General features: G+C 44.8%; 1 pseudogene and 1 gene segment (V, D, J or C); both read right to left on the minus strand.

Annotated features, from left to right (window-relative positions):
- Positions 1–1,726: 1,726 nt before the first annotated feature.
- LOC149748636 (metabotropic glycine receptor pseudogene) lies at positions 1,727–9,408 on the minus strand (annotated as a pseudogene).
- A 20,180-nt stretch (positions 9,409–29,588) lies between these two features.
- Positions 29,589–30,134, minus strand: LOC149748637 (immunoglobulin heavy variable 3-23-like). The segment is given in 2 exon segments: positions 29,589–29,927; positions 30,032–30,134. Coding segments are annotated over 2 exon segments (363 nt in total).
- Positions 30,135–72,089: the final 41,955 nt, after the last annotated feature.

The raw sequence follows: 72,089 nt of genomic DNA on the forward strand, positions 1-72,089 counted from the left end.
TCCCTAATTTACTAGCTGTGTTGCCCTGGGCAAGTTGCTCAACTTTCCTGAAGTTGTAACTACCTGAGAATACTAAGAACTACATGCAGTGGGATATTTATAAAACATCTGACACATAGTAGATGCTCAATATATATTGGTTCCCATTAATTCTAACCCACCACAAAAGAGCTGTGCCACTCTTAGCAAATTCCTTTAGCCCTCTGGGTCTTACTTTCCTCCACTGTACAATGAGAAGAGGAAAGAAACCAAATGAATTCCAAAATCCCTTACGGCTCATCAAGTAAGAATTCCCAAAGGTTCCTTTACCTTAATTTAAATTCAACAAACACTTAGGTACCTTATATTCATCCTAGGCACTAAACAGTTCCAACCACCACCAGGAATATGTCTATGAGTTCATTAGAATGGGCTCAAACTCCATAGTACTTTAAGTTCCACACAGAAAAATTAGTATACAAAAGCAAAGGACTTAACTTTGAAGAAAACTCTGCAAGGACATCACAAACCTAAGATGATAAATAAAAATAATTTAGAGTATACCTTAAATTGTTAGTCTCTCTTTTTTTTTTTGCTGGGATAGAAGATGAGAACTTAAGTGTTTATACTATAGGTCTATAACAAGACTCAGGAGCCATTTAGGTAAAACACTAATGCCATTTTGGGGGGGAAAAAAAAGAGCAATAAACTTCTCTTCACATGTGAGTCTTACACTAGGCCTTAAAATGTAAGAAACCTGTGTCATTCTGAAGCAGAGGGGAATAAAATTTATTCTGAGAGGTGTTTTACAGTGATAAGCATTAATATAAGAAGGTAGTTGACCATGTTTTCCACATTACTTTTGAATTTCATATTTCAGATTTGAATTCTCTAAAAATAAAATATAATTTAAATCTTGAACCTTGTAAGTAAGACCTGGCGAAATATTAGCTGAAATAGTAACTGAAGTTAAATGAAAGTCTTAACTACAAAGTTTATCCTCCTCTTCTCTTCCATGAGGAAATCATTAGCAAATTTTTTTTATTACAGATAAGGCTTTTTGCAAATAACACTCTATAGATTCAAAATAGATTTAAAATCATGATTAGAGCCTAGTCATGGTTTCTCAGAAATTCATTTGAGGTTTACCTGTTACCATACCTGTACAATATTATTCACTTACGTTATAAAAGTTTAGAATACACATCTTAGGTGATAAAACATCAACAACATCAAAAACATTTGCCTTTTATGAGTATGAAGAGACAGAAAAGGCCCGTTGAAATTTATATATATATATGGCATAGTGTGAACCAGAGGCAGAAGGCCTGGATCCTATTTCTGCTGTTGTTAAAAGCTCGATATGTGATTCTTGGACAAGTCACTTCACCTTTCTTATCTGTTTCTTTATGAAACAGGAAGAACCATCTGATCTAAGATTTCTTCCAGTTCCTATAATTAACATCTGTGCGAATCCTCAATACAGTACTTGAGGAGCATGGGACATGGGGCAAAAGTACTCACAGGAGAGCACTTATTCTGCTCTTCATGCGTGCTGCTAGGAGGAGCCAGATTCTGTAGAGAGCCACACACTAAATGGCCTGGCTTCGTGCCTTGGCTAAAGAACACCATCGATGACTAGGAAGGCACTTAAAGAGACTCAGCCAGAGGAAACAATCTATTTTCTGAACATAGTCCAGAAATTAGATAGGGTCGTGTGAGCCTACACAACATGACCCCTGGTGTCTCAGCCTTTTATCTTGGCCTGCGGAAGGCCTGAGTTCATGTAGGTGACCTGTGGTTTCTGAGCCTTATGAGAAATACTTCTGAAAATGAATGGTTCTCATCCCCAGTCTCACATCTGACCCTTGAAAATACATATATTTTTATGCAGCAGCTGCAATACATGCAGCACTCATAGGACACCTTCATGAGACAGAGTTTAGCATAGTGGTTAAAAGTGTGAGTCGAGCTCAAATCCCGACTCTGCTGCTTAACTGCTGCGTGATCTTAGGAAAGAAGCTTAATCTCTCTGTGCTTCAGGTTCCTTTTCTGTAAAACGGGGAAACTAATAAAACCTAACTCAGGTTTGTCGTGAGGCTTAATCAAGATAATACATGCAAAGCAGTTAGCACAGAGCCTAACATAAAGTATCAATACACGTTAGTAAGCTGGATGAATGGATAGATCAATCGATCGATTGATCAACTGATCTTTCAGTCCTGGGCCCTGGGACTCCCTGAAAAGGCTTATGCGAAGGCCAAAAGCAATTTTCTAGCAGTGAATGGCATCTGCAGATCTTTTCTGAGCAAATAATATAGCAAAGACTCAAAGCTGGGCTCAGCTTTTACTAATAGGATCCTACAGAAGTCAGGAGGAAGTAAGATTATCCTTAAAGTAGGAAAGAGTTACGCTGGTTTAAGACAAGATCCTTTAAAGAGATAGACACACACAAAAAACATTTAATATGGTCATACAGAATTAGAGAAAGGAGGTTACTTTTCATTTATACCTTCTCAAGTGTTGCCAGCATTAAAAGCCACAGAGTTTTATAACTGGATGGCTCCCTAGAGACCATCTAGTTCAACTCCCTTACTTGATAGGTAAGTTGTTGAGGCCCAGAGAGATTAAGCAACTTTCTCGAGGTCATTCAGCAGTAAATAACAGTGCCAAGACAAATAAGCTTTCTGACTCCTCCCATTTGCCCACCCAGTACTCCCCCTGGTAACTTTCACCAGGTCATCATCCTGTCCTTGTTGTACCAAAAGGGCATTAAAACACACACAGGTTTCTCACTTTTGCCCAGTTTCCCAAAAAGTACAGAAGCAACCTCAACCCCCAAGACCTTCTTCCCATTGGGAATTGGGGAGGATACCAGTCAATCTGTGGCCTTCTCCCAGGCCTTCTTTGGAGTTTCCACTCTTTCCTTTCTGTTCCTCATGTTCACTCAACAGGGCTACTTCTAAAAGTCCCTCACCTCAAAAATCAGGCACGTCCCAGGGCACAAGTTACCACCTGCTAATCTGCAAATTCTCATCTTCCCACAAATGCTACACCTTGAGGCAGGAAATACAGAACTATTACTAAATTTTCTCTGAGCTCCCTGAGTGCATTCAGTGAGAACTGATCCCTCCCTCCCTAGGATAACTCAACCAGGTTCATTTATAAAGTGTGTGTATGTGAAGGGCCAGAGAACCCTTAGGTGTGCCTAACACAGAAAACAGGAGAAAGAGGGGACCAAGGAATGGGAGATGGGTTGAGGGAAGGAGGGAGACAAGTAGAAGGAGCGCACCTGTCAAACTGCAAAGTATGGATCCTAGAGACAGCTGTGCTGCTGGGACTGACTCACTGCTGAAGGGACAGAACTGCCCAGGGGATTGCAGCGTTTTCATTAGGCGCTCTGGTAACTGACTAACAACAGACTGGCGCCTCAAACTACACACGTAGGAGGAAGTAGGTAGAGGCTATCCCGAAGTAGCGGGAATAACGAACTCTTTTCTTCCCACTCCCTTTCCTACTCTTGTGAGTTGGCACGCCACTCTGTGCCTGGCTGGCATGCCCTGAGCTTGCCAGGGTGCAGTGCATCACCCCTGACCGGGAACTCCCCTCCCTGCTCTCCCGAGGGCTAGAGAGAAACATAGGGCATCTCTCAGCTCTACCAAGAGCTCCCGTCCCTTGCCCCTTGCAGGGGAACTGATTTGAGAGAAGAGCTTTTGCTGAGTGTCTGAAGCTGACAAATGCGGGGCACTTCTTGTCCCTAAGCACTTGCGCCTGCGTGGGGTGTCCCTCAGCCTGGGTCTCTGCTTTGAAGGTGGGAGGCCTAAATGTCACAGCCACAGTGTTCCTTCCCCACACGCGCACCTACCCATGAACCCGGAAGGAAGGCTTTGCTTTGATCTTTTTTCCCTCCCTACCTGAATTCCGGGACCAGGTTAGGCTGCAACCCGTAGAAAGCAGCGGAGAGAGTGACCAACCACCCGGGCTTGTAACTGCCGTTCTCGCACTCCAGATAAGGCGGAGACCACTTGACGTGGCTCTTGTCCCCGCTAAGACCGTCCCTGCGCCGCCAGCTGTGGCCCAGGCCCCGGGGCCCCTGATTGGAGCCGCGGCGGTGCAAGTGAGTCCTCCACTTGCGCCGGAGGCCGCGGAACCACTCGGTCTCCAGCGTGGCGTTGGCCAGGTGGTGTGCTGAGGAGGACAGGTCCTGGAGCAGGATGCGACTCTCCTCGCGCGTGGCCTGGAGGAAGACCTGCGGGGCTGGGGCGGACAGCGACTCGGTGCTGAAGGTGATGGCCGCCCGGGAGATGCTGGGCTCACCCTCCAGGAGGCTCCGCACCAGTGCCCGGTACCACTCCAGGTCGTCCTGCGAGTTCTGCTCCCGCGACTTATTGCTCTGCAGCATCATGTTGAGGAAGTTGGTGGCGTGTGTCAGCGTGTCCAGCGCCCCGTGCAAGGAGGAATGGGAGCTGGCTAGGGCAGGCGACTTCCCCGGCAGGCCCGCCAACTCGTAGCGGCTGGAGCAGTTGGCTCGCTTCAGCTGGTGGGAGTCCCCGGTGTAGAGGTAAGAGGCCACGTCCATGGGCACCTCCTCGGCGATTTTCTGCGCCAAGATGGTGCCGTCGGTGGAGCGGCTCCAGGGAGCCGAGGGGTCCGAGGCAGAGGCTCGAGCCGGCTGCTGGGCGTGCTGCTTCGCCCTCAGGGCCTTCTCTGGAGAGGAATCCGTCCGACTTGGAGGGTCGCGGCTGGCGCCGGCAGCTCCCAATCCCAGGTGAACGAGCAGGAGGCAGCAGAGTAAGGGGTTAGCCATGGCTCCCATCTGCCTCGCAGCAAGGAGAGGAGGTAACGGAGGGAGTCACTTTTTAAATTTTGGTCGTCAATCTATCAGCACTAAGACTTTTTCTAGGAGTCTTCCCCCTTTTCAGCTGGCACCCAGTCCAAAAGGACTTTAAAGTAGGGATGTTCTGAAATACGCGCGGCTGACTGAGCTACCGTCGCAGGAGATCAGATCACCTGTGGCAACGCCGGCTGCTCCTGCTCCACCATGGGTCTGCTCGGGATTGCGCACCTCGCAGCCTGGAGCCCGGCACCTTACATCCCCTCTCGCCGCCGGCAGCTATAGTTGGCCTGCTTACGTCTTTCTGCTTAGCAGCTTCCACCGCCGCTCTCATTGAGGTGTGTTCAGGAGCTGCTGCTGCTGCTGCTGCTGCTGCTGCTGCCGCCGCCGCGGCCGCCAAGGACACTGCTCCATCGTCTCGCCCGTGGCAGGTCGTTCCCGCCTCCCGGCTCAGGCTCCTCCTCGTCCGCTTCGCCCCGAGGCGCGGAGCGCGCGCGCCCAGACCCGCACCGCGAGCGTAGCAGCTAGGGTTTCTTTTAAGGCGTTTGTCTTTCCGGAACCACGAGGGCTAGGCAGCTGGTTAATTGGAGTCTTTAAGTTTGGCCACAAACCACACTCCTGCCTCTCCCTGCTCTCGGGAGGAAAGCCGGTTTAAAGAGGCGGCTTGGCCGCAACCAAACCCTGGTAGGGCGGCTTCAAGTCGTCTTGTGCCCTGTTTGGCCGGCTCCTCTGTCAATCAGCCGACTGCCGTTTGTTGGGCTGGTGCGGGAGCTGTCCAGTGCTGAACCCGAGGCGCAGGAGGAGGCGGTGGCGCGGAATGCAGCTTCGCTGAGTCCTTTCACCCGCTCGCGTTCCCTGATGACTCGGGAACCTGAGGGGGTGAGAGGTGGGGTGGGCGGAGTGAAGGGAGAAGCAGACTTGTGGTGGCTCAGAGCGAAGGAAACTTGGATGTACCGAGGAGGAGGGTGTTGGCATCTTGCATGCTTAGTTAAATCAGCCTTTCCTTTTGCCTGGTAAAGAGGGAGAAAGTAGTTTTCATTTGTGGCTTAAATCGGAGGGAAGGGACGTAGGATGGAGACGTGTCCTCCCGAGCATCTGCTCATTTTGGGCAAATTATCAAATCTTCTTCCTTGTTGTCGGTTAAAGAAATGATTAAACCCTACTTGCCGAGGTCTTCGCTATAAGGGAGTAATGGAGACATCTACCGGCTGAACTTTAAGGGGAAAATGCCATATTAAAGGAGCCTCTCTGCTTGAAAGGGATGAAGGGGAACCTGTGGAAGTGTAAGCAAGTGAATATGTGGAAGGGAGAGAATATGTGCCGGGGCAGGACTCGGACTGTGAGAGAATGAGAATGAGTCTGTTGGGCGGGAAGGGAAGCCATTCTGACTGGGAGTTCCTAGAATTAATGGATGTAAGAACTAAGACATCTGGTTAACTATAGGTTGGGATGTCCCAGCAGAAGAAAGAAGACCTGAATAAGTATGCCAAGACCCCCCAGAATGATTGGAAAATCCCCTAACACAGTCTAATGGTTTTATTTGAAGCTTTAATAGGGTCTTCTGACATTTTCATTCTGAAAATACTAATTAGTACTTTGGATAGGTATGGTTTTATGCACCTCCACCTTCCATATGCACCTCCACTTTCAAATTCCCCAAGAAAGACACAGGATAGAAAGTCTCAAATTCACTTCGATTCCCAACTTAAAAAAAAAAAAAAGTTACCTGTGGCATTCTAAGGTAGCACTGCTTAGATTTGCTTTATCCTTTCATTTTATTCTTCCTGTTGAGAAAATACCTAAGCACAAAAATTTAAGCTCCAAAGAGCAAAAGTTTGTCTGCATTGGTCACTGTAGCATCTTGAGCACCTAGAACACACAGATGCCTGGCACATAGTTGGTTCCCACTAAATATTTGCTAAACTAATGAATGAACCAGAAGATAATGATGATGAAGCTAATTATTTAGGAATCCATCTCCTTACCTAAGAAGAGAAGTCTGCCTGATGTGTCAGTGGTGAGGGCTTTTGGAATAAGACATAGCAACCAGTTTTCCAAACTGCAGTGTATGGTCTCCAAGGGAGTTTTTATAGCTTTGCAAAGAATGGTTATTAGATTTGTGTTTATTTACAAGTAGAGTTCATGTTCATATCTGACTTGTTTAAATTTTGCTTTGCAGTGTATACGCTTTTGCCAAATAAAGGTCATCCCAGTTTAATCCTCTACTATAGCACACGTGGCAATAATAGGAGTTTCTGTTTGTTTAATTTATCAGAGTATACAATATGATTTTCTATTTAGTTGTCTAAAGACTGGTGTAATTTCATCATTAATTGATTTTTTTAAAGAAAACCTGTATAACTAATTAACAATCCTTTAAAATTTTCTAGTATTGCATTTTAAAAGGAAGATATAATTTTATTAGTCAGTCCTTCTATAAGTAATTCAATGACTTAGCATAATTGAAAGATCTGGGTTCTGGTCCTATCATTATTTTAAGCAAGATATATGGACACTAACAATATATTTGAAGTTTCTGTGTCTCGGGATGCAAACTGTATGTGGGCCTCGTGATTTGACACTGAGGGAGTACTGAAATGACACCTGAGCCACTCTCCTGGAGTGCCAGTTCTTCCCCTAGTGCACAGCTAACAAGAATGGAGCAGGCTATGAGAGGCTCTTGCAATTTGGGCATTCCCTTCAGGGGATCACCTTCAGTCCACACTGCCAAACAACAGAGGTGAACTAGTTAGGTCTAGAACAACACTGCCCAATAGAAATATAATGTGAGTCACAAATGTGATCCACATATATAATCTCAAATGTTCCAGTAGCACTTTTTAAGAGTAAAAAGAAAAAAAGTGAAATTAAATGTAATAATATATTTTATTTAGCCCAATAGACCCAAAATGTTATTCAATAAGTAAACAGTATGACAGGTATTACTGAGATATTCTACATTTTTATACTAAATCCTCAGAATCCAATGTGTATTTTACACTCACAGCATATGGAACTTCATACTAGCTACATTTCAAGTGCTCAATAACCCCCTGTGACCAGAGGCTACCATAGAATACAAGCTCTGGAAGATAGTACATCGTGGTCTAGAATGATCTAGAAAACCTAGGTTTACTCACGATAAGGTACCATGGTCCAAATGGTCTAGGAGGCCTGTCCATTTAATAGATCTGGAGTCAAGGAAACTAACTGAGTAGATAGACAACCCTACGTCTATGTCAGTGTCTGTCACTGAAGGAGATCATCCAAAAGAAGTTATCATAGGGGACCAAGATATAACACATACTCATACCCCTCTAAGCAGACTACAAAATTCCACAGCAACTCACAGACATATTCATTCAACAAATGTTGGCTTAGCCTCTGCTGTGTATCAGGCATCATGCTTAGTACTCGGGCAGACACCTGCATGATGGACACATGGACCTCACAGTCAAGTGTATAGAGAGAGAAACAATAAAAAAGCAAACAAATAAATTTTAAAATTACATATTGTGATCAGTGCCATGAAGAAATAAACGCTGTAAAGTTACAAAGAGTGCATGGTATGGGGGCAGGGAGATTCTTATAGAGAGAGAGAAAGAAAAGGAAGACTTCTATGAGGAGGTAACAGTTGAGCTAAGATGTAAAAATGAGGAGTAGTTAACTAGGTAGTAAGTAGTAGTGAACTAGCTAAGGGTAAGATGAAAAGAAACTTAGCAGGAAAGAGAAATGGGAAAAGATGACTGCATTAAGATGAAGTTCATATATAATATAAAAAATACAAACAATTGAGACAAAAAGAAAATCATTTTATAGGATAATCAAGTGATCCTGGCATGAATAGCACCTCTGTCCCACCAATTACACGAGCGTGATTTGTAGAGGAGATAAATATCCCTGTGTAGCCTCAAGTTAAGAGCTAAGTTATCTAAATGCATATTAATACTGTGTGGGAGCTTGACTGTAATAGGTCAGTGTATACAAGACCTGTAGGCCCTGTGTGACAAGGCCCAAAGCGTTTTCATCACAGCCTGAAAAGTCAATCTAACTGCTTTAGAACAGTCAAATTTGCACTGATGAAAAAGCATTATGCAGTGGAGCTTTGAGTTATTAGTTGTCAGTATATTATTGATTTATCATTACTGTAAAAAGGAAGATGTGATATTAGCATATCTTTAAGTAAAAGGAATTAAAGGAGGTTAAAAAAAACTGCTGAGACCAGATTTTATGTGAGCAGTATAGGTAAAGTTGTTTCTAAAATTTAAGTGCTCCTTTAAATCATTTAAATCAGCAAGGATTAGGACAGTGGGATATGGCGAAAGGACACTGGATTGGCAGTTGGGAGACCAAGCTCTGATTTCCACACTGCTGATGTCTAGTCATGTGACTTTTGACAGTTTCCTCAACCTCTCTGAGCCCTTTTAGTTCATCTTTAACATAAGAGTGATGTATTAGGGACTTCCCTGGTGGTGCAGTGGTTAAGAATCCACCTGCCAGGGCTTCCCTGGTGGCACAGTGGTTGAGAGTCCACCTGCCGATGCAGGGGACACAGGTTCGTGCCCCGGTCTGGGAAGATCCCACATGCTGCCGAGCAGCTAGGCCCGTGAGCCATGGCCACTGAGCCTGCGCGTCCGGAGCCTGTGCTCCGCAACGGAAGAGGCCACAACAGTGAGAGGCCCGCATACCGCAAAAAAAAAAAAAGAATCCACCTGCCAGCGTAGGGCCCATGGGTTCGAGCCCTGGTCCAGGAAGATCCCACCTGCTGCGGAGCAACTAAGCCCGTGCGCTACAACTACTGAGCCTGCGCTCTAGAGCCCACGAGGCACAACTACTGAAGCCTGTGCGCCTACAGCCCATGCTCCGCAACAAGAGAAGCCACCGCAAGGAGAAGCCCACACACCGCAACGAAGAGTAGCCCCCACTGTCCGCAACTAGAGAAAGCCCAGGCACAGCAACGAAGACCCAGCGCAGCCAAAAAAATTTAATTAATTTTTAAGAATACTTAACTTAAAAAAAAAAATAGTGATGTATTAGATACAGCCACAACTGAAACAGTTTTAGCTGAGTGATGGATAATGGTCCAGGTATATTTTTCGGAACTCATCATTTTTGATAGTTCTAGATTTATAATGTAAATGTTATTTTTAGGTTAAATAATGCTAGGTCTCAGTAAACAAAGTGGCACAACCCGAATCAAATTCTTGATAAAGCAAATAAAGCCACAAAGAAGCAGCATAATCTGTCAATATAACACAAATTCAGAAATCCAGTTCTTATTCGTGGTCTTACTGAGATTCTGGATTTCCCTGAGCTTATGCTACCCCCTGTGCCTCACGTTCCCATTTGCAAAATGAAGATCATAGTCTTTGTTATCCAAGGGTGGTGGTTTTGAAATTTCTGGGTGAAGAAGAGTCACTAGAGAATTCTGATCACTGCTGTAGGTCTGGGGGGAAGTTAAGAATCTGCATTTTAATAAGCACCACAGGTGGTTTTGATGCAAATAAGCCATGGAACACATGCTGAGAAATGCTGCTTTGAGCCATGGAAAATAACTCTAAGATAATAGGGGAGAAGCTCTCCTGGTAAACAAAAAGCTGTGCTGTAAATTGTGAAATGTACCCTGTGGGGGGAAAAAATGAAAATAACACCTATAAAGAGATTATCATCATCACCTAATCATTTATATAGCACTTACAGTGGCCAGGCATTGCTCTAAGGATTTTACACACTTTAGCTCATTTAGTCTCCATTACCACACTGTGAGTTTGGTACAGCTACCATTTTACAGATGGGAAACAAACAAACAAATGAATTGCCCTAAGTACTACAGCTATCTGGCTCCAGATGTCATACCCTTAATCACTACACCAGTGGTTCTCAAATGTTGATACACACTAGATATACCTGGAGAACTTTTGTCAAAGCACAAATTAGTGGCCTTAGCCCCAAAACTGCTGACTTGGTAGGTCTAGAATAAGGCCTGAGAATTTGCATTCCTAACAAATTCCCCTGTGATGTTAAAACTGCTGGTCCAGGGAACACACTTTGAGAACCACTGCTCTGAGATGTGCTTTTCATCATTATAACCCCTGACTTTTTGGTAACACTTTTCCATCCATTTAATGTGGAAAGAGGAGAAAGTCAAATTAAGGGATGAAAATATGCCTGAAATCTAGCAAGAAAAAAAAACTATTTCTAACTGAGAAAGCTTACTCAAGATGTTTATGTTTTTTACTTAGCAGTTTATTCTCATCTGCCTCCAGTTTACCCTTAAAACTCTTACTCCCTGTCAGCATCGCTTCTAACAACACTCCTGCTCTTTCCAGAGTCGTCTCCTCTGTTTTTCACTGTGAAGTCATGACTTGGGCTGTTCTTGCATTCCCAGTGAAGTGCAAACGCAGTATCATCTATAGAGTCACTAGGGCTTTGACCCAAATTGCTAGTTTCCCTAATCCCCTTACCCCCATGCACACAAAATGGTTCTGTAAACTAAAGACACTTGAAGAACTTCCTGATCACAAGGGAAGAAAACGCCAGGAAATGGCACTTATGTTAGGAGAATCCTGAATGTGCTGAGGCGAAGTATGTCTCCAGACAACGTCCCATGACACTGACCTGACATTCAGCAGTGCAGGAAAGGACCAATACGACCTTCACAAAAAAATTACACCAAATTAATTATTCAAAGCTCAACTCCATTCAATGCAAGGATCGTCTCTTTTTCTTATTAAGAAATAAGAACAACCAAAAAATTTGAAACAAAGTTTACCGAAATATGGACTTTGTGGATAGCAAAAGATGGGAAATGGATTATTTTGTCTCTGCTCGATTTTGCCTGCTTCCCTTGCTGGAGGGAAGCCCCTCACACCATGTGTACCCATATGTTGTTATAATTCATGATATAGCTTTCATCAGCATAGTACCTTGGGCATAATGGGGGTTTACTTCATGATCAGTTTAGGACTCGTCTCTCCATCCGAACACAGGAGCTTCTGCAAGTTGAGATCTTCAAGTGCCCAGGATCATGCACACATAGGATACACTAACTAATGACAGTTCCTCATTGATGAAGAGCAGAAACTTGTAAATCCAAACAAACTTATAAAGAACAAGTTTAGAGTAGTAAGCTGCTTATAAACTTTTTGCTGTTATTTTAAAAAGCTTGAAGGAAATTAATCCAGTAACGTTGATATTGTTGAAATTGCAGACATCATCTTAACATCAGGATTGTATGGAAAAGGAAAACAAAGAAACATAACATGGAAATATATGCCAACAAAATGTGAAAGAAGACAATCACTGCACATGTTTCAGGAATAGCCGCAGGCTAAGAAAATGACAAACCTAAATATGAATCCAGGTACAAAACAGTTCTGCAAATCTATCGTTTTATTTTAACAGTAATATTATGTATGCCTACTTAAAAAAAAAAAAAAGTTTCCTCCAGACCTCTGCTGCTATCCCTAAAGAAAAAAAAAAAAAAGGAGGCAAAGAAATTTACTTTAAGATTTCCTATCTAATCTGTGGTCAGTTGGTCTCTCCTCCTCTTCCTCCTCTTTCTCCTCCTCTTACAGACAGTAAGTGCTCAATGACAGATTAGCTGTAAGTCTGGGTTGTCCCCAGGGAAAGGGAAGAGAGAACGTCCATACCTGTGAGACAGTTATTGACGTTTACTTAGAAGTGTCTTCTTTTGATTGCTTTCGGTACTAGCATTTAAGTAGGTCTGAGGCAGAAGCCTGAGTCCTGTGGCATATATAAATCATTTCCACTTGTCCTTTTGATTTACCCTTGGGAATCAATAGTTTCAGGGAAAATTTTGCCTGGTCTTTACCAACAACTCCCTATTCAAACACAGGAGAATTTTAGAGAAGTTTTGGCACAGGAAGCTTTCAGTTCCTTTTGTTCACTGTGTCAGTGAATGTTCTTGGGTGATGGGGCTGGCTTCCAGTCTATATGGCCATCACTTATCACAGTGTGTGCGGAGGGATGGGTTCTTCATGAGCATAGAAAAAGCAGACTAGGGAACAAAGGCTAAAAAGAGAAACAGTTTTCAAGAATCTGCAGTATCATGAAGACCGAATGTGACGAAAAGTAGCTATCTCAATTGTTCGTTTTTATATCCCAAATCAGATATTTTAGAGTAAAAAATTAAAATGTAACTAAAAGTGAAGAAAGAAGTAAGAGGGACTTCCCTGGTGGCACCACGGTTAAGAATCCACCTGCCAATGCAGGGGACACAGGTTTGACCCCTGGTCCGGGAAGATCCCACATGCCGCAGAGCAACTAAGCCCGTGCGCCACAACTACTGAGCCTGCACTCTAGAGCCTGTGAGCCACAACTACTGAGCCCACGAGCCATAACTACCGAAGCTCGCGCACCTAGAGCCCATGCTCCGCAACAAGAGAAGCCACCACAATGAGAAGCCTGCACACCGCAACAAAGAGTAGCCCCCGCTCACCGCAACTAGAGAAAGCCTGCGTGCAGCAACGAAGACCCAACACAGCCAAATAAATAAATAAATTTATAAAGAAAAGTAAAAGAAAGAAAGAAGAAAGCAATAAGAAGGCTTTTCTGAATGTCAGGGTTGTTTTTAATTGAAATGGATTAGCCAAGAGCAGAAGAGAATATCTTTCCTTGAAGAATAATTTGTGATCTCCAGTAGAAACTATATCCATGTATCAGAAATGAGCTATATTTAATTCTGCCTGGATAGACAAATGAACCAAATGGTCATTGGAATCTATTCTTCTCCTACAGTCCTATAATAGACTGAGGAATATATCCTGTTATGTCCCTACAAACAAGAAAACTAGTGCAGGCATATTTAACCCAAGTACTTCTTTTAGGCATCAAAATCCAATCTCTTTGTGCTACCACTCCTCTCACACTGCATTACTCAACCTGGCATTCAAGGCCATTTACTAACTTTTTTTGCCCATCCCACTAGTCCTCCACTACATTTTGGAGATACTCCATTCTAACAAAGCTATGCTGTTTACACTCTTCCTTTATAAGTAATTTGCACACTCCCATCCTATGTCTGCCTTTGTAGAAGTTAATTCTGTGTATTGAGAAAACTTCCACAAATACGCTTCCTCTCCTTTAAGACCTTTAAGAACTGCCAACACTTTGAATAGACATTTCTCCAAAGAAGATATACGATTGGCTAATAAGCGCATGAAAAGATACTCAACATCATTAGCCTTTAGGGAAATGAAAATCAAAACCACAAGATACCATTACGTACCCACTAGAAGGGCTATAATAAACAAGACAGATGATAACAAATGCTGGTGAGGATGTGGAAAAACAGGAGCCTTCATATACTTCTGGTGGGAGTGTAAAGTGGCACAGTCACTTTGGAAAACAGATTAGCAGTTTCTCAAAAGAGCTGAACATAAACTATCGTGTGACCCAACGACTCTACTCCTGGGCATTTGCCCAAGAGAAATGAAAGCAGTATGTCCACACAAAGACACACACATGAATGTTCACGGCAGCTTTACTCACAGTAGCCGGAGTCCAGAAACCACGGACAAGGCCCATCAACTGGGGAATGGATAGACACAGTGTGGTACAGCCGTATGGCAGAATCCTAGTCAGCCATAGCAATGAACAAATTGCCCGCACATGCCGTGTCACGGATAAAGCTCAGAAACGTTATGCTAAGTGAGAGAAGCCGGACCCAGAGACCACACGTTGTATTGAGATGCGATGTCCAGAAAAGGTAAATGTATGGAGACAACAGGTGGACTAGTGGTTGCTTGGGGCTGGAAATGGGAATGAGAATCAACTGTAGGAAAAAAAAAAAAAAAGAATCACCTATAAATGGGCACAAGGGAATCTTACTGAGGGGGATGAAAATGTTCTAAAACTGATGATGGTAGCTGTACCACTCAGTAAAGTTATTTCCAGTAAAGTTATTTAAAATCATTTGAGTTTTACACTAGAAACTGGTGATATGTAAAATGTACCTAATAAAGTTTGTTAAAAAAAAAAAAAAAAGAACTACCAACTCTAGGTATTCTCCAAGATTGACTTGATTTTCTAGAATCAGCCTGATTCTAGCTAGAATCATCTTAGTTCTTAGAACCGATTCTGTATGATAATGGTTTACCTATGCTGATTTAATGCTATCTGTGAACATCTAGGTGAACAACCGAAGAAGTTTTGGGTAGCATTCTCATCTACATTATTTATTATTTTATTTTATTTAACAAATACCTATTGGGGGGTCCACTATGTGCCAGACACCATTCTATATAAAAGTGATGCTGCAGGAAACAAGTCAAGTTTCTGCCATTGTGGCACTTACATTCAGATGTAATATGTCCTGTGAGGAAAAATAAAGTGGGATAAGAAGATATATCAAGATTGGAGGTCAGGGAAAGCACCTCTGGTTAAGTGGCATTGAGTAGGAGAGTGAACGGTGTGAAAGACCGATACATGGGAAGACTCAGGAGAACAACTTTCCCAGCAGAAGATAATGATCATAAAACCCCTGAGAGAGTATCAAGCCTGGTCTGTCCCAGGAACAGCAAAAATTTCTGTGTGGATAGAGGTCAAGGAAAGGTGGATGGAGAGAGAAGGCAACAATCAAATCACATAGAGCTTTTTGCACTGGGGCAGTGAGTTTTGGTTTTATTACAAGGGCAATTGAAAGTCATGGGAGGGTTTTGACAGGAGTAACAAAATCATGGGGGCTGCTATAGAGACTGACTGAGGAGGGCAAGAATAGAAGCAGAGAGACCAGTTAGGAAGCTGTTGCATTAGTCAAAGTGAGAGACAAGGGTGGTTTAGACTAGAAGTGGATGGGGAAAGCAGGATGATAATGGTTGAGATGGTTGAAAATTGTTGAATTCAGGATTGTAATATTCCAAAGGTCGTGAATGTGGCTGCCCATTCATACCCTCTGAATTTCAGATGCAATTAAGGTTTTCCTAGAGTAAGAATAATATTAATATATAAAATAATGTGTGCCAACTTCATTTGGGAGTAGAATCCTAATTTTAGAATAAAACTTAATTCTATTCCTTAGAAAAATCACTGTTCCTATGTATCAGTTTAAAGTACTTATATCCCAACTGAAAAATGAGCACAAGACATGAACAGAAATTTCAAAACAGAAGAAACACATATGGCCAGTAAACACATAAAGCAAATGTTCAACCTCATTAGTGAGCGTGGAAATGCAAATCAAAACACGAGACATATGAGTTGTATCTATATGATTGGCAAAAATTAAAAAGTCCAATAATGCCAAGTTGTTGGCACTGGTTGTGGGAAGGATGGAGGAGATGTGGATTCACAAAATCTCTTATGCCCTGCTGGTAGAAATGTAAATTAGTATGATCGTTTTAGAAAATAATTTTGGATTATCTAGTAATGCCAAACATTCACCTACTCTATGGTCTAGCACTTTCACTCTTGATATATACACATAAGAAACTCTGTCCCATGTATACCCTATAATATATACAAGAATGTTAATAACATCACTGTTTAAACAGCACAAACCTGGAAATCCTGAATGCCTGTCCACAGGAGAACAGATGAATGAACTGTGTTATCCTCACACAGATGAAAATAAAAACAAGGAAATTATGAACACAGGATTCAGGGAGATGGCTGACCTCCTTGGGTTGGGGGGAGGTATGAGCATGGGATAGGGTACCCCTCACCCTTTACAATTCATTGGACTGACAAGTCTGGCAAAGAAATGGTGTAACTGTTCCAGTAGGTGCCAAGATATTACTCCTCCTCGGTAACACAGTCAGCTTTTCTGACTGACTTAGCCCAATGGCCAACAGTCTACTTGTGGCCAGTTTCGGTGCTCAGACAGGGCTCTGAGGGAGGTATCTGAGATCAGAAAGGGTTTTTAATGCCTGCCTTCAACTGTGCTGAGCCTCTGTCTTTGACGAAGTCCACTCTAGGAGAAATCTGATTTCACTTCCGGAGAGTCCAGCCCTTTCTTCTCTTCCATATCAGTCTCTCTACTTATGGAGTCTGTATCCAGAGCACTATTTCAAGACCTCCAATGTGTCTCCTCAAAGACTGCCTGACCCACCTTCCAGATGGAGCCAACATCATCCTCCATCTGATCCATAAATCATGAACAGAAGGCTGAGGAAATGAGAAGCTGCGCTCCCACTGGGAGGGGAGTGAAGCTTCCAGCATGGGGTGCACAGCATGATCACGGAGGCACAACACAGTTCTCCAGAAAGCCAGTTCTGATGAATGACAGAACAGCCGGTTCCAGATGAAACTATCCTGGATTTTCAAATACGAACAGTAACATTGAAATGAGATAAGACTTACCACCAACTTAGTTGGACATATTTAATTATATGTATTATGATTATTATGGCACCTGAAGACCAGATATAAATAGTAAGCCGTTCACATATTTTACCATCATAGCTATTTCTGGGATTCCCTCAGACAAAAGATGGGAGAGAGAAACGATAAAGTGTATGAGCTTCTCTCCTGCCGGAAGGGCACAGGGCACTGCTCCAGTCCTCCTTCTCTAAAAAGGATTGAAGGTGTCCCATAGCACCTGAAAGAAGAAAATAGCGAGATACCCCAGAGAGGCTGATTTCAGTGTTCATTTAAAAGTCAAAGGTAGGGCTTCCCTGGTGGCGCAGTGGTTGAGAGTCCGCCTGCCGATGCAGGGGACGCGGGTTCGTGCCCCAGTCCGGGAAGATCCCACATGCCGCGGAGCGGCTGGGCCCGTAAGCCATGGCCGCTGAGCCTGCGCGTCTGGAGCCTGTGCTCCGCAGCGGGAGAGGCCACAGCAGTGAGAGGCCCGCGTACCAAAAAAAAAAAAAACACCAGGACAGAGCTTCCTGCAAATTATGATGAAGTGGTTTTTGCCTGCAATTCACTGGCTTTGTGTTACAGTACCTATCGAAGAAGCTGGGTTTTCCCACCCTCGCACCCACTCCCTCCTAAGATGGGGGCAGGTTTGGGACAAGGAGCAGGAGAACACGGAGCCAAAGTGCTAATGGGTCGACTTCTGAAGCATGAAGAGTGAAGAGGATATAAAAATAATCTTGTCTCTGTATAATGTACCCACCTGAATTCCTCTTTTGGATTCTTTATCCTTATTTAAACCTGTCATTTGAGCAGCTGAAGTGAAAATATGGGCCCAGGATCTCCTTCTGAGTGAGAGAAGCATCTCTTCTCCAGCATCCTCACCATAAGAAATCAATGAAAACAGCCTCCAATCAAAGGTCAAGAGGTAATCAGAAGGCGGGGGGGGGGGGGGCGGGGAGGGGGTAGTGGTGAGTAGCAATGAGTAGCAGGTTGGCCTGGCTACACTGGATCTTTCTGAGATCTCAAGGTTATCTCTCTCATAAGCTATCTTTTCCTGGTTGGATTTGACTTTTGTGTTTTGTTTTCATTTTCGTTTTGTTTTCTTACCATAAGAGTGGTAAGGCATTAAAGGTTAGGCAGTGAGCCAGGAGAAAAACGGCCAAGAAAACAGCCTGGCTGCCTTCAGGCTAGGCTTCTAAGTCACAGAGAACAAAAGGGAGTCCACCCAACAGCTCGGGTCCAGCTGAACTCACCAGGATCAGAAGAACAGCATGCAAATTGGAGTCAAAGTTCTGTAGTCATAAACAATACATACGACTTGGGGGTGGTTTTCACGTCCACACAGAGCTCCCTGGGGAACCTCATTCATTTGGGTGGAGTTTGCAGGTCCTGGTCATGACCACATTCTCTGTGACCAACACTGACTGATGGTGGGAGGCGGGAGTGCTGCCCATGAGTAAGCAGGGTGAGTGGGTGCAGGCCCTGTGGGCCGAGCAGTCACTTACACACCTAGACAGAGCTTAATGTAAGACCCCAGAGGTCATGCTTGTAATATTTACATAAGTGACTTGATACTTAGAGCTCCATCATTGACTGCCCATGAATTATTGTGGTCTCTTCATTTACAATAGAGAAAAAATGGAAGCCACAAATACGTTCTTCCATAAATTAGCAGATAAACAGTGAGCGATGTATCCATGCTGTGAAATTGTATTCAGCAATCTAAATATTAAACTATTATACCATGAAACGACATGAGGGAATCCTAAATGCATATTGCTAATTAAAAAATCGGTCTGAAAACGTTCAGTTTCATCTATTTCACCTTTGGGAAAAGGCAAGTCTATATATGAACCAGTCAGATGAGCATTTATCAGGAATTTGGGAGAAGGATTTTCATAAGATAAACATGGACAATATTTAAGGATAGTGAAATTCTTCTCTATGAAATTGCAGTGGTGGAACCATTGCACTACGAATATGTCAAAATATATACAGTAATAGGAGAACCTTTTTAATATAAATATAAATTTCATTTAGAAGTTCAGAGACTGAAGGGTGGAACGATGCACACTGTATAGATGATACCTAATATAGTGAATCTATGAATTAACATGGCTGGAGAAGGAGGGAAAGTAGGTTTTGACTTTGGAAATGAGTGGAGTCTGAAGACTAAGTTCTAAGCCACTGCACGTAAGCACTAGAGCCTGGTGGATAACGGTATTTCCATCAGGAGTCAGGCCAAGCATTCAGTTACTACTGTGCATGTGGAATTGAACAATTAGTAGCTGGATGGAATCTGTGGAGAGAGGTTTCTTACTGTTGGATGGAAAGTAACAGAGAAGCAAGGAGGAAACTCTGGATTTAACCATGTGTTGTTGCACTAGGATTGGAGATGTAAGAATTGTCTCACATTTACCTTAACACAGGTCAGAAGGTGAGATACAGAGCTAGTTGCAGACGTCTGTGTGTATATGTGGGGTAGTGCACACAGATATATTTCCAAGGTCTTTTAGCTTATAGGGTCTAGAGCCAATGCTCCCAGTAGACAGGACACCAACATTAGTATCCTAATACCCAGTCTTCTGATTCCTGTTACTATTCTCCAGAAAAGGATCCGCAACTCAGCTGAGGCATGGCTAATTCTAGGGCCAGAGAAGAGAATACACATGATTATCCTGCAGACTCTTGTAGCACCAGAAAGTAAGGAAGTTCACAGAAATGAATGGGGGCCCATAAAGAGGATACAGGAGACAATCTGAAAGAGCTCCCCGTGGCTGACAAGTGGTCACAATTACAGAAGCAAAGAAAATGCCTTAGTATATAACCTTAACACAATGTATGAAACAAATATCTTGATTCATACTTATATAAAGAGATTGAATAAATATATCTAATGGGGATGGTAGGATAAATCCATCTGATGGTGGAAAGCAGATTTAAAGTTCAACAGTAAAAATTATTTATGTCATTAAACGATTAAAAACTTGACAAGTAATAACAGAAAGTATTAACCTAATCTTCAAATAAAGGTCTCAAGAAGAAATATATCTGTGCGGCTCTTCCAAAGATAGATGGGGAAAGACAGAGAAGCCTGAATCCATGAAAAACGTCTCAAGTTTAGAAACAAGAAAGTTCCCTGGAATCATTGTGGATGAGGCTTCCGGGGTGGCAATGATCCAGTGGAGAAACCACAGCTTCTGAGAGAGAATCCCTCCATACCAACCTCTGCACCTGCCCTGAAATGGGTCCTCTTGTTTCCTGATGACCCTGAGCGCCCCCTGGTGGTTGGGGAGGCCCCTGCAGGGAGGGTCGTGTCTGGACTCACCCTGACTTCTCACTGAACCAACTGGGACAGTAACACAGGGCTGTGTCCTAGGTCATCACGGAGCTGAGCTGCAGGGAAAACTGAATTTGTGAGGTGTCTCTGGAGGTGGAGAGACATTTCTGGAGAGACATCTTGTATGCTGTGCTACTCCCAGAACCAAAGCACCCCAGTCACCTCAGCCCTTTCCCTGGGGGCTGAGGGATCCAGTCCCAGCAGCCAGCACTGTTTGTGATGGATAATCCAGAGACTGAGCGGGTAAGGGAGAGGGTCTTCAATAGTCCTGGGCCCGATTCCTGCACCAGCACCTGGGACACGACACCTGGCAAAGGGGAAACAAGGAAACACCCAGTTCACTGATGTCACCCTGTAACTCCACCTTCCTCAGACCCAGGAGATGCTCACAGCTGAGGGATGCCCGCAAGAGGAGGAATGACCAGAAGATTTTCATGTTCATTTTGATCAATGCTTTGACTTTCAGAGAGTTATGTCAGTGAAGTTGAGAACCCTGATTCTGACTAGCAGAGGTGCTGTGCTTTCCCCTTGAGCCTGGGCGTGATGTGCAGGTGGGAAGCATGTTTCCATATAAAGATGGTCATGGCTGGTCCTTCTCTAGGGCTCTGGCGGAGGGTGCTGGCTGAGATCCAGAGTGGACACAGCTTCATGTCACCTCTGAAGAATGGGTGATGTTCCTTTTCCAATACGATACTTACATTTCCATATATGTCTATCTGCGTCTATATTATAGGTGTACTCGTTGGCTAGTGTGGCCATTACAGAATAACAGACTGGTGGATTAAACAAGAGCAATGGATTCCTCTCAGGCCTGGAGGCAAGAAGTCTAAGGTCACGGTGTTAGCAGGTTTGGGTCCTTCTCAGACCTTTCTCCTTTGCTTGCAGATGGACGTCTTCTCACTGACTCCTCAGATGGTCTTTTCTCTGTGTTTCTGTGTGCATCCCTGGTTTACTTGTCTGTTCATTATTCCTCTTCTTAAGTGTGACAAAGACCCCTGACCACCCCTTTGCCAACAGGATCCTTGTAATTCTCTTCTCAACTAGTCTTGACCTGTGGGCTTCTGTGTTTATATGTGCATGACCAGTTTTTGTGAAGAGCCCTGCTAAGTGAGAATAATGAGAATCCCCTACCCTTGAACTCTGATCACCCGCAGTAGTTGATCAAAGCCATCAAACCTCCTATCACCCACACGGTATCTGATCACCCTGGTCTCCATTTAGCAAGAATCCTTTTGAGTCTATGTAACCAGAATCCCCTTAGCCTGTATTTCTTCTGTTAATAATTTCCAGTCCACTCCACCCCACCCTCTTCTTGGCCATAAGCCCACACTTGCCAGGCTGTATTTGGAATTAAGTGAAGTTTCCAAGGCTGCATCCCATGTGCAGCAACGAGTTTTGTCTTCAGGTTTCCGATGAACTTTATATTGGAAACATGAGTATCATTTTCAGCACCCATGGCCATATAACTCATGCCTGAATGAAGCTGATGTCTCATGTATATTTTCCCTAAGTCCACTCACAGCCACTTGTGCGTAGGGACACTAGACTGTTCCTCAGCCCTATGCCTGGGACTACTTTAAACAATCGCCAAGAATCACGGAAATGTGAAAAGCATGACACTAATTTGACCCCAGAAAGTGCTCAATTACAGGACGGGAGTTGAAACAATTAAAGAGAGCATCACCTTGACTGACCTCAGCTGGGAAAATGTGTGTGTGTGTGTGTGTGTGTGTGTGTGTGTGTGTGTGTGTGTATGTATGTGTGTGTGTGTGTGTGTGTGTGTGTATGTATGTGTGTGTGTGTGTGTGTGTGTGTGTTAGTGCGCGCATGTGTGTTGCCTGATTCAAACAACCGGCCACATTTTTAATGTCTGTGAATGACCACAAAATGACAGTATTTATTTTAGGGTGCTCATAAAAGCTAGAAGTAGGTGAATTGGCAGATTTGGAATCTGTGAATAATGAGGATAATTGCATGTGCAGTATTGGAGCGCTCTGGCGTTAGAGTCTATAACACTGCCCGCTGCAGAATTCAGAATGCCTGTACAGGTTGCCTGAAAGCAGGATGGTGTGTCTCTTCCTTCCACATCTACAAAAACAAAACAACAATTAATACTGTTTAAAAATCTCATGTGCATTGTCAGGATATTTACACGTTTCACAAACTTCAGGCTGAAATTGAAAATTATGGTGAGCTGCAGGGTTTTTTTGAGCTCCTTTGAGAAAAAGATAAAGAAATGATAAACAACCTTAATTCTTGAGTATTATATGGGTCTGTGCATATGAATATATATATACACAGCTATAATAAAAATAAAAAGCAAATATGTATATGCACACAAAAATTTTTAGATACTTCATAATCCACAGCAATGAAACATTAGGATACAGTACAGAGTCTCTGGTAGAGGTCCTGGGCAGGAAGAGGAAAGCACAGGATCTAACAAGAATTCCCTCCCAGCCCATATATGCACCTGCTGCAGGTCGCAGCCCTGTACTTGTTGGGTCCTGTGCGACCCCTGGTGGTAACGGGCCTCCGTGCAGGGAGGTTTGTGTCTGGGCTCACACTGACTTCCCCTCACTGTGTCTCTTGCACAGTAATACACGGCTGTGTCCTCAGTTGTCAGGCTGCTCAGCGATAAGTAGACTTGGCTCTTGGAGGTGTCCGTGGTGATGCGGAGCCGGGACTTAAGAGTTGGGTTATAATATGCGCTTCCATCACTATCTATCCCCCCAACCCACTCCAGCCCCTTTCCTGGAGGCTGTAGGACCCAGGCTACTGTAGCATAGCTGGTTAATGAGAATCCAGAGAAAGTGCAGGTGAGGGAGGGGGTCTGTGAGGGCTTCACCAGACTGGGTCCCGACTCCTGCAGCTGCACCTGGGACAGGGCACCTGTGGACAGAGAGAACCACGGTGACTCATGGGCTCAGATGCAGCTTCCCCAGGTGTTCACGTCTGAATCCCTGAGAAACTCACCTCTGGGAGCTGACACCAGGAAGAGGAAGAACCACAGTGGATTCATCTTCTTGCAGATGAGATTCCTGAAGCCCAGAAATTCTCTTCAAGCATGAGGAGAAACCCGAATTTAAGTGAACAGGTACTTTGTTTTTACCTTGTGGTCTAAGGGGATGTTTGCATAAGGGAGGGACCTTTTTATAAAAAGCAGAAAGTAGTGAAGGGAGGTCCCAGTCTCTGGGACTCCACCTGAGGACGCTGCTGACTGTTTCCTCAGAGAACTCAGCCCCCAACTGGCGTCCCCTCCCTATGCCTGGGGGACTCAGTGTCCAGGAATGAAATGATGCTGAAGGGCTAGTGAGGAAATCAGCTGTGCTCAAGGATTAACGGCAGATTTGGGCAGTAGACTTTAATCCCATGGATGTATATATTTCACATAAATACCCATCACACATTCAGGGTCCTCCAAGATGTCAGACACAGACTCTTGTTTTTTCCTTTCTGCATTACCTCATGTTTATTTCCTGGATGTGCAAGTATTTGAGACAAACCATACATGTAATAATCACATTGAATTCAGACAGAGTGAGGTAAAATTTAATGTTTATCATAATTCACAAGGGACTTCGTGTGTCCCTTAACTTGGGTGAACATTTCTTCACCTGAAACAGTTTAAATGTTATCAAGAGTTACTCTGGAGGTGGATTTATTCATAACAACTAAACACACCGTGTATTTTGTGGACAAGGTAATCATTCTTGCTGAGATGGTCATGGATCCTAGCACTGCTGACATGGCCTGAAGCCTGACCTGCCTGTTTCCTGTGCACAACTGAGTGTCTGCAGGAACAGTGCGAGCTTCAGGGCTCCTTCCTTGCAGGTGGACGTTGAGGAATCCCCAGGGCTAGCAAGGTCTAAGAACAGACAGCTCCTGGAAGCTCCTCAGGACTCCAACATGCTGGGCGGGTGACCTGGTCACAGTGCACAGACTCACTACTTCTAGAAGTGTTCATTTTTACTCTCCCTGTCACAGCCAGTGACATTGGAGCTCAGGGAACACAGTTTCCACTGCACTGGGTGAGAGAACATGCATGATTCTTGGAAGTAAACCTTCAAAGTGAATGGCTTGCCGAGTATGTGGGTGTCATGGTCAGAGGAAAGTCCTCACCTCAGGAAGCAGGTTCCCTTGAAAAGTCCACGTGAGAGCTTTCCTGAGTCCCTGAGTCACTGAGTCCTGGGACTGTGCCTGAGGTCATATAAGTAAATGGTGCTGGAGAGCAGAGCACAGCTCCATCCCATCTCACTGTGGGCACTGAGGATGTGGCCTCACCACCTGCATTTCAGTCTGCAAGGATGTAAACTGGGGATCACGATGGTAATGGTATGTCTGAAATTTATAGTGGGGTTGCCAGGGGTGCTGGATGTTGACATGAGTGTCATCAGTGATGTTACTTCTCCTGGGAACCAGAAAGACCAACGTGAGTCCCCATCACTGACTGACACCCTGTACATGTAGCGCTGGCTCCACTCCTGCCCTGAGAGGTCACTACTGTGGGTCTGGGGCAGGTCAGCTCTCCCTCAGCCCAGTGATTTCACCTGTACACTGACTGATGTCGAGCCTGCCGTCTGTGAGAAGATATTTACTCCATACTCTTTCATGAAGAGAGTACGATACTTCTTCTAGCTTGTCCAATAATATTTGCAGAGTAAATTCAATACTAAAGGATCTGCCTGCTTGAATGTCGATAATAGGAGAGCCGAACAAAGTAATATGGGCAAGAATCAAAGGACAAGTCTACACCCTGTTGTCAGGAACTGAAAATTGAGCTGATACGCCATGGGATAGGATAATGGAAGGGATGGCATCTAAAACCTAGAACCAGGTGGGCCCATTATTCACCAGGTGGAAGAAGGGCCTGCATTTGAACAGATGCCCCAGCATCTGACCTGTCCTTCATGAGCTGGTAGATTAGAGGAGATCCATCCAAATTCATGTTAACATAGAAGGATATATAACAGGTGTCTTTATGTTTCAGTGGGTGGGGATGTGTTGTTAGGGTCCATTTAACCCTAGGAAAAATGTGTTAGTTCACCAGAACTGAAAAAAGTTATTTTTCCTTTGTGGAGATAATTGGGGTCCATTCAGTCTGGAAACCAGGTCATATGATAATGCTGGAGGGAATATCTATTAGAGACGCCCAGTGGGTGATGGGAAAAAGAAGTGGGGAGATTTCAGTCATCTTGCTTTGCAGGTTACTAGTGATGGTCACAGCAAGAGCGCCTGACCTTCGTGATAAGAGGGAGAAGGGCTGATGGTGGTGGCTTCATGGGGACCACGTGGGCAGGTCCTTCTGATGGTTTCTGTGTTTTCCCTTATAAAATCTTGAGAGTATAAGCTCAGAATGAGTTGTGGATTTCAGGAACGTTGAGGACAGATGGTTTAGGTCATTTAGTATGTTTGTTGGAATCATTGAGAAAAGAAGAAGCAGGAAGTATACTTGGAAATGAGCAATGCCCTCGTGTGATATTAAATTAGTTGTCTTAGATGTTACTGAATGTACAGACATTCGCTATCCTCACATTTCATCTTCTAGGTCCACTTGGAATCCAGTTTCAAATGTGAGGGATGTAATGAAATATTTATTATGAAACAACAAGGTATCTAAAATTTAAGAAGTATAAGTCTAAGTAATGGAAATGTGTTACTGAAATTGTGATTGTCAAATTCTTCTCTGTGGCAACATAAATTAAAATTAATAATAATAATTCAAGGTATTGATTTTGTTTTCAACCATTGCTAAATCCATTGAATCATTCAAGTTATAATCATTCATAAACTCAGATGCATCATGGGTAAAATTTATTGTTAGGAAACGATCATTTTAACTGATGAAATCTCACTCTCTCATCAAGGATCTGTGTCTCTGTGGACACGCAGCACAGTTCTCACCAGCAACACAGGAAGGAGGGTACGTTGGTACATTTCTACTTTTCCAGAAGAGCATCTCTGACGAAGTCCCCCCTCTGTTTACCCATTCCATCCTTGTAGTATCTGAAAGAGGCCTTTGAGTGTACTGTGACATGTTCCCACATGAAGTTCCCATGGCTTAGGAAGTGAAAGTTTAACTTCACTTTTCATTGTAATAGAAACATAACAACAAATAATTGAGAAGCAAAAAAAAATACATTTAAAATTTACCCAAAGGCAAGCTACAGATTGGCAGAAAATATTTGCAAAAGACATATCTAGTATATGTGATTGTTATCTAATATGTAGCAAGAAGCCTTAAACTCAACAATAAGAAAGAAACAAAAGTCTTAAAAAATGGGCTAAAATCCTTAACAGACACCTGACCAAAAAGACAAAGAGTTCGCAAATAAGGCTGTGGGAGAACATATGTCACAGGGAAGTGCCGTTCCGAACAAGGACATATCCCTGAAAACTTACAAGAGTGGATCAGATCAGGACTCTGAGAACCTCAAACACCTGCAGGATGTGAAGCTGCAGGGGGTCCATTCACAGCTGGTGGGGATGCAGAACGGGGTGCACCTTGGGAGACATTTTGGGGGCTTCCTGCAAAACTAAACATACTGTTATCTATGTTTCAGCAATAGTGCTCCTTTGTATGTTTGTGAAAGACAGTAAGACTTTAGTCCAGAGAAAACCCTGCCCACGATGCTCAGTTAGCTTTATTGATATCTGCCGAAATTTGGAAAAAGCAACATGTCCTTTCATAGGGAATGATTAATAAACTGTGTATATCCAGTCAATGGACACTGAAATCTCATACCGATTTGAAGAAATATCGAATGGTGAGATGGAAACGCAAAGTAGAGATTCCAGAAGAACACACCTGGCAAGGTGATGTCAACAGAGTGACAGTGGCTGTGAGGACTGAGGTTCCTAAGAGGTTGTACAACGTGAGGCTGAAGAGAAGACACCTGGGACATGTCAGGAGGGAAATCTCCTCCTCTGCCCCTCTTGAGTTCCTGAGGCTGGGCTGATAACAAAATTGACAAAGACAGATTAACAGGAGAAAAGAAAAAAAATTTAACCATGTGCATGGACGTGCCATAGAAATGGACCCAGAAGTGACCAAAGCAGGCAGCTTTTATATTTTTAGACAAAATGCAATATTTGTGAGGAATTGGTAGAAGGAGGAAATGTGTGCTTTTGGTGCTCAAATAGCGAACAACCTAAGCAGGGTTTGGGCTTGCGTAGTCATTAAAGAAGGAGCAAGGTTTGTTCATAGAGACTTCCAGGCCTGAATTCCCCATCCCTGGTGATAAGAGTGTCCCTCTGTAAAGGAAAGCAGGGTCTGGCTGCTTGGTGCTGAAAGGCCAATAAAGAGGCAAAGTTGGTGAAAGGAAAGTTTGCTTTATTTTGGCTGCCTGCACCCGGGGGTGGGGGGCAGACTTCTCTCCAAAGGTCACCCAGCACTGAGCATCTGTGGGAAAGGGCTTTTATAGGCGGAAGGCGGGGCTACGGGCAGAAACGGCAGAGTCAGCTGTGACAGTCGTCTTGCAGTTGGTCATGAGGTGTTGTGATCAGCCTCATCTTGATTGATTTAAGTAGAGTTAATCTTCAGGTCCAGGGTCGGTTTGTTCTCATTTCTTGAGGCCAGTTCTTGGAATTGTGGCAGCTTATGTCATGGCTACAGTCTGGTCATCATGCAGTTAACTTCTTCCTCCTGGTGGGAGTTTCAGTATCTATAAGACGGCTCATGGGACATGGACAAGAATATTATCTGCAGCCCTTGAGGAGGAACCAAAGGTCCTTGATTTGCTTAATAACTAAACTATTAGTTTTTAGTCTTGTTGGACAGTTTTCCCTTCTTTCTGCATTTGCTCACTTCTCAGATTAAACTTATTCTTTGGCTAAATTGTTTCTACAGAAAAAAGGCAGGTGGAGAGCATGAGGTGAAGGACCGTTTCACTTCCACACCTAAATGGGGGAGAGCACCTTTCACATGGGAGGTTTATTTCTCATTTCAGGGTGATTTGGAGGAAATTCAGAGTGTCCCTGTAGTGGGCTCTGTCTTAAGTCACTTGGAGGCATATTTAGGGGTGGCCTACCCTGGATCCGAACACTCAAGGCCTCCTTTATTATTTTGTTTCTACATATGCACACCAAGCATGTGATGTAGGTATCGGTTTACCTGCATCTTACAGATGTGAAGCTAAACTGCAGCCTGGACTTGGCAGTGATGTGCTGGAGAGCACACATCAGGACACAGTGAGGCCTCCCGTCCAGGCCTGGGCGTCTCCACCCTGGTTATTTTTGCTCGTGCAGGGGTTCCTGGACGGAGGTGGGCCTGCATAGTGAGGCTGCAGGACTCTTCCTGGAAGGAGAAGCTGTGGGACTTTCCTGCATTTTAGTGCTCACGTAAGATGCTGTGGTGAAGAAAGGAGAATAGATTTGTTTTCAGCAGCTTCTGAAAATTCATGTTATTATCCACCTGACGCTAAACTTTCCCTGCCAACTACATATGTGTCTATTGGTAATAGCTGTGATGATGAATATTTGACATAAAATAAACTGCACAGTAGAAGAGGATGCAGGTCTCATATAAGCATATAGGGATTCTATTGGGCCTGGAAGCAAGGAGCACATGTAGAAACGCCCCCACCCATGTCCCCTCTAACTGGCATCTTTCCCAGCGACCCACTGAGGATCCGGGGCTGCTCAGCGCATTTATGCTTCTCATGCAAGAGGTTAGCAGGCAAGTCAACAGCCAGCATCCTGGCAGGGACAGCTGGTCTACAGTAGGGCAGGGCTGAGATATCACAATGAGGAAGGAAGAATATGTTTAACTCTTTATACATCCGCTGGAATAGTATTTAAAAGGGTCAATTTAGACAAGATTTAGACAAGGGAAAAGCTGAATATATATCTTTGAGTCTCTGCCTTTCTTATATGACATTTATTCCCCTATTTCAAAGTCTTTCTAATTGAGAGACTGAAAGTGCAAGTCAAGAACCATGGATGAGTCCAGAGAGGTTCCCCAGGGAAAACTGCTACATGGAGAGGAAACCCCAGACCCTTAGTGGAAAGCAGCCCTTAACTACCATCTGCACCTGCTCCTGGGGCTGAAACACACACTTGTATGTCCTGAGTGCCCCCTGCATCCCCCCTCCTGTCTCCCTGCAAGGAGGTTTGTGTCTGGGCTCACACTGACTTCCCCTCACTGTGTATCTTTCGCACAGTAATACACGGCCGTGTCCTCAGATCTCAGGCTGTTCATTTGCAGATACAGCGTGTTCTTGGAGTTGTCTCTGGAGATGGTGAATCGGCCCTTCACAGAGTCTGCATAGTATGTGTTACCACCACTACTACTAATAACTGAGATCCACTCCAGCCCCTTCCCTGGAGCCTGGCGGACCCAGCTCATGGCATAGCTACTGAAGGTGAATCCAGACGCTGCACAGGAGAGTCGCAGAGACCCCCCAGGCTGTACCAAGCCTCCGCCAGACTCCAGCAGGTGCACCTCACACTGGACACCTGCAAACACAGAGACATCCTGGTCAGGAGACTGTCACACATCCAGTGATTCCCTCACCCATATCCACTCACATCCTCAGTGTCTCTTGCTCTCCATAAATTACCTTGTAAAATAGCCACAAGGATAACCCAGCTCAGCCCAAAGTCCATGGTGAGTGCTCTGTCCTGAGCCCTGAATGGGGGCACGTTGGAATCCCAGGCTGGAGCTCCTCTCCCAGAGCTGCAGGGTCAGGGCTGGGGCTGCTTTATATCAACAGAGGAAGGACCCTATTTGCATGACCTTATAGTCTATAAGAGGCTATGTCGTTGAACGTCCTCCGAAAGGGCAGGGTCTCAGAACAGGTGTGAGAGTCTTGGATTTTGTGGTGTTGATAGCATCTGGGAAATATAACTTTCATTGTTTGATTGTTCCACAGTAAACACGTAGGACCCATATGTCATTTTACATATGCACACACATCCCGTGATGTAGCTGTCATTGTTACCCTCATATTAGGGGTGTAAACTACACCCAGAAGAATGGAGGGTGTGTGTAGTGTCCAAGGAGAAACATGGGGTGACCGTGAGGTCCAGCATCTGCACCTGAGCTCTGGGCCAGTCTGCTCCCTGGAACCCACTGGAGGACAGAGCTGGAGTTGCCGGGTGAGGTTTGCAAAAACCCCTTCTGTAATGAGCTCATGATGACTTTGCTCTATTCTAGTGTTTACCTAAAATATATGGAGAGGGTCAGGGTTGATGAGAAGTATTTTCAAGAGTCTCTTATGTTTCAGTATCTTCCCTTCACTCCTTACCTCCCAAGTCATGCATTTCTTTATTTGTAATTACTTTAATGAGTTTCTTGACATATAATAAAGCGCACACACTCAGAATGAACACTGTGATGAATACTGACGGAGGCATCAGCATTATCAGGAGAGAACAAATCAATTCCTCTCATTATTTTCAGTAGTTTCTGGGTTTCCTCCTTCCTGTCCCTTCTTATCTTCCATCCTGTCCCCACATCACCGTTGATCTTTCCTTGTTATCTCAGATTACTTTTCCTTTTCTAGAATTTATAAAAGTGGGATTATATTGTATGTATTCTTATTATTATGGCTTATTTTACTCAGCACAAATAGTTGTGAATACTATCATGTTATTGTGTGTATCAAGAATCCTGGTTTTAATAACAGGTTGCATTTAAAGAATGATCATAGCATGATTGGCTTATTTATTAAGCTGATGTGTGATATTGGAATTGTTTCCAGTTTCTGGGCGTTACAATAAAGCTGATACTCGTCTTGGAGATGTAGAGAGATGAGAACCTGAGAAAATGCTTCTTTTTTAATGTTCTTAAAACAACCTCAAAATGGGGCAAGTTGCACATTATCAAAATCTCACCATTATATCAGATAATTAGAGAACTAAGAGAGCAACAAATTTAAATCTTGGATAGACAAATGCTCACAGAATAGCAAAGACTAAGATTGTTAATGCTGCCATAGGCTGCTGAATGGAATAAAAACTACTACAAGATTAAACTAGAAACGGATGCCTTGAGGTCGAGTGTGGTTAGGGTGTAATAGTGTCCCAACGTCTCCTAAGTAACTACCTTGCCAGTGTCAGCGTGGTCCTGCTAAAGTGTGAGTCAGATGGTGTTACCTCTCTATCAACACAGGTGTGTCTTCCTACCTGGGACAGCTCAGGATTCCTGCCTGAGCTGTTAGGTCCTCCTGCATCCTCGGAAAGAGGACCTTGGCCCTGGACTTGGATCTGCACTGTTTCATAGCATCTCCGCTCACAGTGTGACCTTTGTCCCCTCATCCAGTCCCACTGTGCCATATATTTACCACATATGAAATGGTGAAATAGGATCACATGCGGAAATGAATAAGAATGTTCCGGGTGCTGACTGACGCACAAAACACTGCCACAACCCCTGACAGTTTACACTGACAGCAGCTCTTTACTTTGTTCACCGTCTCTGCTTAGGGAGGGCTTGGAGGAGAAGCCCACCCTGCCTCATGCAGGGTCGCTGTGAGAGGCTCAAGTTCAGCTGCAGGACCTGCTCCTGTGATGCACACTCACGTGTAAGGGAGGGTGACCCTGACTGTAGGCTGGGGGCTCAGCCTGGTCTGAGGGCTGGGCCTTGTGTCCACCTCGTGTGGACACTGCTTGGGCTCTGACATCCTTTCAGCAAGATGCCTGGGTCAGCTGAGCGGTCTCTGCATCAGAGCCCTTCCTCCCCGCAGTCACTTACACACCTAGACAGAGCTTAATGTAGGACCCCAACGTCATGCTCGTAATATTTACACAAGTGTCTTGATACTTAGAGCTCATCATAGACTTCCCATGAATTACTGTGGTCTCTTCATTTACAACTGAGAAAAAATGGAGGCCACAAATACATTCTTCCATAAATTAGCAGATAAATAATGAGCGATGTATCCATGCTATGAAATTGTATTCAGCAATCTAAATATTAAACAATTATACCATGAAAGGACATGAGGGAATCCTAAATGCATATTGCTAATTAAAAAATCGGTCTGAAAACGTTCAGTTTCATCTAGTTCACATTTGGGAAAAGGCAAGTCTATATATAAACCAATCAGATGAGCATTTAGCAGGAATTTGGAAGAAGATGTTTGATATGTGAAACATGGGCAATATTTAAGGACAGTGAAATTCTTCTCTATGAAATTGCAGTGGTGGAATCATTACACTCTGAATTCGTCAAAATATACACAGTAATAGGAGAACCTTTTTAGTATAAATATAAATTTCACTTAGTAGTTCAGAGACTGAAGGATGGAACGAGGCACACTGTAAAGATGATACCTCATATCATAGTGAATCTATGAATTAACATGGCTGAAGAAGGTGGGAAAGTAGGTTTTGACCTAAGTGACTTTGGAAATGAGTGGAGTCTAAAGGCTAAGTTCTAAGCCACTGCACATAAGCACTAGAGCCTCGTGGATAACGGTATTTCCATCAGGAGTCAGGCTAAGAATTCTGTTACTACTGTGCATGTGGAATTGAACAATTAGTAGCTGGATGGCATCGGTGGAGCCAGGTTTCTCACTGTTGGATGGAAAGTAACAGACAAGCAAGGTGGAAAGACTGGATTTAACCATGTGATATTGCACTAGGATCGGAGATGTAAGTATTGTCTCACATTTACCTTAACACAGGTCAGAAGGTGAGATACAGAGCTAGTTGCAGATGTGTGTGTGTATACGTGGGATAGTGCACACAGATATATTTCCAAGGTCCTTTACCTTATAGGGTCTAGAGCTAATGCTCCCAGTAGACAAGACACAAGCATTAGTATCCTAATCCCCAATCTTCTGATTCCTATTACTATTCTCCAGAATGGGATCTGCAACTCAGCTGCGGCATGGCTAATTCTAGGGCCAGAGAAGAGAATACATATGATTATTCTGAAGATTCTTGTATCACCAGAAAATAAGGAACTTCACACAAATTGATGGGGACCCATAAAGGGGATACAGGAGACAATCTGAAAGAGCTCCTCCTGGGTGACAAGTGGTCAGAATTACAGAAGCAAAGAAAATGCCTTAGTATATAACCTTCACAGAAAATATGAAACAAATAACTTGATTCATACTTATATAAAGAGATTGAATAAATATATCTAATGGGGAAGGTAGGATAAATCTCCCTTAATGAATAACTTCAGGTACCTCATCATGGTCATCCTCCCTTCAGGAAGGTGAACTTAACCTTCCATCCCTGAAAGTGGCCTGGAGTATGGACATGGCAGAAATTATGGGTGCCCTTGAGTTACATGATGAATTTTTAGATATAATACACCAAACATCATTCATAATATAAATTTGTAATTTTTCTGTATCCATTAAAACTTCTGTTCTGAAAACAACAACATCAACAGTAACAATAACTTCACTGAGAAGGGAATTAAAGCACAGACTTGGAGAATGTGCTTTCTAGTATCATATTTATATGGACTTGTATCATGAATACACAGCAAATTAACAGCTCAACAACAGCAACAAAAAATGAAAATAATGTACACTGTGCCAGTGATTAGAAGATACTTACACATAGAAGAGATAAAGGTTTTAAAAGGAGTCTTCATTAAGGAAACATAAAATAACACGATGATGAAATACTGCTATTCACTTATTACAACAATTAAAGCACAGAATAATAAAAAAGTTAAATACTGGGGATGATGTAGAGCAAAAGGCCCCTCATCCGCTTGCTGGAAGGAATGCCAATGGCCGCCAATTGGAATATATTTGTCGTTTTCTTAGAGAGAAAACCAGACACTCACCAAGTGATTGAGGAGTGAGCTAGAAAAGTATTTACAAAAGTTTTAAAAATATTTATGTTAATACAAATAACTTCATACGGGTGCTTGTATCATCTTTACACATTCGAGCCTTTACCACTCCCTAAATATGGGTTATGTAGTCAGTTTTTATGGTTATTTTCCATACGATTAGGATATACTTGTTTCTGTTCCCTTTTATCTATCTCTCTGTTTTATCTAATTACCTATTATCAATCTAGATAACAAGGTGCAGGCAACACAGCCCACATGTTACAGCCAGGCCTGTGTGCCAACATTTCAAAATGTCCTCTGAGGAGAGAATGACTGCAGTGCTGTATGGACATCAATTTCCGAATATCAACATGACTCATACTATTCAAGTGAAAGGCATTGCATCAGACAGGACTGGAGAGGTTTTCAGGATGAGAGGAATTGGAAATCCATCTGATGGTGGAAAGCAGATTTAAAGTTCAACAGTAAAAATTATTTATGTCATTAAACGATTAAAAACTTGACAAGTAATAACAGAAAGTAGTAACCTAATCTTCAAATAAAGGTCTCATGAAGAAATATTTCTGTGCGGCTCTTCCAAAGATAGATGGGGAAACACAGACAAGCCTGAATCCATGAAAAGCGTCTCAAGTTTAGAAACAAGAAAGTTCCCTGGAATCACTGTGGATGAGGCTTTCAGGGGTGGCAGTGATCCAGTGGAGAAACCACAGGCTCTGAGAGAAAATCCCTCCATGACATCCTCTGCCCCTGCCCTGAAATGGGTCCTCTTGTTCCTGATGACCCTGAGTGCCCCCGGTGGTTGGTGCGGCCCCTGCAGGGAGGTTCCTGTCTGGACTCACCCTGACTTCTCACTGGGCCTCCTGGGACAGTAACACAGGGCTGTGTCCTAGGTCTGTGCCCTGAGCTGAGCTGCAGGGAAAACTAAATTTGTGGGAAAACTAAATTTGTGATGTGTCTCTGGAGGTGGAGAGTCATTTCTGGAGAGACAGCTTGTGTGCTGTGCTATTCCCAGAACCAAAGCACCCCGGTCACCCCAGCCCTTTCCCTGGGGGCTGAGGGATCTAGTCCCAGCAGTCAGCACTCTTTGGTTGGAGAATCCCGAAATAGGGCAGGTGAGGTAGAGGGTCTTCAATAGTCTTGGGCCCAACACTTGCACCTGCACCTGGGACAGGACACCTGGGGAAGGAAAAGTAATGTGGCACCCACTTCACAGACGTCACCCCATAATTCCACCTTCCTCAGACCCAGGAGATGCTCACAGCTGAGAGATGCCAGCAAGAGGAGGAATGACCCGAAGGATTTCATGTTCTTTTTCATTAAATCTTTGACTTTCAGAGAATTATGTCAGTGAAGGTGAGAACCCTGACTCTGCACAGCACAGGTGCTGTGCTTTCCCCTTGAGCCCAGGGTGTGATGTGCAGGTGGGAAGCATGTTTCCATATAAAGATGGTCATGGCTGGCCCCTCTCTGGGGCTCTGGAGGAGGGTGCTGGCTGAGGTCCATGGTGGACACAGCTTCTGTTCACTGACCACAGGTCCTGCCCTTCTAGAACAGGAGTGTTTGGACAAAGGAGAGTCAGAGGGCAGGTGTGTGACAGTAAACATATCAGGACTTCCTTGCCCTCCCAGGGTTTCACGTGGAAGCTTCCCAAGGGCACATCCGATCCTAACGCCTAGAGCCCGGCACCTCTCACTTTTCCTCTCGTGCCCTCCCGGCCGCCTCGGGCCCCCCGCTTTGCCCCCGCACACCTTCTCTGTTTCTGTGCTCTAACTCTGAGCTGCTTGTTAAACAGATGCTGTGCACTTTCTCATTAGTTACACACCAGCTTTACACACTTCATCACACTGTGTTGGCCTTTTCATACAAAGGTAGTGAACACAGTTCCATAGCACGTACTCTGTTATTTTCTTGCTCTATATCATAATTCTTCACCTCTCATCCTATGTTTACAACGCTTTACATAGCAATACCCCCACAAATTTTGGATTTACTTTAAAACGTCCTTCCTTAAAAATTCGAGTTTTGTTTGATAAGAAAAATTGCACTTTAATTTTGATCAATTTTTATATTATTCATTTCCAAGTTATACTCAAACCAATATAATTTGGACATTAATTTATCCAGAAATCATTTGTCATCTATTCTAAATTCTAAAGAATGTTATAATAGGCACATATATGTCTTTTTGGGTATGAACATCATGTCACCACTGAAGAATGGGTGATTTTTCCTTTACAATACGATACTTTTATTTCCATATACATCTGTCTGTTTCTATATCATTTGTGTACTAGTAGGTGGGTGCAGCCATTACAGAATAGCAGACTGAGTGGCTTAAACAACAGAAATATATTTCTCTCAGACCTGGATACTAGAAGTCTAAGATCAAGGTGTCAGCAGGTTTGGGTTCTTCTAAGTCCTTTCTCCTTTGTTTGCAGATGGACCTCTTCTCAATGAGTCCTCATCTAGTCTTCTCTCTCTCTCTGTGTGTGTGTGTGTGTGTGTTCATCCCTGGTTTATTTTTGTGTTCAACATTTCTCTCCTTAAGTGTGACAATGATCCCTGACCACATCTTAGGCAACAGGCTACTTGAAATGCTCTTCTCAACTAGTCTTGACCTGTGGGCTTCTGTGTTTGTATTTGCATGAGCAAGTATTGTCAAGAAACCACTACCTCAGATTAATATGAACTCCCTACCCTTGAACTCTGATCACCCTCAATATTTGATCAAATCCATCAAACCTCTTATCACACATGCGATATCTGATCACCCTGGTCTCCCTTTAGCAAGAATCCTTTTGAGTCTATGTAACCAGAATCCCCTTAGCCTATATTTCTTTTGTTAGTAATTTTCAATCCATTCCACCCCACCCTCTTCTTGGCCATAAGACCCCATTTGCCATGCTGCAGTTGGAATTAAGCTAAGTTTCCAAGGCTGCCTCAAATATGCAGCAGTGAGTTTTGTCTTCATTTTTTGCATGAGATTTATATTGGAAATATGAATATCAATCCCACAGCCCATGGCCACATGACTCATGCCTGAATGAAGCTGATCTGTCATGGATATTTTCTCCTAAGTCCATTTGTGCTTAGGGACGCTATACTGTTCTTCAGCCCTATGCCTAGGGGTACTTTAAACAATTGCCAAAAATCACAGGAAAGGGAAAAGCATGGCATTAGGTTGACCCCAGAAAGTGCTCATTTCCATGATGGTAGGTGAAACAAGAAAAGAAAGTGTCACCTTGACTGACCTCAGCTGGGAAAGTGTGTGTGTCTGTTTTGGGTGACTCAAAGAACCGGCCACATTGCAATTTTCCATGAATGAACACGAAATGACAGAAGTTATTTTAGGGTGCTAATAAAAGGTAGCAAGTAAGTGAATTTGCAGATATGGGATCTGTGACTAATGAGGATCATTGCATATGAAGTATTGGGACATTCTGACATTAGTGTCTATACCAATGCAAACAAGCTACAGAATTCAAACTGTGAAGGTTGACTGAAAGCAGGAGGGTGTTTCTCTTCCATCGACATGTACAAAAACAAAACTGAAATGAATAATGCTTAAAAATCTCATGTGCCTTCTCAGGATATTTACCAGTTTCGAGATTCAGACTCACAGGGAAAAGGATGGTGAGCCTCGGTGTTGTATTGAGATCCTTTGATAAAAAGAAAAATAAAGCAGAAAAAACAACTGTAACTGCTGAGCATTAAGTGTGTGTTTAAAATCAACCCTACTTCAATAAAAAAAATAAAATTAAAAAATATATATGCACACACAATTTTGTGAGCATGACATAAACCACAACGATGAAACATTAGGAAATAGAAGAGGGTCTCTGGTGGAGCTCCTGGGCAGGAAGAGGAAAGCACAGGTTCTAACAAGAATCCCCTCCCAGCCCCCATCTGCACCTGCTCCTGGGGCTCAGCCCTGTACTTGTTGGGTCCTACGCGCCCCCTGGTGGTTACGTGCCTCCGCGCAGAGAGGTTTGTGTCTGGGCTCACACTGACTTCCCCTCACTGTGTCTCTCGCACAGTAATACACGGCTGTGTCCTCAGTTGTCAGGCTGCTCAGCGATAAATAGACTTGGCTCTTGGAGGTGATGCTGAGCCGCAACTTAAGAGTTGAGTTATACCACTCTCTCATTTCGTCCCAGAGAGAGTGGCATGGACATATATGTACACACTACCAAATGTAAAATAGGTAGCTAGTGGGAAGCAGCCGCATAGCACAGGGAGATCAGCTTGGTGCCTCGTGACCACCTAGAGGGGTGGGATAGGGAGGGAGGGAGGGAGGGAGACGCAAGAGGGAGGGGATATGGGGATATATGTATATGTATAGCCGATTCACTTTGTTATACAGCAGAAACTAACACACCATTGTGAAGCAATTATGCTCCAATAAAGATGTTAACAAAAAAAAAAGAGTTGAGTTATAGTCTGTACTTCGACTGCTCCACATGGTAGTAACCCACTCCTGCCCCTTTCCTGGAGGCTGGCGGGCCCAGGTTACACCATAGCTGGTTAATGAGAATCCAGAGACAGTGCAGGTGAGGGAGAGGGTCTGTGAGGGCTTCACCAGGCTGGGTCCCGACTCCTGCAGCTGCACCTGGGACAGGACACCTGTGGACAGAGAGAACCATGGTGACTCATGGGCTCAGATGCAGCTTCCCCATGTGTTCATGTCTGAATCCCTGAGACACTCACCTCTGGGAGCTGACACCAGAAAGAGGAAGAACCACAGCTGATTCATCTTCTTGTGGGTAAGATTAATGAATCCCAGAAAGTGTCTTCAAGTATGAGGAGATGCCTGAATTCAAATGTTTTTTAACCTTCTGACTTACATGGATATTTTCATGTGGGAGGGAACTTTATATAAAAAGTAAAAAGTAGTGAAAGGGGGCCCCTGTCTCTGGGGCTCCCCCTGTGAGGAGGGTGCTGACTGTGCCCTCAGAGAACTCAGCGCCCACCCGGGGTCCCCCTCACATTCCTGGGTGCCTCTTTGTCCAGGAATGAAACGATGCTTTAAGGCTGGTCAGGGAAACAGCTGTGGTCAAGGCTCAAGGCTCAATGGTAGATTTTGGGAAGAGACTTTAATCCCACGGAGGTACATATCTTCGCTTATCAAATCTCCACCTCACCTTCAGGGAGCTCCAAGTTGTCAGACACAAACTCTTATTTTTGGTTTTCCACATTAGCTCATGCTTATTTATTGGATATTCAAATGTTGGAAACAAAACATACATGTAATAACCAATTTGAATTCAGACAAATTTGTGTAAAATTCACTGTTCATCATAATTCACAAGACATTTACTGTCTGACTTAACTGGGGTGACCGATTCTTCACCGGAAACAGCTTAAATATTTTCAAGAGTTGTTCTGGAGGTGGATTTGTTCATTACAACTAACCACACAGGTAATTGTGTGGACAAGGTAGTCATTTCTGCTGACATGGTCATCTTTCCCAGCATTGCTGACTTGCCGAGTAGCCTGTCCTGCTTTTTCCCTGTGCACAACTGAGTGTCTGCAGGAACACCGCGAGCTTCAGGGCTCCTTCCTTGCGGGTGGACGTTGAGGAATCTCCAGGGCTACCAAGGTCTAAGAACAGACAGCTCCTGGAAGCTCGTCAGGACTCCAACATGCTGGGCAGGTGACCTGGTCACAGTGCACAGACTCGCTCCCTCTAGAAGTGTTCATTTCTAACTCTCCCTGTCACAGCCAGTGACATTGGAGCTCAGGGAACACAGTTCCCACCGCACTGGGTGAGAGAACATGCAAGATTTTTAGAAGTAAACCTTCACGTTGAATGGTTTGCAGAGTATGAGGGTGTCATGGTCAGAGGAAAGCCCCCACTTCAGGAAGCAGTTTCCCTTGAAATGTCCACCTGAGAGCAGCTTTCCCGAGTCCCTGGGACACTGAGTCCTGGGACTGTGCCTGAGGTCACATAAGTAAGGGGTGCTGGAGAGCAGAGCACAGCTCCATCCCATCTCGCTGTGGGCACTGAGGATGTGGCCTCACCACCTGCATTTCAGTCTGCAAGGATGTAAACTGGGGATCACGATAGTAACAGCATGTCTGAACTTCATAGTGGGTTTGCCATTAGTGTTGGATGTGTAATCAATGTCATCAGTGATGTTATCTCTCCTGGGAACCAGAAAGACCAATCCGAGTTCTCTTCTCTGACTGACACATTTGTACATGTAACCCTGGCTCCACTCCTTCACTGAGATGTCACACCTGCGGGTCTGGGGCAGATCAGCACTTCCTCAGCCCTGCGATATCACCTGCATATTTACTAATGTAGAACCTGCTGTTTATGAAAAGCCCTTTCCTCCATACTATTTCATGAACATATTCCCAAATGTACCCTATTGCTTCTAGCTTTTTCAATAATATTAATAGAGAAAACTAAATAATAACCTTACTGACTAAATGTAGATAATAAGAGAGTCCACTAAAGCAGGATGAGCAAGAGTCATAGGAAAAGTCAGGACCTGAAACGTGAGCTGATACACTGAGGGACAGGGGAGGGGAAGGGATGGCATCCAACACCTAGAACCAGGTGAGCCCATTATTCACCAGGTGGAATCAGAGCCTGCATTTAAACAGATACACTGGCATATGACATGGCCTTCATGAGCTAGTAGACTGGAGGAAACCCATACAAATTCCTGTTCACATAGAAGGAAATATAACCGGTATCTTTACGCTTCAGTGGCTGGGGATGTGTTGTTAGGGTCTCTTTACCCCTAGGCAAAATGAGTTAGGCCATAAGCACTAAAATGTTATTTTTCCTTTGTGGAGAAAATTGGAGGGAATTATGTCCGGAGACTGGATCATATGATAATGCTGGGGGGAATATCTATGAGAGACGCCCAATGGGTGATGGGAAAAAGAAGTGGTGAGATTTAAGTCATATTGCTTTGCAGGTTACCAGTGATGACACCAAGAGTTCCCCATCAGGGTGATGGGTGGGAGAATGACAGATAGTGGTGGGCTTCATGTTGAGCCCATGGACAGGTGCATCTGATGGTCTCTGTATTTCGCCTTATCAATGTTCCAGAGCATAAGCTCATAATGGGGTGTGGACTTCAAGAAAGTTTAAGCCAGATTGTTGAGGACATTTGTGGGCTTTGTTAGAATAATTGAGAAAAGAAGAAGCAGGAAGTATACTTGGAAAAACAGTAGGGTGAGGGTGAGGGTCAGGGTTAGGGGTTAGGGTTAGGGTTAGAATTAGGGTACAGGTTAGGGTTAGGTTATGTGTTAGGGCACTGTTTAGGGTTAGGGCTAGGGATTGGATAGGAACCCCTTATCAGATATATATATTTTTCCCTTTTTTTTTTTTTTTGGTACACGGGCCTCTCACTGTTGTGGCCTCTCCCGTTGCGGAGTGCAGGCTCCGGACGCGCAAGCTCAGCGGCCATGGCTCACGGGCCCAGCCGCTCCACGGCATGTGGGATCCTCCCGGATCGGGTCACGAACCCGTGTCCCCTGCATCGGCAGGTGGACTCTCAACCACTGCGCCACCAGGGAAGCTCTATTTAAAAAAATTTTTTTTTTAATGCCTGACATTGGAAGTTCTACATCTTGACTTTTGGGTGGTTGTTTTGTTTTTGTTATTGGACTATAGTTTATCATCATCATTTAACATATTTCAAACACACACAACACAGAATGTTGCATTGTACAGATGTAGTGGAACTCGGTGTATAGTGGATAGCTATGGACACACACACACTTTTTCCCCCCTGTTATTGTGGTAAGTCATGCTGAAATCCATGTCATCGTGACCGCAAGGGCATTTCCCCCAGTGTCTCCCACACACCCATTTGTTGTCTTTGGACGTTGTCACGGTCTATGCAGAGATAGATTTTTATTTCCATTTGTATGGGTTTGAGCGTATCAGCCTTTCCTTTCCAGCTCCTGGGCTTTCCCTGTACATTCGAAAGACTTCCTCTGTTCCAAAGTATGGAATGAAAACCGACTCATGCATTGTTGTTCTTTGAGCACTTGCTTGGTTTCGGTTTGCCAGTCCACGGCTTCCCTCCTTCGCAGGAGCCAGGATCTCGCTCTTGCACTCTGGGCAGCCCTTGCTGGCCACCAGGCCCCGCCGGCGTCTCCATGGAATTTTAACCACCTGGAAATCGCGTGGCTAGTGTTGTCTCCAAGGCGGCAGACGCCAGCCAATATGTTCCCAGCCTCCTCTCCCCGCCCCCGCTCCCCCTGTCTGCTGCCGGGGCCGGTTGTGCAGTGCTGTGCCATGCGAAACCGGGAGCTAAGTGCCACGAGGATGCCTCAGGGCTGGGGCGGACGCCCTCCACCCGCCCCGGGACAAGCTCTAGCTTTCGGGCGGCCAGCGCTGCGTCCTCTCTCCCGGGCTCTCGGGGTCTGTCCCGCTTACGTTCGCGCCGGTTGTCGGCCGCCCTCTGGCGGCCTCTTTTATATCGCCTCTTCCGTCTGGAGCTCTGGCGCCCTTGGCGATGGATAGGACGCGGCCTCCGAGCGTGAAGCGGAGTCCCGGGCGCCCGGCGAAGCTGCCGGGAGCTCTCCGGGTCACGCAGGGGCGTGGGCACGTCATTCGCTCGCCGCGTTCTGGGCGCGCAGGCTCACTGGGGGTGGTCGCGCCGCGCTTCCGCCCGGACGTGGAGCCGCCTGGCCCGGCGTACTGGTACTCACCAGCGCCCCTTGGGCTGCAGGAGCCACCCCGCGATGGCCCGGCGCTGCGGGGAGGAAAGGGAGGGCGTCCTGCACCCACGCAGACGCCCGTGGCGCGGGTGTTCTTTGCCGACCTTATTAATTTCCCCACTCCCTCTACACTTCCTGCTCCAGAGGAGAAGGCCGACCGGTACGTGCTGAGGCCCGTGGAGTGTGGAATGGACGCAGTGGCGGGCATGCTTGAGTCCCGGTGGTTGGACTCTTTCTGATAGATTTTTCGGAGTCGCACGCAGGAGGTGGGGACCGCCCCGGGCCATGAGAGGTAACCTGGGTAGGGTGGCACGGGTCTGGGTGTTGTCCCTCTTGGGGCCCAGTCGTCGGAGGCGCGTCTGCAGAATTTTCCCAAGTCGCCATCGAGAGACATTGAGGGACCGGTACCTGCCAACTTGGGCGAACTGGAGAGGGCATGCCCCGTCCACTCTGCCCCTCATTCCTGGCACTCATCCCCCCGTCCCCCTTTGCTGCCACGCTACCCTGAGATGGCCGTGAGAGCTCAGGGGCTGGCAGTGATGGGGTAGTGCTGGGGACCGGTGGCTGGACTGAGCTGCTGGGGGACCCCTGCAATTTGTGAATAGCCAGCCCCCATTGCTGGGTGTGGCAAGTTTTTCACCAATTGTTGGCGGGTTTTTTTGCTGCTAGAGAGGTGCGGTTTTCTTCAGTGCATGTTGCCAGGGACCTTGGGCTTCTGGACATGCATAGTGCTCTGGGTTTGACCACAACTTTGCACCTGGCTCTCCCGTTGCTTCTTGAGCTGCCTGCCTGGGCGTGTGCATCGGCTCTTAGGTGTGTGTCCAGCTGACCCAATCCTACCTCATACTCCATCTCTGGCCCCTGGCAACCCGAGGGCAGTGAGGCCATGCAGTGTGGGTCCTCTACTCTCATGTGGCTGTGATAACCTCATCTCACAGGTGTCATGTCATGTGTGAGATGTAATATTCCCAGAATTGTTAGGCACTGTCACCTGAGAAGAGGTGGCTGGTGAGGCTGAAGTAGGCCCTGCTGGTGACGGTCTCCCTGGGTCTCCCCTTTGGGGATTCCATGCACATGGATTGGTGGTTATGTCATGCTCTCCAGGGCTGGGGCTAAGTTGAACAAGATGAGGGCTGGAAGTTCAAAGAAAACGGGACCACTCTTGTCCTGCCCTTGAGGCCCTTGCCTCTCCCCCACTGCCTTGTGTGGAACTCAGGAGTGGCGACTCTATCCCGACCTTAGTCTCTTGTCCTTTGCTTCAGGGCATCAGTGTGGCTATGGTCCTCTGATGCAACAGACGCTTTTTTCACCTTAGGAGGCATGCAGCAGACTGGTGGGATGGCTCTCCCCAGGGCAGGAGGGCCACTTGCAAGACCCATCCCACCGCTCTGCTGCATGCCTCCTTGGTGTGTGAGCATGTGTCACCTACTCTCTGTGGTGCCTCTGGAGTTGTACAGGTTGTCCCTCAGGCGCTGAAAATCAAGCAGTGCTGTTTCCTATTCCCAGAAAACCCCTTGTGTCACCACTGTGGTGGTGTGTCCTGTGCATAGCATTCTTGGGCGCCTTGATGGTAAGGTGGCGCACCTGTCCCACTTTCGGGGCAAGTACCTCATTGTGGTCATGCTTACTGTGCTAGAGGGACTGAGGTTGCCAGGTGAATGTCATGAATACCTTTTTGCCAGGATTTGTGTGTAATAGTGGGAGGCTGGGCAGCACAGAGAGGGGCTCAGTCAGACTTCAGGGCTAGGGTTAGGGTGAGGGTTAGGGTTAGGGTGAGGGTGAGGGTTAGGGTTAGGGTGAGGGACAGTTTCAGGAACTTGGTAAGACATGGGTGAGGATATTAGCTCAGGATAAAGTCAGGACTTTAGATATTGACGGCCGCAGGGCCTTAGTTAGGACGAGTGTCAGGGCCTTAATCAGGACCAGTGTCAGGGCTTGATGTAGGGACAGCGTCAGAGCCTAACTAAGGTACGGCAACAGGGCCTAAGTGAGGCCTATCTTTAGGGCCTGATTGAGGGACAGTGTCAGGGCATGACGTAGGAGTAGTATAAGGGCGTCTGTAGTATCAGCCTTAGGGTCTTCATTAAAGACATTCTCAGAGCCTCTTTTAGGGACAGCCTCAGAGCCTCACTTAGGGACAGTGTCACGGCTTACTTTGGGATAGTTTCAGGACCTTGGTAATATAAGGATCAGTGTATTAGCTCAGGATAATGTCAGGACTTAAATATTGAGGGCAGCAGGGCCTTAGTTAGAGACAGTGTCAGGGACTGAGTTAGGTGTAATGTCAGGGCCTTATTTAGACTAGAGACTCCAGGACCTTCCCTGAGTTCCAAAGGGCAGATTCGAACAGTTGCTAATCAGGGATCGAGGGGATGCAGAGAAAAGGGAGGAACCATCAAGAAACAATAGTGCAGCCTTGGGGCAAGATCCTGGTTTTGCCGCAAGGGTTACAGGTAAGAGTATCTTTGAGCTCTTTACCAACTTAAAACCCCCACAAAATAGAAGATTTTAGTCTTCTTTATTTCAGGGAAGCTCATCAAGAGACCATCTGAGGCCAGATTAGAGGGAGTTAGGCCCTGTACACACACTAATCCTTAGGAGCAAGTGTGTTCTTAAACCATTGCTGTAAAACTCCTCACCAGATCCTCCTGCATTTGGACGCATGGTTTTTGAGGGCACAAGTTTTCTGTGTCCCCCTTTGGCTGCCAAAGCAGTAAAACCATTCTTTTCTACTTCCTCCAAACCTCTCTCTCTCTGAGATTCGATTTGGCACTGGTGCACACAGGTCGAGTTTTCGACATCAAATTTAGTACCCAATGTGGGGCTGACTTGGGGATGGCCCCTGTGGGTCCCCTGACTTGATCGGACACTGAGATTTTCTCCATGCCAGCCTCTTTCGAGAGAGTGTAGGGTTGGAGAATTCCTTTAGAGGCCAGACCACCTGGGACCCTTGCCTGGAAAGGCCGAGCCCCAGTCATCCCAGCAGTTAGAACTCTGGGGCAGGAATAGATGGTGGAAGAGGGACCACCCTAGCAGCTGCCAAGGCCGTCTTTGCCTTGAGGACGTTCCTCTGTTCTTCCTGCCTGGGCTGCCCCGAATGTGCTACTCCAAGGGATTATTTTGGGGCACCAGGAAAATAGCATTTGGGATGTTGCAGCACCTCAACCAGCGTGTGGTAACTCCCCTGGCATGCAGTCTGAGGTCCTTTTAGCCCTGTACATTTGGGGGAAACTTGGTTCCCATTTGGGTGATTTTCATTCCAGGAAATCTCATTTGGAAGGTGCACCACTTGGACAGAGGTCACAGGCTAAGTTGAGACTTGGAAGATGATTTGAGTCTTGTGCTGTTTGGTTTCTGTTTGGTTTCTGGTTCCTTTGGTTTGAGGCTTCCGTTGGTGTTTAGGATTTTGTTTTGTTTTTAGTCGGTGTGTGAGTGTTCTATGGTTCAAGCATAAGAAGTGCTTCTTCTTCAGTTCCATGTGATATCCAGTGGGCAAAATCCTGGCAGACTGGTCAACCTATAGTTGTAAACCTAAGACTAAGAAAAGAATGAAATTCTATTGTAATTTTGTCTGGCCAATGTATGGATACATTCTTGAAAAATGAGGAATGGTGGTCTTTGAGTGGGAGCCTAAATGACTATACTATCCTTCAGCTAGAGTTCTTTTGTCACAGGAAGAGAAAGACAAAAGAAGTTCCATATGTTCAAGCATTTATGAAGCTACGTAATAAAGAAAGTGAGCAGCTAGGTAACAGGCTGATGGTACAAAGAGAAAAGAAAATCACTTTGTAGTAGAGCTGGTTGTCTGAATGCGGAAGAAAATAAGGGGCAACATAAGATGGATACAGAAGGTGATGAACATCTGTGAAAATGGAACACTGAGGAAAGAGTTGTGCATGACCAGGATTTTCTAAGATGGATTTTGTTGGCAGTGGGTTAGGGCAAGCCTGGATTTGGTTTCTCCCTCCAAAGTTGTCTTGGAATGCTGCTTTTGATTGTGAACAGCTTGTGAGTTCCTTTGCCTGTGTCTGTGATCTGTATTCTTGTTTGAAATCTCTTTACTTTGGTTCAGTGAATAAGTGTTGTTTGGCCAATTCTAACAGTTCTTTTGATCTCCAGCTAACTTTGAGCTGCTTTAGAAGGCCCTTGAGCCATGTCAGAGAGAAATGTTTGATTAGTATGTTAAATTACATAGAATTCCTAAAACTCTAGTATGTCCTGGTAAAGTTTTATCAGTCATAATTCTAGTTATTTTTAAATGTTGTATGTAACAGCAATAATGGTTTCTTTTGTAATTTACATTGTGGTCAAATGTTTAACCATGACCTTTTAAGTCTTTATGTGATTTATAGATAGTTACTGTTGTGCTCTAACACTTTGCAAAAGTGCTCCATCTTCAAGAAGATCTATGTGAAGGACCTTTTGGCAAGCACAGGTCTCTGATAAATTTCATATCATAATGCCACACTGGGTAAGAAATAAAAAATCTTAATGGAGAATCGGATGGCTTTGTAAACAGTTAACAGAAGGATTGGTTACTGAGTGAACTGGTGAATATGGTTATAATGTTTTTGTTTTTTTGTTACTGGCTTTGATCTGTGTTTTCCAGACACAGGGAAGTCCTTGCCCTCAAGCTACTTAGGACTTGGAGCAATTGGATAAATGACACCTCTGTATGGAAGTGTGGATTTATGAAAGTTACTGTATTGGCTTCATTTTGCCCTGATGTTTAAGAGGAAAGGAAAATTACCTAGTGAAGTTATCAGAATCTAACTACTCATGATGTATCACTGTTTGCTTTAGGTCTACGGCTAAAAGCACATGTGCAATGCTTGTGTGACAATTGGGTATGAACAACAAAATGTATGGCCTATATAAAGCGTTTTCTCATTAACATTCCTCTGAGCATGTGCACGATACCTGATCAGTATTCCCCCAATGTGGATTAACTAGGCAAATATAAAGGAGGCCTAGCGCTGAGGGACGTGATCTACACGTGGGCCAAACAGCTGAATCATTCTGGCACTGAGGGATTGACATTTTGATCATCGATGCTTTCTATTGAAAGACTTGTAATCAAAAGGGAAAAAAACTCTTCACATATTGAGGTGTGAGGAAGTCACTCTGGCTTATACATGGTTTAACTTAAATTTTACTGAGCAAAGTGGCCTGTTTTGTGGCCTTTTGTATATGAATTGTACATCTGCTTTGGCATTGAGGAGGGGAATGCATTTGACTGTCAAAAAGGAGTAACTGTGCTTCAGACATACGAGATAAACCTAAGTGTCCATTGTAGATGTGATTTCGATGCATTCCCGTATTTTTGTTTTCTTTTTTTTTCTAAGTCTTTATTGGAGTATAATTGCCGTACAGTGGTGTGTTAGTTTCTGCTTTATAACAAAGTGAATCAGTTATACATATACATATGTTCCCATATCTCTTCCCTCTTGCGTCTCCCTCCCTCCCACCCTCCCCATCCCACCCCTCTAGGTGGTCTCAAAGCACTGAGCTGATCTCCCTGTGTGTATCTTTTTGAATTCGTGTTTTTGTTTCCTTCAGAAAGATACCCCCAAGTGTAATTCCTGCATCATATGGTAGTTCTATTTTCAATTTCTTGAGGAACCTCTGTACTGTTTTCCACAGAGGCTGCACCAATGAACATTCCCAAGAGAAGGCGTGAGGGTTCTCCTCATCCTCGCCAAGGCTTGTTAGTTGTTGTGTTTTGGAAGATAGCCAAGTTTTTAGGTGTGAGGTGATAATCTCATTGTTCTTTTGATGTGCGTTTCCCTGATGATAAGTGATATTGGTCATAGTTTCATATGTCTCTTGGCCATCTGTACGTACTCTTTGGAAAAATGTTCGGTCCCAAGTTTTAATTGGGTTTTTGATTTTTGGAGGTTCAGTTGTGTGGTTCTTCATCTATTTGGGATATGAACCCCTTTTCAGACATACTGTTTGCAACTATTTTCTCATATTTGGTAGGCTGCCTCTTCATTTTGTGCATGGTTTCCTTTGCCATTGAAAAGCTTTAAAGTTGGGTGGAGTCCCATTGGTTTATTCTGCTTTTGTTCCCCTTGCTTGGGGAGGCAGATCCAGAAAATATTGCTAAGACGGATGTCAAAGAGCATACTGCTTATGTTCTCTTCGAGGAGCTTTATGGCTTCAGGTCTTACGTTGAAGTATTTGATTCACTTTGAGGTTGCTTGTGTAGGTGGTATAAGAAAGGATTCCAGTTTGATTCTTGTGCATGTCGTTGTCCAGTTTTCCCACCACCATTCATTGAAGAGGCTATCTTTTCCCCATTGTATCGTCTCACCTCCGTTGTCATAGATGAATTGACCATATATGCCTGTGTTTCTTTTGGGGCTCTCAATTCTGTTCCATGGATCTCTGTGTATTTCTTTTGTTCCTATACCATACTGTCTTGATTATTCTAGATATGTAGTATAGTTTGAAACAGGGAGTGTGATATGTCCAAGTTTGTGCTTCTTTCTTAAGATCATATTGACTATTCAGGTTCTTTCCTGTTTCCTTACACATATTAGAATTCTTTGTTCTAGTTCTCATAAAATTCCATTGGTATTTTGATAAGAATGGCATCAAATCTCTAGATTGCTCTGGGATGTGGAATCATTTTAACAATATGAATTCTTCCAATCCATGAACACATTATATCTGTCCATTTGTCTGTGTCGTCTCCAGTTTCTTTCATCAGTGTCTTCCAGTTTTCTGAGTACAGGTCTTTTACCTCCTGGGTTAGATGTATTCCTAGGTATTTCATTTTTGTTAATACCATTGTCAATGGGTTTGTTTTCTTAATTTCTCATTCTGAAAATGTGTTGCCAGTGGATAGAGATGCAACTGATTTCTATAGGTTAATTTTGTATCCTGCAACTTAACTGAATTTTCCAATGAATTCTATTTGTTTTGGGGGGGTCATCTTAAGGATTTTCTAAATAAAACATCATGTCGGGACTTCCCTAGTGGTCCAGTGGTTAAGAGTCCGTGCTCCCAATGCAGGGGGCCTGGGTTCGATCCCTGGTCAGGGAACTAGATACCACATGCATGCCACAACTAAGAGTTCTCATGCCACAACTAAGGAGCCTGCCTGCCGCAACTAAGGAGCTCACCTGCCACAACTAAGACCCAGCGCAACCAGAATAAATAAATGAATGAATAAATAAATAAATAAATGAAATATAAAACATCATCTCATCTACAAACAGTGACAGTTTTACTTTTTCCTCTACCGTTGGATTCCTTTTATTTCTTTTTCTCATGTAATTACTATGTCTGGGACTACCTAGACCATGTTGAATGAAAGTGGTGAGAGTGGTCGGGGTTAGAGTTAGGTCTAAGCAGAATCCGCCCTCTTCCCCTTCCTCCCTCCCCATCTCTCTGAGGCCTCCAGGAAGGACAGGACTATTCCTGGGTCACAAATGACTCAGGGAGTTGAACTGGACCACTGTTTCTCTGCCCCCCAGTCCTGGGCATAGTTTTGTATACTATCTCTGTACCTTCTTTGACCAGGTGTCTATTTAGAGCTTTCCCTATTTTTAATGGGGTTGTGTTGTAGTTCTTTGTATATTTTGAGACAAATTCTTTATTAGATATGTTTGCAGTTTTTGTCCCCCAGTGTGTGTTGTCTTTCGATTTTCTGAATGAGGTTTTTCACACAGTAGAAATTTTTAATTTTATAAAGTCCACAGAATCCCTTGTTTTTCTTTCTGGACTGCTTTTTTGCGTTGTATGTTAAAACCACAAAGCTTGTGATGGACATGACCAAGCCCAAGGTCATATCAATTTTCTGTGATGTTTTCTCCTATAATTTTGAATAGTTTTGCATTTAAAACTTGTCTCTGAATCATTTTGAGTGAATTTGGTGTAAGTTGTCAAGCTTGTGTCTACATTCATTTTATTCCATACGGCTTCCAATTCATTGTTCCTTAACTACTTTGGAGAAGCTATGGGATATTGTCTTCATTTGTTTGAGTTTCCACAATTTAATGGGTTCAGCAATTCTGCCAGCAGGGTCGCTGTCTCCAGTGACCCGTGAGGGAGGGGTGGCCTGCACTTCCCGTACCGACCACAGGGTGGCGCTGATCCCGCCTCTCTGACCCACAGCGCATGCGCATTCCCCGCGGACCCAGCTCTGAGCGCAGCTGAGGGCAGTTGTGTCTCCTCAGGCAGCGCCGGGTTGTGGCTGCTGACGGGCGCTCGGTCTCCTCAAGGACTCGCTGGGGTTTCGGCTTCAGGACAACGTGGGGCTGCGTCCTCGCTGACGGGAGCTGGGTTTCCTGAGGACGCAGGCGACGCCGGAGGAACAGGTGAGGAGACAGTGAGGAACAGTGGGGAGAAGCTTCCTGGGGGCGACTGACGGCTGCCGGGGTCCGTCCTCGTGCGACCCAGGAAGGGCTTGGTGTGCAAAGCTGGGTTTTTGGTCAGGCTGGTGTGCGGTGGAGCTGCGTGGGTTATGGGGTGTGCAGTCTCCCCCGTACCGTTTACCGTGGGGCTGCCCTTCCACTCGGTGTGTCCCTGCCCCCCTGGTCGTAACTTAACGGCCCCCTCCCCCGCCAGAGTGCGGGGTGGGTTCTGGGCTCTCCGTCCCGTCCCTCTGGTCTGTGCGCCTGTTTTGAGCCAGTTCCACACTGTTTTGGGGACTGTAGCTTCATGATGAAGTGTGAAGTCAGGGAGGGAGATGCCTGCGGCCCGTTCTGGTTTCTCAGGGTCACCTTGGCTCTTCGGGGTCCTTTGTGGCTCCACACGCATCTTAGGAAGATTTGCTCCATTTCTGTGAAAAACACCATTGGAATTTCAGGACGGCCTGCCTTCCCTGTGTGCACCGCTTTGGGTGGAAAGGACGTTTTAGCAACAGTAATTCTTGCATTCCATGAGCATGGGGAGTCTTTCCACCGACTTGTGTCTTCTTCAATGTCTTCATGAGTGTCTTAAAGTTTTCAGGTCTTGCACATCCTCGGTTAAATTTATTCCTTGGTATTTTGTTCTTTTTGATGCAGCTGTAAATAGGTTTTTTTTCTCTTTCTGATGGTTCATTATTCGTGTTTAGAAATGCAGTTGAGTTGTGTGTACCGATTTTGCGTCTTTACTGAATTCATTTATTATTTCTAACAGTATTTTCTTGGTGGAATGATGTGGAAAATTGAACTTCCCAAATCCCGCTGTTTCTAACCACATCTAAGTCATCCACAACAGGGAAGAAAGGGAAGTTTTTTATATTTGGAAGTTCTAATAAGTCTTTCCACAGTGCCTCTAAATGACATGTGGACTTGGGGTGAGCTGCATCTGGGTAAGGCTTGGCCTCTGTATGGAAGTTTGATGTTTCCTCTGCCTTTCTGGCATGGTTTTGACATGGTGTTTTGCAAAGTACTTGACTTTCCAGTAATTTCAAACGTACAGACAGCTTTACATACAGAAAAGCAAGTCTTGTATCTTGATTAAATATATTCGTAAATATTAATGTTGACATTATTTAAAATGGAATTGTTTTCATAAGTTCTTTTTCAGATTATTTATCGCTAGTATATATGTATAAGATAGATTTTTGTGAATTGATATTTTTTCTATAACTTTGCTGAATTAGTGATTAGTCAAATAATTTGTTGTTGTTATAGGAAGTTTTATATATAAGATGGTGTGATCTGTGTTCTGTGAATGCACACAGTTTTAATTTTTCCATTCACATATGGATGGCTTTGGTTTCTTCCCTCAAAACCCTGGGTAGAACTTCCAGTACACTATTATCAGTGGTGAAGGCCACCTTCCTGGCCTTGTTCCTGATTTCAGGAGTAAATCTTTCAGTTTTTAACATTGAGCATGGTGTTTGCTGTGGCTTTGTATACTACTCTTTTTCATATTGAACAAACTTCCTTTTATTCCTATTTTCTTGAGTGCTTGTGTCATGAAATAGCACTGGAGTTTGATTATAGCCTTTCCTGCAGTAATTGATAGGATCATGTGCTTTGACTTCACTTCTTTATAGTTCTTCAGTACATTGCTTAGGTTTAATATGTTGAACAACCTGACATTTCCAGTGTAGAGATACTTGCTTATGGCATCATGCATTTAATGTTCTGTTGGCTCCATGTTGTTCTAATTTTGTGGAGGATTCTTGTGTTCATATTTGTAAGGTATACTGGTGTACATTTCTTTCTCATGATGTATTTGTGTGACTTGATTAGATGTGGCTTGGTGTTGGTGCTTTGAAGGGTCAGCATTAGGGCTGGAACTGGGTTATGGTTGCCCTAAGCGACCCTGACGTTGCAGCCCAGGCCGCCCGCCTCTGAGCACTGCGTCCCCCCGCCAGCTCTGACCTGGCCCTCTAGAGACTCCCCCCGTCCTTGGAGGGCAGGGCTGACCGCCCCTCGGCCTCCCTCCCCCGCTCTGCCCTTCCGTCCGTCCTCCCTGATTCAGGACACCCCGTCCTCCATGAGGCTCCTGGATTCCGGCCTGGGGGACCCACAAGCCCCCACGAGCTGTGTCGACCACGAGGATTGTCACCTCAAGAGGCCCCGGAAGACGGACTTCCCGGGACCTCAGTATGGGACTTTGTGTGCCGATGGGCCACCACAGAGCTGCCCGGGGTGAGCTGAGGTCACTGACCGGTGTGCGGGCGTCCTCATGGGGGGCATTTGGACCCAGACACATGGGGGAGAAGGCGATGTCATGGCAGAGACAGAGACGGGGCTGGGAGTGGCCTGGGACTGACTGACCCCAGAAGGCGTGGAGGAGCGGGCCCCCAGCACCTTGACCTCGGGCTCCAGGCCTGAGGGGAAGCGTCCCCTGTCCCAACCGCACCCCCCGTCTGGTGTCCTGTGCCGGGGCCACAGGAATCCCACACCCGGCCTGCGGGGCGCGGCGCTGTGCTTGCTGACACCCAGGACCGTCACCGGCCTCCCCCCCTCTGGGCATGACCCCCTCTCCTCCTCGGTGAGGGACCCAGGGCCCAGGACCCCCGTCCCACACTTCCCCATCACAGCAACCTGCCCCGCTCCCCCAGCCACCCCTGGGGCATCTCAGGCCCCAGAAAGGAGCCGCAGCAGCGTGGTGACTTGGCGAGTGGTCACAGGCCACCGCACCCACCCCGAGACCTGAGTGTGGCCATCTGAGAAGGGACCCACAAGCCCCCCGAGCCAGGCGCCCCGTTTCACAGGGCAGGTCCTTTTGCCGAGTCTCTGGAGGGGAATGTCGAGCAGGGGTGCCTGAGGCCTGCGAACATGTGGGCCAGAGAGGTCCTCCCCAGGAGCCCAGGCACAGTGAGCCCGGGGCGTGTGCATCCCTCTCCTCCTGTACTCCACGGAGTGAGGTTAAAGCCCCAGTGACCCCCAAGAAGAGACAAGACACCCAGAGGACTAGACCATCCACAGACCGGGTACTGAGTGTCCACCTCTCCAGGCTCCGAGCACCCGCATTTCCCACCTGCACCCCATCACTCTCCACTTCAGTGTGCCCGTTTCCCCGCCAGGTGAAGTGGACGGCAAACGTCCCGCACTGGTGTTTTCAGCAGTGGAGACGGGGCTTCCTTTCTCTTGCCGGCTGGGGTCTGGCCAGACACCAGGAGCTTCCAGAGGCGCGGGGCTAGGCGCCGCCCTGCAGGGAGCAGCCCTGATCCCGCCCTACAGTGCCGCCTGCTGGTCTCTCTGTCCTCCCATCCGGCACAGTCTTCACCTACCCCGCTGCCTCTGATGGTCCCTCCACACTGTCTGGCGATCAGCCCCTCATGCCCACCGCCATCACCCCCAGCTCCACACCCCTCCTCCAGCCTCAGGGATGACCCAGGACCCTTCCGGGGCTCCCCGCCTGCCCACCCTTGGTCGGTGTCCTCAGTCCACCTGTGCAGACAGGTGAGGATCCCCTCCAGAGGCTCTCAAACGCTTCACCCCTACATCCTCCCCGGGGTCGGCCCATGTCTTGTCAGGATGTTCCACCCTCACCAAGCCCCCAAGTACATGGCAAGGGCAGGCATCAGGCCTGCTGCATGCACTGCTGTGCGTCCTGCTCTATACACAGGAATGACCCTGCCCCAGGATGCAGGAAAGTCAGCCTTACCTCGGGACGTGGGGAGAGGGGCTGCCCACAGGGTGGATGTCAGCTCTCGGCTCATCAGGCAAGGGCAGCCGGGTTCTCGCTCCTTGGACCCTTTCTCACCCAGCCAGACCATGACCCGGCTTTGTTCCCACCCCTGTTGTCCCTCCATTGGCCTCGCTCTTGTGAGCAGAGCAGGACAGTGTGGTCTGTGGTTACAGGCTGAGACACACAGACACTGGCTGACCTGCGTGCACCCATGCTGACCCCACGGAACGGGCACTGCAGCACATAGTGGCTCCCAATATAATCTTCCCATGGTGCCTCTTGTAGTATGTGGACTCCTACAAGGGTGATTAGCATCCCCACTGTGGGTGAACTGAATCTGGGTAGGGCTTGGCCTCTGTAACAGAGTTTGATGTCTGTATTTCTGGCATGGTATGACATGGTTGTTTTGATAAGTACTTTTTTTTCTAGTAAATTTCAAGTGTATAAAAAACTTTAAATAGCAGTATAAAGTTTTCCACCTTCACAAAATACTCCAGTGTGTTTTACCCTGTGAGAGTGGGAGGGCCACTCTCACAGGGAACCAGCATATAACCTCAAAGTGAGGAATAATTATGGTTTCCACATTATAATCCTATCCACAGACCCGCTTCAACTTTCACCAGCTGCCCCAGCTTTGTGGAAATGTATTTTTCTATTCGAATCCAGTTTTCTCTTCTTGGAACCATCACTGGGGCTTTTCCTCACTTAAAAAACTTTGCTGGATTGAAAGTGTACAAGATGAGCATGATCTGGGTGGTTTTTCTGTATGGCTTCTTTCACTTGGGATGTTTTCACTGTTTATCCGCATTGTAACATTGATCATTATTTCATTCATTTTTTCCATTGGGATTAAAAACACATAACATTTACCATTTAAACCACTTTTTAAAAGCTTTTTAAAAAATATTTTATTTTCTATTTTTTGGCTGTGTCGGGTCTTTGTTGCTGCACAGAGGCTTTCTCTAGTTGCGGCGAGCGGGGGCTACTCTTCGTTGCCGTGTGCAGGCTTCTCATTGCGGTGGCTTCTCTTGTTACAGAGCACAGACTCTAGGCACACGGGTTTCAGTAGTTGTGGCACGAGGGCTCAGTAGCTGTGGCTCGCGAGCTTAGTTGCTCTGTGGCATGCAGGATCTTCCAGGACCAGCACTTGAACCCATGTCCCCTGCAGTTGGCAGGCGGATTCTTAACCAGTGTGCCACGAGGAAAGCCCCAATTAAACCATTTGTAAGTATACAGTTCTATGGCATTAACTACATTCACATTGTTGTAAAAATATCCTCACCATCCATCTCCAGAACTTTATTTTCCCCATGTGAAACCGTAGCCATTAAACACTAACTCCCCTCAACCCCTGGCAACCTTATTCTACTTTGTCTTTGGATTTGACTTATCTGCATACCTCATACTAGTGGAATCATAGAATGTTTGTCCTTTTGGTGTCTGGCTGGTTTCACTTAGCATAATGACTTCAAGGTTCATCCACATTGTAGCATGTGTGAGAATTACCTTAGTTTTAAAGGTTGAATCATATTCCATTGCGTATCTACTACACTGTACTTATCCATTCATCTGTTGAAGGATGTGTTGTGTTGCTTCCACCTTTTGGCTATTGTGAATAGTGTTGCTGTGAATATGGGGTACAGATATCTGTTCCAGTCCTTGCTTTCTATTATTCTGGGTGTACACCCTGGAGTGGAATCAAGGGATCATACATTTTCCATGTTTCTGAGGAGCCACCATACAGTTTTCCACAGCGGCTGTATAATTTTACTTTATTCCTTTACATGACAGAATAATGCAGCTTATGGATCTACCTTACTTTGCTTATCCGTTTACCTGCTGATGGACATTTAAATCTTTCCTACCCTGGGCTATTGTGAACAGTGCTGCTATGAATCGCTGGTGTACAAGTTTTTGTTTGAAGCCTGTTTTCCACTTTTTTGGTAAATATCTAGGAGTGGAGTTGTTGAACCACACGGTAATGATATTTTATATTTTTGAGTAAATGCTAAAGGTTTGTACACATAGACTGCACCGTTGTACATATCCACAAGTAACTTTTAAGGGTTCCAATTTCTCTGCATTGTTGCCAACATTTGTTATTTATTTTTTTTTTTTTTGCGGTATACGGGCCTCTCACTGTTGTGGCCTCCCCCACTGCGGAGCACAGGCTCCAGACGCGCAGGCTCAGCGGCCACGGCTCACGGGCCCAGCCGCTCCGTGGCACGCGGGATCCTCCCGGACCGGGACACGAACCCGCGTCCCCCGCATTGACAGGCGGACTCTCAACCACTGCGCCACCAGGGAAGCCCAACATTTGTTATTTTTATTTACATATTTTAAAATTTATTTTAAAATTTATTTTTATTTCAGTGTGTGTGAAGGGGCATCACACTGTGGCCTTAATTTGCATTTTCATCATGACTCCTGACGTTTGACATCTTTTCATGTCCTTGTTGACCATTTGTATATCTTGCCTGGAGAGCAGTCCATGCAAGTTATTTGTCTGTTTCAAAAATTGTATTGTTTGTGTTTTGTTGATGAGTTGGAAAAGTCCCGGGTATATTCTAGGTAAAGAGTCTTATCAGATATATAATGTGCCAATATTGTCTTCCATTCTGTGGGCTCTCGTTTTACTTTCTGGATAGCCTCTTTTGATGCACAAAGGATTGTAATTTTGAGGAAATCCAATGTATCTATTGTTTTCTTTCATTTCTTATGCTTTACTGTCAAATCTAAGAAACCATTGCTAAATTCGTGGTCGGGAAAATTTAATTCCTTGGTTTATTTGAGAGTTCATAGGGTCCTTTCTCGGTACCCACTAGGCCAGGCTTTAGGCCTGGGGCTGAGTCAGTGTGAGGGTTCAGCGGTCACGGTTTAGGGTTATGGGTCATTGTTGGAGAGTCATGGTAGAGGGTTGTGGTTAAAGGGTCAGGGATTAGAGTTTAGGGGTCAGTGGCGAGGGTCTAGGGGTCTGGGGCTAGGGTTGTTAGGGGGTTACGGTTAGAGGGTAGGGTTCTTAGGGTAAAGGTTAGAGTTAGGTTTAAGCACAATTGGCCCTCATTGTCCTCCCCTCTCCTTCTCTCTGAAGCCTCCAGAATGGATAGGACTTGCCCAGGGTCAAACAGGAGTCAGGGAGCTGAGGTCAACAACTGTTTTTCTGGCCTGCCTTCGCCCAGTCCTGGGCTCTGAGAGAAGAATGAAATGTCTGTTCTTGTCTCGGACTGTTTCTTATCCACCTCAACCTCTGTCAAGCATTGGGGAGGGTGTCAGAAGTCACGCATGGTTTCCATCTGCCCTCCTACCTGGGAAGGGTGATGCTGGCCCTACTCTGCCTGGGCAGCCCCAGGTTCCAGCACAGCCCAGACAGGAGGGCACTCAGTAGACATGTGTGAATTTATACAGGACTGGGTGCAGTGACCTGCCAGCCCCCAGATGCTGCCTTATTAAGGGCTGGTGGGGCCCTCCTGGCACTGGAGGCATCCTTTGTCCCATCTGAGTGGGCATGAATAGATGATCAAGTCTCAGGCAGGACAGCCCTCGACCTCTGACTATCCAGGCAGGTATCTGTGGTCCTCTAGCTCAGTCCAGCCTGGGCATTGTCAGGCCCTCATGTACAGTTACGGAGCTGACCATGATGCCGGGCAATTCAAGAGCTACCTGGGCAGTGTAGACATTCCTTTGAGAAGTTTCAACTACCAACATGCATGTGGCTGAGAAAAAGGCCTCCCCCTCACAGCCTCATAGGCTGCCAAGAGAGATAATAATCCTCTAGACATTGGAGTGTGGCCCTGACACAACACCCATGCAGCAGACCATGGCCCTGCAATCCTTTGTCCTTTCAGTCGTTAGAAACTTTGGACATGCATATTCATTAAGAATCAAAGAGCAACTGGACCTCCCAGTGTGAGGTTTACACTGCCACTGCCATTGTCTTGGAGAGCCTTATGCATCCATGTGGCCTCTGGAAAGTCTGCCGATTATGGGTTCCATGGCATGGAATAATTCTTGAGCCTCCCGTTACTTCATTGCACAAGAGTTTCCTTACCACCCTAGCATTTGGTTTCTTCCTCTTAGTAAAGGAGAGAGAAGAAACTGGAAAAGGAGCAGTATTGTTTTTCAGGGATGGGCAATTAATATGGCCAGGGAGATGGCATAACTCAAGGACTTCCACCTCTCAGGGGCAGGAATGAGGTCTGTGTATCTTCTGACGGCACATGGGCTGTTCTGGGCCAGCCTCTGAGATGTGAGGACCTGATGCCCAAGGAAAGAGACTTGAGTTTACCACCACCAATGATCCTGACTTTTCAGCAAGTGAAAGAACTTGCAGTCTTGGGAGGGACAGTAAGAGCACTGGATGAGTTGCTGCAGCCCCTGACCCTAAGTGAACCCCTTTCTTTCTTTTGTGTCAGATTCTGTGCTGTGCAGTGAGATGTCATTGACATAGAATCTGTTGCTTTATCCCAGCCAGCATCTGTTCTCAGGCCCAAGGGCCTCAGTTTTCCTTTGGGAATTATATCTCACCTGCTTCCAGTCCAAACAGTTGCATAAGGATGACCCCATGTTCCACCCAGCTCGAAGATGGGTTTACAACCCACATCTAGCCAGTCCCATTTTCCATTTTCTGGTGATGGGTCAAGGATGAGAATGCAACCCAAGCCAGATCAAAGGCATTTAAAACCATGACTTTCTTGGAATCCAAGAAAAGGAGAAACTCTTTCTCAGAAAATGGATGGTGAGTGGTTGTCAGCCTAGAACTGCTGTTGGCCCAAGGGCAGTGAGAGAGCCTGTGCCTGTGAATGGGGTCCCCCAAAGGCACTGAGCGGGACAGAAGTTTGCAGAGAAGCAAGGTCACACTGAGACAGTGTGAGCCACTGGACCTGCCAGGTCCAAACCCATTCTTCAACTTGCCACTTGCAAGTATTAATGTATTTCTACCCTTACAACAAATACTAATTTATTTTACTTCCGTAAGTGGTCCAGTCGCTGGGAAAAGAAAAAGTCCTGGTTGATACGTCTGAGTCAATAATCCCTGACCCTTCCTCAGGTGTCCTCACTGGGTAGGCGTGGCTGGGGTAGGTGAAGACACTGGGTGGGGTCATATACTAGGGGAGCTGCCAAACAGCTCTGTCCCTGCTCCTTCCCTGTCCCAGGAGAGGGAAAGCCTGGAACAGTGATAGGATAGCCAGTAGGGGAAGAGGTTCCTCAGTGGTTAATTGGCCTTTTTGTGTTTTCCTTCATTTAGGGTCCATTTTGGTAATGTGTTTTTACAAAGAAATCCCCCTTTTCCTCTAGATTTCCAGTTTGTTACAGTAGGTTTCTCTTATTTGACGTTTAATTTTTCCTGTCTAATTTTCTACAGAATCATGACAAATAATGAACAAATCCTCATACTTTACTATTAACTGAAGTCCCTATTCACGTTCCCTTTGTTATACCTTTCCTTGTTCCAGGATCTGAGAGGACATGCGGTCATCATGTCTGTTTAGACTCTTCTGGGCTCTGACAGTTGCTCAGACTCTCCCTGTTTCCATGACCTTGACAGCGTGGAGGAGGGCTGCTCAGGTATTGTATAGACTGCCAGGCGCTGGGATTTGCTTGGTGGTTTTGTCGTGGTTAGACTTGGCTTTGAGAAAGCAGACCACAGAGGTGAAGTGCTTCCTCTTCACTATATATCAAGAGGACAGGCTCTTAAGGGAACGTCTCACTTATATTCTTAAATTTGGTCACCTAGCTGAGGTAGTGTTTGTCAAATTTTCCCACAGTGAGGTTAATTTCTTCCCATGTCCATCCTGTGTGTCTTATGTAGGAGGAAATCATAATGCAGAAGCCACACTTGAGGAGAGAGGGGTTAGCTTCACATCCTTGATGGACAGCTGAGTGGCTATATACATTGTTTAGAAGCTTTCTGCATAGGAGATTTCTATTTAACACCATTCATCAAAAACTATGTAATTTATTTATACCAGTTGGGACACGTGAATATTTATTGTAAAGTTTTGGTTATAATCCAGCACTACATTATTAGACTGCTTAGTTAATTCTTGCTTTGGCTGTTGAGAGCTTTTTCCATTTGCTCTTGTTTTCATTTTACATAATTTTTCTTTTGTGGGTTTTAAAAATTTTGGGTACTTCTTTACTTTCTGATTTTTTTTTTTTTTTTTTTTTTTTTTTTTTGCTGTATGCGGGCCTCTCACTATTGTGGCCTCTCCCGTTGCGGAGCACAGGCTCCGGATGCGCAGGCTCAGCGGCCATGGCTCACGGGCCCAGCCGCCCCGTGGCACGTGGGACCTTCCCGGACCGGGGCACGAACCTGTGTCCCCTGCATCGGCAGGCGGACTCTCAACCACTGCGCCACCAGGGAAGCCCAACTTTCTGATATTTTAAGATTATCCTGCTTCATATATTTACTGTCTCAGTGCTAGCATCAGCCCTTTCTTCAAAGAAGCCTTGTTCCTTTTATTAAGGAATGGTATTAAAAACTTACATGTGGGAGCTAAATATGCTCAGCTGACAGTACATAGAAATATATGCATGTATCCCAGCCGATGCATATACACATAATTATAAAGATTTCCATGTGGAACTATGTGTAGGCTAAAGAGAGTTTATACTGATATCTCCAACCGGATCTGTTATGACATGGATATTGTAACCTTCTCCCTTTGTTTGACTGTAACATCCAACTCCAGTGGTAAGAAACCTGGCTTCCACCATTTGTCATTTATTAAGTTCAGTGCTTGTTCCATTTGACGACTGATATAGTAGTTTCAGTACTGTTAGCTGCTACCCCTCATGGGAAAGAAAATAGAGTCCACTGTGTATGTATGGCACATTTTGTCTTTGGCCTACAGATTCTGTACATTTCCAAAGTTGACTTAGGTCAGCCCATTTGTCCCACTACCAACAGTGAGTTTTTTCATACATTTCTGAATCAGTTAGATTCTTTGTTACGTTCTGTATTCCAGTCTTTGACACTCCCATATCCTAGGTAGCTAAGTTTGAATAGATTGTAAATTACTTGTTGGGTTGTAAAAATCTGTGGGTGTAGCCAAATGCATAGTGACAGGTATTCACCACTAAAGTATCATATGGACTATTTCAACCACATATTCTGTAAACTGTTTACCGTGTCAGTTTTGCCTTTTCTAGAATGTCATATAAATGAGGTCATACAGTGTGTAGCTCTTCAGACTGGATTCTTTCACTTAGCAATGTAAGTGCAGATGCATCTATTTTTTTTTTCACGGGTTGATGGTCGTCCATTCCTTTATATCTCTGAATACTATTGCACTGCATGTATGTGAGAGGAAAAATAAATTTCCCTCTACACTTCTATGTTCTTCATTGAGATCCCCCTTGTAATGAAAAAGAGATGAACTGGAGAAAAAAACCAGAAGTTTAATATATACCATGCGTACCTCCTGTATACTTGAAAGATACCCAGGAAAACTGAGTCACTCCCTGAAAAGGTCCAAGCCGTTACCTTAAATGCTATCTTCAGAAAAAAAGAAAGATGTTAGGGAATGGAGGCAACCATTTAAGGGATGTTATTAGTCAAAGCCCAGTAAACAAGGGTATGGTTGTTACACAGATTTACATCCAGGTGTATTTCATTGAAAAGCTTTTTTTTATTTTTTAAACATTTATTTATTTGGCTCTGCTGGGTCTTAGTTGCGGCCTGTGGAATCTTTAGTTGCGGCATGCGGGCTCTTAATTGCAGCATGCGGGATCTAGTTCCCTGACCAGGGATTGAACCCTGGTCCCCTGCATTGGGAGCATGGAGTCTTAACCACTGGACCAGCAGGGGAGTCCCAACAAACTTTTCTTGATATTTAGTCATCATTCAGTTCCTGGTCCAGAGAGGGACATACCCTTACAAATGGAGATATCCTTAATAAATGTAAATGTACCTCCTAAAAGGGCATTTTCTACTTGGTTTTGAAAGATTCTCCTGGGTCTGCTGTTTCTTAAATTAATCAGTCCAAAATAATCCTTTTGTCAAATGGGCATATTTTGGGATGGTGTATTCTGCTCCCCTTGGCATGTATCTGCCCCAATTTGCTTATGAATTCATCTGCAGAAGGACATACTGATATCTTTCAGTTTTTAGCCATTATGAATAGAGCTGCTGTGCATTACTTGATGCTAGTTTTGGTTTGAACACAGTTTTTCAAAGCAGTTGTCTAAATACAAGAGGTACACTTCTTGGATCCTAAGGTGAGACTTTTTAGATTTGGAAAAAACTGCCAAAGTGTCTTCCAAAGCTGGTTGTACATGCATTCCACCAGCACCTTGAGTTTATTCTTGTATGCTTATTTACTGCCTGTTTATCTTCTTGGGCAGGTGTGTGTTTCAACCTTTACCAAATTTTAATGGCGTTGTTGGCATAATTTGAGTACAAATCCTTTATCAGATATGTGTTTTGGAAATAGTTTCTTGCAGTTTGTGGTTTGTCTTCTGGTTTTCTGAATAAGGTCACCAGACCCAAAGTCATGTAGATTATCTTTTTTTTCCCTAGGATTTTTATAGTTTGGTAATTTAAATTTGTCTATGGGCATTTTGAGTGAATTTTGGTTTAAGGTGTAAAGTTTGTGTCTACATTCATTTCATTACATATGGTTTGTAATTAATTGCTCCTTAACCCTCTTTTGAGAAGATACAGTGAGATACTTGGCTCCATTTCAGTTTGGATTTCCAAACTTAGTATATACAGCAGAACTGCCTTCCAGATGAGGCCTCTGGGTTTGTGAGTGCGGCACTCCCGGCACTTTTCTCACAACCCACAGGGGGCGCCGAACCCACCTGTCTGACCCTGGGGGCACAGGTGCATCCTGCCCACAGACTTTGCTCTCTGACAAGCAGATAGGAGCTTTGTCTCCTGTCAGGGCTTAGGTTTCTGGACCATGAGGCATTGTCCACCCTGACAGGAGCTGGGTTTGCTAAGCAACCACTGGTGAGGAGACTCCACAAGAGGAAAAAATGAGCAAGTGTGGAGAATCCTCCTGTGCAGCTGACTGCTGGGTGGGTGGGGTCCATCTTCAGGGCACTCAGGAGAGAAAGGGTTTAATGTGGAATACTGTGCGCTCTTAGTTAGTTTTATGTGCAGTGTAGATGGTGACCAGTGTCGTTCTTTGGAGACTGGTGTCTAGTATTCCTGGCACTGTTTGTTGATGGCTTTAGGTAGAATAAACTTTTTTTTTTTACATCTTTATTGGAGTATAATTGCTTTACAGTGGTGTGTTAGTTTCTGCTTTATAAAAAAGTGAATCAGTTATACATATACATATGTTCCCATACCTCTTGCCTCTTGCGTCTCCCTCCCTCCCACCCTCCCTATCCCACCCCTCTAGGTGGTCACAAAGCACCGAGCTGATCTCCCTATGCTATGCGGCTGATTCCCACTAGCTATCTATTTTACGTTTGGTAGTGTATATATGTCCATGCCACTCTCTCACTTTGTCACAGCTTACCCTTCCCCCTCCCCATATCCTCAAGTTCATTCTCTAGTAGGTCTGTGTCTTTATTCCTGTCTTACCCCTAGGTTCTTCATGACATTTTTTTCCCTTAAGTTCCATATATATGTGTCAGCATATGGTATTTGTCTTTCTCTTTCTGACTTAATTCACTCTGTATGACAGACTGTAGGTCTATCCACCTCATTACAAATAGCTGAATTTCGTTTCTTTTTATGGCTGAGTAGTATTCCATTGTATATATGTGCCACATCTTCTTTATCCATTCATCTGACGATGGGCACTTAGGTCGTTTCCATCTCCGGGCTATTGTAAATAGAGCTGCAATGAACATTTTGGTACATGACTCTTTTTGAATTATGGTTTTCTCAGGGTATATGCCCAGTAGTGGGATTGCTGGGTCATATGGTACTTCTGTTTGTAGTTTTTTAAGGAACCTCCCTACTGTTCTCCATAGTGGCTGTACCAATTCCCATTCCCACCAGCAGTGCAAGAGTGTTCCCTTTTTCTACACCCTCTCCAGCTTTTATTGTTTCTAGATTTTTTGATGATGGCCATTCTGACTGGTGTGAGATGATATCTCATTGTAGTTTTGATTTGCATTTCTCTAATGATTAGTGATGTTGAGCATTCTTTCATGTGTTTGTTGGCAGTCTGTATATCTTCTTTGGAGAAATGTCTCTTTAGGTCTTCTGCCCATTTTTGGATTGGGTTGTTTGTTTTTTTGATATTGAGCTGCATGTGTTGCTTGTATATTTTGGAGATTAATCCTTTGTCAGTTGCTTCGTTTGCAAATATTTTCTCCCATTCTGAGGGTTGTCTTTTCATCTTTTTTATGGTTTCCTTTTCTGTGCAAAAGCTTTTAAGTTTCATTAGGTCCCATTTGTTTATTTTTGTTTTTATTTCCGTTTCTCTAGGAGGTGGGTCAAAAAGGATCTTGCTGTGATTTATGTCATAGAGTGTCCTGCGTATGTTTTCCTCTAAGAGTTTGATAGTTTCTGGCCTTACATTTAGGTCTTTAATCCGTTTTGAGCTTATTTTTGTGTATGGTGTTAGGGAGTGATGTAATCTCATACTTTTACATGTACCCATCCAGTTTTCCCAGCACCACTTATTGAAGAGGCTGTCCTTTCTCCACTGTACATTCCTGCCTCCTTTATCAAAGATAACGTGACCATATGTGCGTGGGTTTATCTCTGGGCTTTCTATCCTGTTCCATTGATCTATCTTTCTGTTTTTGTGCCAGTACCATACTGTCTTGATTACTGTAGCTTTGTAGTATAGTCTGAAGCCAGGGAGCCTGATTCCTCCAGCTCCGTTTTTCGTTCTCAAGATTGCTTTGGCTGTTCGGGGACTTTTGTGTTTCCATACAAATTGTGAAATTTTTGGATCTAGTTCTGTGAAAAATGCCAGTGGTAGTTTGATAGGGATTGCATTGAATATGTAGCTTGATTTGGGAAGTAGAATCATTTTCACAATGTTGATTCTTCCAATCCAAGAACATGGTATACCTCTCCATCTCTTTGTATCATCCTTAATTTCTTTCATCAGTGTCTTATAATTTTCTGCATACAGGTCGTTTGTCTCCTTAGGTAGGTTTATTCCTAGATATTTTATTCTTTTTGTTGCAATGGTAAATGGAAGTGTTTTCTTGATTTCACTTTCAGATGCTTTCATCATTAGTGTATAGGAATGGCAGAGATTTTTGTGCATTAATTTTGTATCCTGCTACTTTACCAAATTCATTGATTAGCTCTTGTAGTTTTCTGGTAGCATCTTTAGGATTCTCTATGTATAGTATCATGTCATCTGCAAACAGTGACAGCTTTACTTCTTCTTTTCCGATTTGGATTCCTTTTATTTCCTTTTCTTCTCTGATTGCTGTGGCTAAAACTTCCAAAACTATGTTGAATAGGAGTGGTGAGAGTGGGCAACCTTGTCTTGTTCCTGATCTTAGTGGAAATGCTTTCAGTTTTTCACCATTGAGGACGATGTTGGCTGTGGGTTTGTCATATATGGCCTTTATTATGTTGAGGAAAGTTCCCTCTATGGCTACTTTCTGGAGGGTTTTTATCATAAATGGGTGTTGAATTTTGTCGAAAGCTTTGTCTGCGTCTACTGAGATGACCATATGGTTTTTCTCCTTCAATTTGTTACTATGGTGTATCACATTGATTGATTTGTGTATATTGAAGAATCCTTGCATTCCTGGAATAAACCCCACTTGATCATGGTGTATGATCCTTTTAATGTGCTGTTTGATTTTGTTTGCTAGTATTTTGTTGAGGATTTTTGCATCTATGTTCATCAGTGATATTGGCCTGTAGTTTTGTTTCTTTGTGACATCCTTGTGTGTTTTTGGTTTCAGGGTGATGGTGGCCTCGTAGCATGAGTTTGGAAGTGTTCCTCCCTCTGCTATATTTTGAAAGAGTTTGAGAAGGATAGGTGTTAGCTCTTCTCTAAATGTTTGATAGAATTCGCCTGTGAAGCCATCTGGTCCTGGGCTTTTGTTTGTTGGAAGATTTTAAATCACAGTTTCAATTTCAGTGCTTGTGATTGGTCTGTTCATATTTTCTGTTTCTTCCTGATTCAGCCTTGGCAGGTTGTGCATTTCTAAGAATTTGTCCATTTCTTCCAGGTTGTCCATTTTATTGGCATAGAGTTGTTTGTAGTAATCTCTCATGATCTTTTGTATTTCTGCAGTGTCAGTTGTTACTTCCCCTTTTTCATTTCTAATTCTGTTGATTTGAGTCTTCTCCCTTTTTTCCTTGATGAGTCTGGCTAATGGTTTATCAATTTTGTTTATCTTCTCAAAGAACCAGCTTTTAGTTTGATTGATCTTTGCTATCGTTTCCTTCATTTCTTTTTCATTTATTTCTGATCTGATCTTTATGATTTCTTTCCTTCTGCTAACTTTGTGGGTTTTTTGTTCTTCTTTCTCTAATTTCTTTAGGTGCAAGGTTAGGTTGTTTATTCGAGATGTTTCCTGTTTCTTAAGGTAGGATTGTATTGCTATAAACTTCCCTCTTAGAACAGCTTTTGCTGCATCCCATAGGTTTTGGGTCGTCGTGTCTCCACTGTCATTTGTTTCTAGGTATTTTTTGATTTCCTCTTTGATTTCTTCAGTGATCACTTCGTTATTAAGTAGTGTATTGTTTAGCCTCCATGTGTTTGTATTTTTTTACAAATCTTTTCCTGTAATTGATGTCTAGTCTCATAGCGTTGTGGTCAAAAATGATACTTGATACAATTTCAATTTTCTTAAATTTACCGAGGCTTGATATGTGACCCAAGATATGATCTATCCTGGAGAATGTTCCATGAGCACTTGAGAAAAATGCATATTCTGTTGTTTTTGGATGGAATGTCCTACAAATATCAATCAAGTCCCTCTTGTTTAATGTATCATCATTTAAATGATGATTTAAAGATCATCATTCATTTTGGACGATCTGTCCATTGGTGAAAGTGGAGTGTTAAAGTCCCCTACTATGAGTGTGTTACTGTTGATTTCCCCTTTTATGGCTGTTAGTACTTGCCTTATGTATTGAGGTGCTCCTATGTTGGGTGCATAAATATTTACAATTGTTATAGTTTCTTCTTGGATCGATCCCTTGATCATTATGTAGTGTCCTTATTTGTCTCTAGTAATAGTCTTTATTTTAAAGTCTATTTTGTCTGATATGAGAATTGCTACTCCAGCTTTCTTTTGGTTTCCATTTGCATGGAATATCTTTTTCCATCCCCTCACTTTCAGTCTGTATGTGCCTCTAGGTCTGAAGTGGGTGTCTTGTAGACAGCATATATATGGGTCTTGTTTTTGTATCCATTCAGCCAGTCTGTGTCTTTTGGTGGGAGCATTAATCCATTTACATTTAAGGTAATTATTGATATGTATGTTCCTATTCCCATTTTCTTTTTTTTTTTTATAAATTTATTTATTTATTTTTGGCTGTGTTGGGTCTTCGTTTCTGTGCGAGGGCTTTCTCTAGTTGCGGCGAGCGGGGGCCACTCTTCATCACGGTGCGCAGGCCTCTCACTATCTCGGCCTCTCTTGTTGCGGAGCACAGGCTCCAGACGTGCAGGCTCAGTAGTTGTGGCTCACGGGCCCAGTTGCTCTGCGGCATGTGGGATCTTCCCAGACTAGCGCTCGAACCCGTATCCCCTGCATTGGCAGGCAGATTCTCAACCACTGTGCCACCAGGGAAGCCCCCCATTTTCTTAATTGTTTTGGGTTTGTTATTATAGGTCTTTTCCTTCTCTTGTGTTTCTTGCCTAGAGAAGACTCTTTAGCATTTGTTGTAAAGCTGGTTTGGTGGTGCTGAACTCTCTCAGCTCTTGCTTGTCTGTAAAGGTTTTAATTTCTCCATCAAATCTGAAAGAGATCCTTGCTGGGTAGAGTAATCTTGGTTGTAGTTTTTTCTCCTTCATCACTTTAAATATGTCCTGCCAGTCCCTTCTGCCTTGCAGAGTTCCTGCTGAAAGATCAGCTGTTAACTTTATAGGGATTTCCTTGTGTGTTATTTGTTGTTTTTCCCTTGCTGCTTTTTTTTTTTTTTTTTTCCGGTACGTGGGCCTCTCACTGTTGTGGCATCTCCCGTTTTGGAGCACAGGCTCCAGACGCGCAGGCTCAGCGGCCATGGCTCACGGGCCCAGCCACTCCGTGGCATGTGGGATCTTCCCGGACCGGGGCACGAACCCATATCCCCTGCATCAGCAGGTGGACTCTCAACCACTGCACCACCAGGGACGCCCTCCCTTGCTGCTTTTAATATGTTTTCTTTGTATTTGATTTTTGACAGTTTGATTAATATGTGTCTTGGTGTATTTCTCCTTTGATTTATCCTGTATGGGACTCTCTGTGCTTCCTGGAGTTGATTAACTGTTTCCTTTCCCATATTAGGGAAGTTTTCAACTATAATCTCTTCCAGTATTTTGTCAGTCCCTTTCTTTTTCTCTTCTTCTTCTGGAACCCCTACAATTCGAATGTTGGTGTGTTTAATGTTGTCTCAGAGGTCTCAGACTGTCCTCAGTTCTTTTCATTCTTTATTCTTTATTCTGCTCTGCAGTAGTTATTTCCACTATTTTATCTTCCAGGTCAGTTATCCATTCTTCTGCCTCAGTTATTCTGCTATTGATCCCATCTAGAGTATTTTTAATTTCATTTATTGTGTTGTTCATCGTTGTTTGTTTCATCTTTAGTTCTTCTAGGTCCTTGTTAAATGTTTCTTGCATTTTGTCCATTCTATTTCCAAGATTTTGGATCATCTTTACTATCATTATTCTGAATTCTTTTTCAGGTAGACTGCCTATTTCCTCTTCATTTGTTAGGTCTGGTGGGTTTTTATCTTGCTCCTTCATCTGCTGTGTGTTTTTCTGTCTTCTCATTTTGCTTATCTTACTGTGTTTGGGGTCTCCTTTTTGCAGGCTGCAGATACGTAGTTCCCGTTGTTTTTGGTGTCTGTCCCCAGTGGCTAAGGTTGGTTCAGTGGGTTGTGTAGGCTTCCTGGTGGAGGGGACTAGTGCCTGTGTTCTGGTGGATGAGGCTTGATCTTGTCTTTCTGGTGGGCAGGTCCACGTCTGGTGGTGTGTTTTGGGGTGTCTGTGAACTTATTATGATTTTAGGCAGTCTCTCTGCTAATGGGTGGGGTTGTGCTCCTGTCTTGCTAGTTGTTTGGCATAGGGTGTCCAGCACTGTAGCTTGCTGGTCGTTGAGTGAAGCTGGGTGCTGGTGTTGAGATGGATACCTCTGGGAGATTTTAGCCGTTTGATATTATGTGGAGCTGGGAGGTCTCTTGTGGACCAGTGTCCTGAAGTTGGCTCTCCCACCTCAGAGGCACTGCACTGACTCCTGGCTGCAGCACCAAGAGCCTTTCATCCACATGGCTCAGAATAAAAGGGAGAAAAAGTAGAAAGAAAGAATTAGTAGAAGTAGAAAGAAAGAAGGAAGGAAAGAAAGAAAGGAGGGAGGGAGGGAGGGAGGAAGGAAGAAAGGAGGGAAGGAAGGAGGAAAAGAAAGAAAGAAGATAAAGTAAAATAAAATAGAGTAAGATAAAATATAATAAAGTTATTAAATTAAAAAATAATTATTAAGAAAAAAATTTAACCTCCCCCCAAAAAAACCCAAAAAAAACACAAAACCGGATGGATAGAACCCTAGGACAAATGGTGGAAGCAAAGCTATACAGACAAAATCTCACACAGAAGCATACACATACACACTCACAAAAAGAGGAAAAGGGGAAAAAATCATAAATCTTGCTCTCAAAGTCCACCTCCTCAATTTGGGATGATTCGTTGTCTATTCATGTATTCCACAGGTGCAGGGTACATCAAGTTGATTGTGGAGCTTTAATCCGCTGCTTCTGAGGCTGCTGGGAGAGATTTCCCTTTCTCTTTGTTCGCACAGCTCACGGGGCTCAGCTTTGGATTTGGCCCCGCCTCTGCATGTAGGTCTCCGGAGGGCATCTGTTTTTTGCTCAGACAGGACAGGGTTAAAGGAGCCGCTGATTCGGGGGCTCTGGCTCACTCAGGCCGGGGGGAGGGAGGGGCACGGAGTGCGGGGCGGGCCTGCGGCGGCAGAGGCCGCCATGACGCTGCACCAGCCTGTGGCGCGCCGTGTGTTCTCCCGGCGAAGTTGTTCCTGGATCCCGGGACCCTGGCCGTGGAGGGCTGCACAGGCTCCCCGGAAGTGGGGTGTGGAGAGTGACCTGTGCTCGCACACAGGCTTCTTGTTGGTGGCAGCAGCAGCCTTAGCATCTCATGCCCGTCTCTGGGGTCCGCGCTGTTAGCCGCAGCTCGCGCCGTCTCTGGAGCTCCTTGAAGCGGCGCTCTTAATCTCCTCTCCTCGCGCACCAGGAAACAAAGAGGGAAGAAAAAGTCTCTTGCCTCTTCGGCAGGTCCAGACTTTTCCCCGGACTCCCTCCCGGCCAGCCGTGGCGCACTAACCCCCTGCAGGCTGTGTTCACGCCGCCACCCCCAGTCCTCTCCCTGCGCTCCGACCGAAGCCCGAGCCTCAACTGCCAGCCCTGTCCACCCCGGTGGGGGAGCAGACAAGCCTCTCGGGCTGGTGAGTGCCGGTCGGCACCGATCCTCTGTGCAGGAATCTCCCCGCTTTGCCCTCCGCACCCGTTGCTGTGCACTCCTCCGTGGCCACGAAGCTCCCCCCTCCGCCTCCTGCAGTCTCCGCCCGCGAAGGGGCTTCTAGTGTGTGGAAACTTTTCCTCCTTCACAGCTTCCTCCCACTGGTGCAGGGCTCGTCCCTATGCTTTTGTCTCTGTTTATTCTTTTCTCTTTTGTCCTAACCCAGGTACGTGGGGACTTTCTTGCCTTTTGGGAGTTCTGAGGTCTTCTGCCAGCGTTCAGTAGGTGTTCTGTAGGAGTTGTTCCACGTGTAGATGTATTTCTGGTGTATTTGTGGGGAGGAAGGTGATCTCCACGTCTTACTCTTCCGCCATCTTCCCCCTCTCCCAAACACTTTAATAATCGTAATTTTTCTGATGCATGAGCATGGAATATTGTTTTCTATTGTGTCTTCAGTTTCTTTATCAATGCTTTATAGTTTTCGGAGTATAGGTCTTTCATGTCCTTGGTTAA

Source organism: Delphinapterus leucas, chromosome 8, assembly GCF_059928025.1.
Source record: "Delphinapterus leucas isolate spDelLeu-1000000601 "Yukka" chromosome 8, BTC_Dleu_Yukka2, whole genome shotgun sequence".
NCBI classification, from domain to species: domain Eukaryota; kingdom Metazoa; phylum Chordata; class Mammalia; order Artiodactyla; family Monodontidae; genus Delphinapterus; species Delphinapterus leucas.